The 72,089-nt window shown below is 36.1% G+C and overlaps 1 non-coding gene across 1 annotated transcript; it reads left to right on the top strand.

The window, feature by feature from the left end:
* Nucleotides 1-46,619: 46,619 nt before the first annotated feature.
* LOC128578592 (U4 spliceosomal RNA) lies at nucleotides 46,620-46,760 on the top strand. The gene has a single exon (XR_008377744.1). It is a non-coding gene; the product is annotated as a U4 spliceosomal RNA (small nuclear RNA).
* Nucleotides 46,761-72,089: the final 25,329 nt, after the last annotated feature.

Below are 72,089 nucleotides of genomic sequence, written 5' to 3'. Positions count from 1 at the left end.
GAGCATTCTCAAAGGGTGCATTAATGTTAATTATTGAAATATCTTCATGGTGAGTATTTCCCTTTAAAAATATGTAGTGTCCATCCTTATCTTTTCTTATCTTTGTTGGTTTAAAATCTAGTTTATCTGCATATAGAATTGTAACCCCTGCTTTTTTTCTGATTTCTATTTGCCTGTATTATAGATTTCCATTCCTTCACCCTGAATCTTTTTTCATCATTTAAGATAATGTGAGACTCTTGTATGCAAGAGATATCTACCCTGAGGTTTGTATCCAGTCAGCCAACCTGTGCTTCTTTAGAGGACAGTTTAAGCCACTCACATTAATTGAGAGAATTGATAAGCATGGTAGTGTTTTGGGTGTCATGTTTTTCAAATGTCCAGTGGATATTTTTAATCCTTTCACCATTGTGGAAATTAGGTTTTGTATAAGACTTTCTGGTGAGTTTACTCGGGTAGATTATTGTGCTGATCATTATGGACCATCACAATGGACGTTCAGCAAACTAAACACCCAGAAATTAAAGGGCAGAACCTAGTTTCCATGATGATGCAAAAGACAAGACTAAGTAATGGACTTTCACAAATAAGTTGAATAGAGCACTACCACACTTATCAATTATCTCAATAAATGTCAATGGCTTGAATTCCCCCCTGAAGAGACATAGATTGGCTGATTGGATTAAAAAACAAAGGCCATCTATTTGATGTCTTAGGAAACACATCTCACATCAAAAGACAAATTAAAACTCAGAGTTAAAGATTGGAAGTCAATTTTTCAGGCAAATGGAATTCAGAAGAAAAGGGAGGCTGCAATCTTGTTTTCAGATACATGTGGATTTCAAGCAACTAAAGTCAAAAAAGACAATCATGGTCACTTCAGATTGGTCAAAGCATTCTATAATAGATATACTCTTATTTGACAATGTGAATGTTATTTTCTTTGCATTATTATTATTGCTTAATATTTCAATGTTGTAATTGTCTGATTCCTTTTCAGAATATATTTATGTTCATTTGTTATTTACGAGGTTTTTGTTTTTAGTCCTTATTTTAAACATTGCTATTGTTATTAAAATGTGAGCCTTTTTAATTTTGTGAAGGCAAAAAAATGGAAACCTAATAAACACATGTATATGTAAAACAAAAAAAGTCATACTTAAATAAATATTTTTAACTTGCATATGTACAATTGGTTGTCTTTTCCATTAAGTATATCACCATGGAACTTTACAAGTGTCTTTAGTAGCATTCATCTCATTATATTAACTTTATTTAAACAAAGATATCTTGTATTCTGTTCTAAACTTCATTATGGCTGTGAACATCACAGAAGGAAATATTATTGTAGTTGAATTGTGATAAAGGATGTCAATAACTCATTCTTCCTTAGATGGAATACTAATATTCAGTGTAAAATTCTTAGTAACATGGAATAATTTAGATAATTTTCCATGTGTTTAATTTGTGATTACATTGAGTATTTCACATTATTTATTCAGATTTACACTTTTTCTCAATTTTTTCTTACTATGATTCATTATCCCTTCTTTTTATACACAAATCCATCCATCCCCCTTGCCTTTCTTTTTTCCTTCCTTATTTATCTGACAAATAGTTACTGAGTTCCTAACGTGTATCAGTATGATATCCAATAATGTGCTAAGCACTGAGACTGCAGAATAAATAAAGTATAATCTCTCCCTGTGAGAAGTTCACAGCTGGGTTTAAGTTTGTAACAGAAGACAAATTATCAACATCTAAATAAAGTTAATATAATGACTGACTGCTACTAAAGACACTTGTAAGGGCCATGGTGATAAATTTGATGGAAAGGACAACTAATTATATATATGTTTGTTAAAAATATTCATTGAAGGGGTGACTTTTTAACCACATCTTGAACAATAAGGAAGATATTTCCAGGAAAATTGAAACAGCAAGGAAACATAAGAAACAAACAAACAAACAAACAAAAAACATTGGTGGTGTTGGTTAAATAGTTTATGCCATGTTTTGCTTATCCTTGCTTTAGGATAAAATTATACACTCTATGTTTTAAAAAGAACAGTTTTCCAATTATTTTTAGCCGTAATATAATTATTATAATAAAAAGTACTTAACTAGAAAGAGAAGATAGACATAGAAGAAAGTCAGAAAAGATAACTCGGGTAGAAAGTAATAAAAGCCAACACCAGCACAGTGGTAAAGAAAAAAAAAGTAAAGGAATTATTTTAAATTGGACTGGTAGGTAAAAGGGATTTTAATGTCACTGCTGAATCCATTTTTTTTTTAAATTTAGGTAAATGGGCAAGCTTTCTAGCTTTTTTCTAGACTTTATAGAAAATACAATTGCACAATGAAAACCTCAACATAAGTTGAGAAGAACTTGTCATCTTAGATCCATGTGACTTCAAATTATTCCAGCTCTAGAAATGTCAGAAGTTGGAAGACCCTGAGCTAAATAGGTATAAATCCAGGAACATGGGAAACTTTAACAGAAAATCCTGAAAATATTCACCTTTATTGACATGTCTATCAATTAAAGAGATATATATTTTCCATTAGATCCTTGAGCCTATTTCTATTTCAAACTTTTATTGTGGAAAAAAAAATAATGCCACAAAATTCTCTTTTGGTTTTGAGAAAGACTTGAAGAGTATTTTTTGTAAAGATATCACTGACTCTAATTGCTACTCATGCCTTAATATTTTGTTTTTTCACTTTTGCAGTTTACAGAAAAAAATGTCACTCCATATATATCAAATCATTGTATGATAAGTGACGTTTCAACAACATAGCATACTAAAACAAACAAACAAACAAACAAAAAGCATCAACTATCTAGAGAGGAAATTGAGCCTCAGTACTACTATGTTGTCACATACTTCCTGGTTAGTGCCTTTTAAGTGTCTGTTCAATGATTGTAAACTACCAACGGAAAAGTATTCTTATTGTCTTTATGTATTGTCATTGAATATAGCCTTTTGTGTTTAAAGGTAGTCTTTTCCATTTTTTTTGTTATATCTTCCAAAGTAGAATAAAAATTGGAGCAGGCAGCTTTAATAACTTCACATACAGAAAGGAAACTAGGCACAGGCAGAATATAAAAATGTAATCTAAAATTCAGCACTTTAAGTGCCTATAGCCTGAAAATGACTAAGGTGTTACAGCTTAATAATATCTTTCTGAAATCACATTTTGCACTCAAAAAAAGGGAGGAAATGTAACTTGTGATTTGTGGTACAGTATATTTCTCTACTGGGGATAATCTACTGCTTGTTAATTATTGCATGCAGCCTGCTTAGAAGAAACTCCAGGTTGAAATTAGCATTTGAATATTATTGCCATTCTAATTTACAGCACGTTAGGCTAGTAATTAAAACCAGTTGTGTCTTGTGCAAAAATGTTCGAACTTTCTTAGAACTTTGAAAACTAAATATTAAGAAAGCTTTAACAAAAGACAAAAAATTATCTTAGTTATACTAAAAAAGAGACATTTGTAAAGGAACATGAAAGCAAATGTAATGTTTGAATTTTGTATTTGTTTTTATTGTATTTTTCATTCTTTTTATTAAGTCATTTGTACATAGATCATAAATACATTTATGCTATTATGGGATTCAATGTATTGATTACTTGTACAAATTGGAGTGCTTACATCCTACTAATCAACATAGCTTTCACCTCATTTACCCAATTATAGCATTAAGACATTTGTCTTCTACACCTGATAGATCCAACTTGTACTTGCATTGTGCTTCATAGGTGTGCTCCCCCTACCAATCCTCCTTCTATCAACTCACCCCCCTGCCCTCCCCTTCTTTCCTTCATCCTGGGCTGTAATTGTGTTTCATTCTTCATATGCAAGTGTGAGTGATTCTAAATTAGTTTCAGAGTAGTACTGAGTACATTGGATATTTTTTTTTTCCATTCCTGAGATACATTGCTAAGAAGAATATTTTCAAGCTCCGTCCATGTAAACATAAAAAAGGTAAAGTGTCCATTTTTTAATGCTGCATAGTATTCCATGGCATCCATATACCACAATTTATTAATCCATTCATGGGTCAATGGGCACTTGGGTTTCTTCCATGACTTGGCAATTATGAATTGAGCTGCAATGAACAACCTGGTGCAAAATATCTTTATTGCCAAATGATTTTTGGTCCCTTGGATATACACCTAGAAGAGGAATTGCAGGATCAAATGGCAGGTCTACATTTAGATCCCTGAATATTCTCCAAACTTCCTTCCAAAAGGAGCGTACTAGGTTGCATTCCCACCAGAAGTGCAGAAGTGTTCCCTTTTCTCCACATCCATGCCAACATCTATACTTATGGGATTTTGTGATGTAGGCTACTCTTACTGGAGTTAGATGATATCTCAGAGGAGTTTTGGTTTGCATTTCTCTTATGATTAAAGATAATGAGCATTTCTTCATGTGTCTGTAGACCATAAGCCTGTCATCATCAGAGAAGCTTCCGTTCATATCTCTTGCCCACAATGAAATGGGATCACTTGTTTTTTTCTTAGTAATAAGTTTGAGTTCTTTGTGGATTCTGGTTATTAGACCTTTGTCAGAAATATAACTTGCAAAAATCCTCTCACATTCTGAAGGCTGTCTATTTGCTTTACTTACTATGTTCTTGGCAGTGCAGAAGCTTTTAAATTTGATCAGATCCCAGTAATTTATTTTTGATGTTGCTTCAATTGCATGGGGGTCCTCCTCATAAAGTATTCTCCCAGGCCAAATTTTTCAAGCATTTCCCCTGCACTATCTCTAAGAATTTTTATAGTTTCATGTCTTAAGTTTAAGTCCTTTAACTAGTGAGAGTCGATTTTTGTTAGAGGAGTAAGGTGTGGGTCCAGTTTCAGTCTTTTACAGGTCGCCAGCCAATTCACACAGCACCATTTATTGAACAGGGAATCTTTCCCCTGAATTATATTTATAATAGGCTTATCAAAAATCAAATGATGATAACTGTCTGGGTTCACCTGTTGGTCTTCAATTCTGTTCCATACATTTACCTCTCTATTTTTATGCCAGTACCATACTGTTTTGATCACTATAGATTTATAGTATAGTCCTTAGTCTGGAAGTGTGATTCCTCCCGATTTGGTTTTGTTTCTGAGTAATGTCTTGGCTATTCAAGGTTTTTCCTGTTTCCATATAAAATGAAGTACTAATTTTTCTAGATCTTTAAAGTATGACAGAGGTGCTTTAATAGGGATCGCATTAAATCTGTAGATTGCTTTAGGTAGTACAGGCATTTTAACAGCCTTGATTCTTCCCAGTCATGAGCATGGTATATTTTCCATTTGTTAACATCTTCAGCTATTTCTTTTCTCAGAGTATTATAGTTCTCTTTATATAGATATTTCACGTCCTTATTTAGGTACACGCCAAGATATTTCATCTCTTTGGCATTATAGTAAAGGGAATAGAGTCCTTGATTTTTTTTCCCCTTGACTATTATTGGTATATATAAAGGCTACAGATTTATGAGTGTTAATTTTGTATCTTGAGATGTTACCATATTCCTTGATCACTTCTAGGAGTTTTGTAGTTGATTCCCTGGGGTTTTCCAGATATATAATCATATTGTCTGCAAAAAGTCACCGTTTGATCTCCTCTGGTCTTATTTGGATCCCCTTGATTTCTTTCTCTTGCCTGATTGTTGTGGCTAAGACTTTTATTACAATGTTAAAAAGCAGTAGAGACAATGGGCAACCTTGCCTGGCTCCTGATATGAGTGAAAGTGATTTCAATTTTACTCCATTCAATACGATATTGGCTGTGGTTTTGTTGTAGATGTCCTCTATTAGTTTAAGAAATTTTCCTTCTATACCTTTTTTCTTCAGCATTCTGATCAAGAAAGGATGCTGGATATTGTCAAAATCTTTTTATGCATCAATTCAGAAAACCACAGGGTCTTTGCTTTTTAATTTGTTTATGTGATGAAATACATTTATGGATTTACATATATTGAACCATCCTTGGGACCCTGGGATGAAAGCCACCTGGTCATGATGTATAATTTGTTTTATGTGTTGTTGGATTCTGTTTGCTAGGATCTTATTGAATATTTTTGCATCAATATTCATTAGAGATATTGCTCTAAACATTTCTTGTTGGGTATTTTCCTGGTTTGGGTATCAGGGTGATATTTGCTTCATAGAATGTGTTGGGAAGTATTACTTCTTTTTGTATGTTTCAGAAAAGGTTGAGTAATATAGCTACTAGTTCCTCTTTAAAAGTTTGGTAGAATTCTTACATGAAGCCATCTGGTCCTGGGCTTTTCTTTTTGGGGAGATTTCTTATAGTTGATGGTATTTCAGAACTTGTTATAGGCTTGTTCAACATTTCCACTTCTTTCTGGCTACTTCTACGAGGGTGGAATGTTTCTAAGTATTGATCTATTTCCTTCAGATTTTCATACCTCTGAAAGTAAATTTTATGTAGTATTTATTAAGGATTTGATGAATTTCTGAGGAGTCTTGTGTTATTTGACCTTCATCATTTCTGATTAATGAAATTAGGGATTTTACTCTTCTACTTCTGGTTAGGTTTATCTATTTTACTGACCATTTCAAAAAAACCAACTCTTTGATTGGTTGATTTGTTGTATGATTCTTTCGTTTTCAATTTCATTTAGTTCTGCTCCAATTTTAGTTATTTCTTTTCTTCTGCTGGGTTTAGGGTTGGAAAGTTCTTCCTTTTCCAGTTGCTCGAGATGTCCCATTAAATTACTTCCACTCTCTGTTGTCTTAAGGAAGGCTTGCAACGCTATAAATTTTCCTCTTAGGACTGCCTTTGTGATATCCCAAAGGTTCTGATAGTTCGTTTCTTCATTATGTTTTGTTCCAAAAATTTGGTAATTTCCTTCTTGATCTCACCTATGACCCAGCTATCATTCAGCATGAGGTTATTTAGTTTCCATGTTTTTGTATGTATATGCAGATTCCTGTTGTTACTGAGTTCAAGTTTTATTCCATCATGGTCTGAGAAAATACAAGGGATGATTTCTATTCTTTTAAATTTGCTGAGGTTAGACTTGTGACCTAAGATGTGATCAATTTTGGAGGATGGTCCATGGGCTGATGAGAAGAACGTGTATTCAGTTTTGTTAGGATAAAATGTTCTGTACATATCTGTTAGATGCAAATGTTGACTGGGTGTTTATGTCTATAATTTTTTTGCTTAGCTTCTTTTTGGAGGATCTATACAACACTGCCAAAGGAGTGTTAAAGTCTCTGACAATTATGGTGCTGGAGGAAATCAAGTTGCTCATGTCAATCAGAGTTTCTCTTATAAATTGAGACACATTCTGGTTGTGTGCATAAAAGTTGATAATCAAAATTTCATCATGTTCAGTGTTGCCCTTAACAAATAAGAAGTGACCATAATTATCTTTCGTTACTTTTATTGGTTTAAAGCCTATTGTATTGTAAAGTAAAGAAAATTGCAACACCTGCTTTTTTCTGATTTCCATTTGCCTTAATTATAGATGGCCATCCCTTCACCCTGAGTCTATGATTATCTTTCAATGTAAGGTGAGATTCTTGAATGCAGCAGATGTCTGGCCTGAGTTTCTGCATCTAGTCAGCCAACCTGTGTCTCTTAGATGGAAATTTAAGACATTCACATTAATTGAGAGTATTGATAAGCCAGATAGAGTTTTATGTATCATGTTTTATGAAAGTCTGGTGGATATTTTTTTTTTTTCAATTTTAGGAATTTTATTTTTTTACTTTTTTATGCTTTTTTTTTATTAAATCATAACTGTGTACATTAATGTGATCATGGGACACAATACACTGGTTTTATAGAACATTTCACACATTTTCATCACACTGGTTAACATAGTCTTCCTGGCATTTTGTTAGTTATTGTGTTAAGACATTTATATTCTACATTTACTAAGTTTCACACATACACTTGTAAGATGCACCGCTGGTGTAATCCCACCAATCACCCTTCCTCCGCCCATCCTCCCCCCTCCCTGCTCTCGCTCTCCCACTTTCCCCTATTCTTAGGTTATAACTGGGTTATAGCTTTCATGTGAAAGCCATACATTAGTTTCATAGTAGGGCTGAGTACATTGGATATATTTTCTTCCATTCTTGAGATACTTTATTAAGAAAAATATGTTCCAGCTCCATCCATGTAAACATGAAAGAGGTAAAGTCTCCATCTTTCTTTAAGGCTGCATAATATTGCATGGTGTACATATACCACAATTTATTAATTCATTTGTGGATCGATGGGCACTTGGGCTTTTTCCATGACTTAGCAATTATGAATTGGGCTGAAATAAACATTCTGGTACAAATATATCTGCTATAATGTGATTTTTGGTCTTCTAGGTATATACCTAGTAGAAGAATTATAGGATTGAATGGCAGATCTATTTTTAGATCTCTAAGTTTTCTCCAAACATCTTTCCAACAGGAATGTATTAATTTGCATTCCCACCAGCAGTGTAGAAGTGTTCCCTTTTCTCCACATCCATGCCAACATCTGTGGTCTTGGGATTTTTTGATATGGGCTAATCTTACTGGAGTTAGATGGTATCTCAAGGTGGTTTTGATTTGCATTTCTCTGAAGATTAAAGATGATGAGCATTTTTTCATATGTCTGTAGGCCGTGTGCCTGTCTTCTACAGAGAAGTTTCTCTTCAAGTCCCTTGCCCAGCCTGCGATGGGATCACTTGTTCTTTTCTTGTTTATACGTTTGAGTTCTCTGTGGATTCTGGTTATTAAACCTTTTTCAGAGACATAACCTGCAAATATTTTCTCCCATTCCGAGGGCTGTTTGCTTGCTTTACTCACTGTGTTCTTGGCTGTGCAGAAGCTTTTTAGTTTGATCAGGTCCCAGTAGTGTATTTTTGAAGCTGCTTCAATTGCCTGGGGGGGGGGAGTCCTCCTCATAATACACTCACCCAGACCAATTTCTTCAAGGGTTTTCTCAGAATTCTCTCCTACTATTTTCATAGTTTCATGTCTTTAGTTTAAATCTTTAATCCAGTGAGAGTCTATCTTAGTTAATGGTGAAAGGTGTGGGTCCAGTTTCAATCTTCTACAGGTTGCCAGCCAGTTCACCCAGTACCATTTCTGAAATAGGGAATCTTTTCCCCCACTGAATGTTTTTAATTAGCTTGTCAAATATCAGATAATGGTGAGTAGCTAGATTCATCTCTTTGTTCTCTATTCTGTTCCAGACATCTACTTTTCTGTTTTTGTGCCAGTGCCATGCTGTTTTGATCATTATCAATTTATACTATAGTCTGAGGTCTGGTAGCATGATTCTTTCTGCTTGGTTTTTATTTCTGAGTAATGTCTTGGCTATTCGATGTTTTTTTCTGATTCCATATAAAACAAAGTATTATTTTTTCAAGATCTTTAAAAGTATGACAGTGGAGTTTTAATAGGGATTGCATTAAAATTGTATATTGCTTTGGGTAGTATGAACATTTTAACAATGTTGATTCTTCTCAGCCATGAACATAATATGTTTTTCCATTTCTTAACATTTTCAGCTATTTATTTTCTTAGAGTTTCATAGTTCTCTTTATGTAGATCTTTCACGTCCTTTGTTAGATAACCTCCCAAATATTTCATCTTCTTTGGCACTACTGTGTATGGAATAGAGTCCTTAACTGTTTTTTCAACTTGACTATTGTTGGTATATATAAAGGCTACCGATTTATGAATGTTGATTTTATAACCTGAGACGCTGCTGTATTCCTTGATCACTTCTAAGAGTTTTGTAGTAGAATCCCTAGTGTTTTCCAGAAATACAATCATGTCATTCATGAAGAGTGAAAGTTTGATCTATTCTGACCCTATATGGATACCCTTGATCGCCCTTTCTTCCCTACTTGTGATGGCTAACACTTCCATTACAATGTTAAAGAGCAGTGGAGACAATGGGCAGCCTTTTCTGGTTCCTGAATTAGTGGAAATGCTTTCAATTTAACTCCATTCAATGAGATATTGGCTGTGGGTTTGCTGTAGATGGCCTCTATCAGTTTAAGAAATGTCCCTTCTATACGAATTTTCTTAAGTGTTCTGATAATGAAGGGATGGTGGTTATTATCAAAAACCTTTTTCTGCATCGATTGAGAGAATCATATTGTCTTTGTTTTTTAATTTATGTGCTGAATTATACTTATAGATTTACGTATATTGCACCAGCCTTGAGACCCTGGGATAAACCGACTTGGTCATGATGTATAATTGTTTGATGTGTTGCTAGATTCTGTTTGTTAGGATCTTGTTGAATATTTTTGCATCTATATTCACTAGTGATATTTTTTTATAATTTTCTTTTCTCGTAAAGTCTTTTCCTGGTTTGAGGATCAGGGTGATGTTTACTTCATAGAACATGTTTGGTAGTCTTCCTTCTCTTTCTATATTTTGGAAAAGGTTGAGTCATATAGGTACTAGTTCCTCTTTAAAGATTTGGTAGAATTCTGACGTGAAGCCATCTGGTCCTGGGCTTTTCTCTTTAGGGAGATTTTGTTTGATTAATTCTATTTCAGAACTTGATATTGGCCTGTTCAAAATTTCCACTTGATCCTGGCTATACTTGAAGGTGACGTGCTTCCACGTATTGGTCAATTTCCTTCTGATTTTCATTTTACTGAGAATAAAGTTTCTTGTAATATTCATTAAGGGTTTTTTGAATTTCTGAGGAGTCTGTTGTTATTTCGTCTTTTTCATTTCTGATTGATGAGAATAGAGATTTTACTCTTTTTTTCCTGGTTAGGTTAGCCAAAGGTTTATCTATTTTATTGACCTTTACAAAAAAAACAACTTTTTGACTTACTGTTATGTTGTATAATTCTTTTTTTTTTTTCAATTTCATTTAATTCTGCTCTAATTTTGGTTATTTCTTTTCTTCTACTGGGTTTGGGGTTGGAATGTTCTTCCTTTTCCAGTTGCTTGAGATGTCCCATTAAGTTGTAAACTACCTCTCTTTCCATTCTCTTGAAGAAGGCTTGCAGTGCTATAAATTTCCCTTTTAGGACTGCCTTTGCGTATCCAAAAGGATCTGATAATTTGTGTCTTCATTGTCATTTTGTTCCAAAAATTTGGCAGTTTTCTTCTTAATCTCATCTCTGACCCAGCTATCATTCACATAAGGTTATTTAAGTTCCATGTTTTTGTATGAGTTTGCAGATTCCTCTTGCTACTGAGTTCAACTTTTATTCCATGGTGGTCTGAGAAGATGCAAGGAATAATATCTATTCCTTTAAATTTACTGAGGTTAGACTTGTGACCTAAGATGTGATCAATTTTGGAGTTTGTTCCATAGGCTGATGAGAAGTATGTGTATTCAGTTTTGTCGGGATGAAATGTTCTGTAGATGTCTGCTAAATCCAAATGTTGGATGGTTAGGTTTAAATGTAAAATTTCTTTGCTCAGCTTCTTATTGGAGGGTCTATCCAACACTGCCAATGGAGTGTTGAAATCTCCAACTCTTATGGAGCTGGTGGAAATCAAGTTGCTCATGTTTGTTAGAGTTTCTCTTATAAATTGAGGTGCATTCTGGTTGGGTTCATAAATATTCATAATTGAAATCACATCATATTGAATATTACCCTTAAAGAAATATGAAGTGACCATTCTGATCCTTCCTTACTTTTGTTGGTTTAAAGCCTGTTATGTCTGCAAAGAAAATTACACCTCCTCTTTTTTGTGATTACCATTGCCTGAAATATGGAAGACCATCCTTTAACCCTGAGTCTATATACATCTTTTAAGGTAAGATGTGACTCTTGAATGCAGCAAATATCTATCCTGAGTTTTTGTATCCAGTCAGCTAACCTGTGCCTCTTTAGAGGACAGTTTAAGCCGTTCACATTAATGGAGAATATTGTTAAGTCTGGTAAAATTTTGGGTATTGAGTTTTTTGAAAGTCCAGTGGACATTTTTAATCCTTTTGCCACTGTGGAAGTTGGAGTTTGATCAAACGTTTCTGAGTGAGTTTACTTTTGTGGTAGAGGATTGGGCTGGTCATTATGGAAGATAGGTCTGAGACTATCCTGAAGAGCTGGTTTGGTTATGGCAGATTTCTTGAACATATGAATGTCATTAAAGTATTTAATTTCTCCATTATAAATGAAGTTCAGTTTAGCTGGATCCAGGATCCAGGTTTGAATGTTATTTCGCTTTAGGAGATTAAAAGTCGATGACCACCCTCTTCTGGCTTAAAAGATTTCAGCAGAGAGATCTGCGGTCATTCTAATATTCTTCCCTTTGTAGGTAATGGATTTCTTACATCTGGCTGCTTTCAAAATTTTGTCCTTCTTATTAACTTTAGTGAAGTTAATTATGATATGCCTGTGGGATGTCTTATACCAATTGAGTATTGCTGGGGTTCTGAAACTGTCTGCTATCTGAATTTCAGAATCTCTTGGCATGTCTGGAAAATTCTCTTTCATAATTTCATGGAAAAGGGCTTCTGTGCCTTGTGAGGCCACTGATCACTTTCAGGAATTCCAATTAGGTGGATATTAGCCTTCTTTGAATTATCCCAGAGCTCTCTGAGAGAATGATCTGTTTTTGCTCTCCATTTCTCTTCCTCTTTGAGAGTTTGGGAGTATTCAAAGGCTTTTTTTTTTTTCAATTTTCAAAATCCTTTCTTCTGCTGGTTCCAATCTATTACTGAGGGATTCTACTGTATTTTTCAGGTATTTGAGGGCTGCAAATTATTGTTTTATTGTGTCAAAATTTTTGGTGGTTTTGTCTTTAAAATTGTTTAATTCTTGAGACAACTTTAGAATTTCTCCTCAAATTTCTAATTCTGACTTTTGAATTGCTCCTCAAATTTCTAATTCCAGGGCGGCACCTGTGGCTCAAAGAGTAGGGCGCCGTTCCCATATGCAGGAGGTGGTGGGTTCAAACCCAGACCCGGCCAAAAAAAAAAAAAAAATCTAATTCCAAATTTTCCTCCATTATATTAATCTTGTTTGCAATCCAAATTCTGAATTTGATTTCTGACATCTTGGCCAGTTGTTTATGAATGGGATCTTCAGTTACATCTGCCATATCTTTCCTTGGGGGGATGGATCTATTCTGGTTATTTATGTTAACAGCGTTTTTCTGCTGATTCCACACCATGATTATTTTACACCATTTGACTTTTCCCCTGGTGCTTTGTCAAGGACCCATACAGTGCTGTGGCCTGAGAAACTGGGTACCTGTTTGGTGTGGTGGGGCTAAGTGATTCTGTCTTATTTTCAGCTGGTCTTTGTCTGACCCTATTGAAACAGTTACTCTGGGTTGAAGTCTCAGCTGTGGAGAATTACCAGCAATTAAGTCACCCCGCCCCCCACAGGCAACTATTGGAAAAGGAAAATCAAACCTTCCTACAACCACACTTCCAGGGCACCACTTGAATAGTCCTCGGGTGATTGGCTCAGTTCAAAAGTTCCAAATCAAGTGTCTCAGTCAGCACCTGTCTCAGGTGCAAGAGTTTAAAATGTTTCTGGCAACTGGATTGTAGGGGTCTGGTAACAACTCAGATATGACTTACTTCGGTGCTCCGTGAAGTCAGGATGACCCACCCAGCAATTAGATTAGTCTAGAAAGGTTGATGCCCCCTTCCCCCCCTTGCACCTCTGTCACACCCAATCACTGATAGCCCCGCAGGGCTGTGACCCAGTTGCCTCTAGTGAACAGATACTCCAGGGGTTTTCACCTGCCTGAATCATAAGGAATCTATATCTGCTCAGTCAGGTCACTGTACTCTGCCTCTATCCAGCAGGGGCAGGTGAGGCCTGACAACCTCAGGTGCTTGATGGAGGCTGGGGGTGTTCACTCAGTTCCAGCCCCACCCCTAATTGATGTTACTGACAGAACAGAACAGAACAACTTTGTGGGAATTTGTTTCTGTCCCTACTTAATTCCCCTGCAGAAGAGAAGCTGTTTTGAGTTCCCAGAGCCACGCCTCAGGCCCTGTCTTTCCTCTTGCTGGTTTGTATTCTGTTAGCTGTCAGTTCTAGCCTCATGCCTTCCTTTTTCTTTAGGCTGATGATCCCCTGAGGGCTGGGTGCATCTTAAGCTCAGTAAAGCAGTCATCTGCACCAGCCCCCCCCCGGGAATTTCCTGGCTCTGTGTGTGCATTTTCTAGTTCCCGTGCTCCACCCATTCTGGTACCACCTCAGGCAAAACATTTGCTCACGATGCCTGCATTTCCATCCTAGATCTGTTCCATGGTGGTTGTCACCTGAGAAGTTGCCTGGCCTCTTCTGGTTGGCCAGGGAGACAGGGGGTGTGGCTATGGAATATCCAGGAGTGAGCCCTATTGTTGCCAAAAACAGCTGCTGCTCTGTGCCTTTGGGCACCGCTGCTCCCGTGTGGTTCCCTCTCAGCCGACCATCCTCTCCTCACTCCCGTGCCACAGAATCACCACTGACCAGCTGCAGTCTAGGCCTTGTCCACACCCCTCGAGACATCACCCAAAAATCTGGACTCCTGGGGGACAGGCCTCCAGACGTCAGAGTGAGAGTGGAGGGGAGTGCTGGGAGCTCACAATTGCAGGTAGAGAATATATACAGTTTTGTGCCTGGCAGGAGAATGCCATGGCACCCTAGTAGGGGAGGTAGGTCCAGTATTTAGAGGGTCTCTCCCGTGGAGTGTAGTGGGAGGACCTTTCAACTCTGCTCATTTGTTTGTGGGACACTCTGAGCCGTTCTCATGGGGGAGGGGACTCTCGTCTGCTTGGTGATGGATTTTGTCCCTTTTGTTTGTATCCTCGGGGTCGCAGCTCACCTCAGCTGGGTTGATGTACGTTCTTCAACCTTATTTTTTGGTGCATCTCTAATCCACCAGGTTACTTGCTAAATTTCTATCCTTTAACTCTCCTTCTGGACAGGACCCTCTGTAGAAAGTTGGCTTCAGTCAGCCATCTTGTCTCTGCCCCCCTTCCTTTTTGCCCAGCCGAGGGTCTGACTGGAGCTAGGAGATCACCTCGCATTCATGTATCAGGAGACACTCAGCTGCTTCAGCTGTGGGTGCCACCGCCCCCTCGGCGCAAACACCCCAGTGGACATTTTTAATCCTTTCACCAATATGGAAGTTGGAGTTTGATCAAAAGTTTCTGAGTGAGTTCAATTTGGTGGTAGAGGATTGTGTTCTTCATTATGGAGGATAGGTCTGAGAATGTCCCAGAGAGCTGGTTTAGTTGTGGCAAATTTCTTCAATATGTGAATGTCGTTAAAGTATTTAATTTATTCATCATAGATGAAACTCAGTTTAGCTGGATACAGGATCTTGGGTTGATAACTTATTTTGTTTTAGGAGATTATATGTTGATGACCACCCTCTTCTAGCTTGAATGGTTTCAGCAGAGAGATCAGCAGTCACTCTAATGTTCTTCCCCTTGTAAGTTATGGTTTTCTTACATCTTACAGATTTTAGAATCTTCTCCTTCATATTAACATTGGCGAAGTTAATTATGTTGTGTCTATGAGATTTTTTATTTGGGTTGTGTAATGCCGGTGTTCTGAAACTGTCTGCTATCTGAATTTCAGAATCTCTTGGCATGTCTAGAAAATTCTCCTTGATTATTTCATGAAGTAAAGCATCTGTATCCTTTGCAGCAACCTCATCACCTTCAGGTATTCCTATAAGGCAAATATTAGATCTCTTCAAATTATCCAAGCGCTCTCTGAGAGAATGATCCATTTTTGTTCTCCACTTTTTTTCCTCTCTGAGTGTTTGGGAGCTTTCAAAAACTTTGTTTTCAACATCAGAGATTCTTTCGTCTGCCTGCTCTATTCTGTTACTGAAGGATTCTACTGTATTTTTCAGATCTTTCAGGGCTTCAAATTCTTGCTTCTTTGTGTCAAAATCTTTGGTCATTTTGTCTTTGAATTTGTTACATTCTTAAGACATCTTTTAAATTATTGCTTTAAATTGTAATTTTATCTTTTCCTCCATTCTGTTGATCCTGTTTGCTATCAGATTCTGAATTTGATTTCCTACATCTCAGCCATTTGTTTATGAATGGGATCTCGTGCTGTGTCTGCTTTATCGTTCCTTGGGGGAGTTGATCTACTCTGATTATTCATGTTGTCAGAGTTTTTTCTGCTGATTCCAACTCATGATTGTTTTTCACCATTGGCTATGTGAGCAGGTAAGGTGAAATTGGATTGGGAGTTCCTGTTGTTGAGATTAACCAGCCCTTTGTTAAGGATCTGGGATTGATGACTGCAGCTTTTTCCCCTTTAGCTTTGCAAAGGACCCATACAGTATTACAGTCTGAGGCTGAGGAAACCTGCTTGGTGTGGTGGGGTTACGTATCTCTGTCTTGTATTCAACTGGTTCTTGTCCAATCCTAGTGGATCAGTGACACTGGTGAAGTCTTAGCTGTGGAGAAATAGAAGCAACTAAGACATCCCACCCCCCATAGACAACATTGGGAAAGGGAAAATCAACCCTTTCCTTTACTACACAACCAGGGTATCACCCGAGAGGGTCCTTGGGTGATTGGCCCAGGTTAGGGGTTCCAAACCAATTGACCTAGTCAGTACGAACTCTCAAGTGGGAGAGTTTGAAAAGTCTCCAGTAACTATTTGGCTTGCTCAGGTGCTCTATGGAGTCAGAAAGGCCCACCCGGTAGCAGAGTTGTATCAGGGGGCTGAGTCCCTTTCTCCACTTTGCTCCTCTTTCACGCCCAGACACTGGTGATCCCACAGGGCTGTGGTCCTGTTCCCTCCAATAAGCAGATGTGCTGGGACTTAGCACCTGTCAGAGTCAAAAGAAGATCAATGTCCCTGCAGCCCAACCACTACCTTCTGCTACCAGCTGGCTGGAGGAGATGAGGCCTGCCTGCCTCGGGTATTCAATAGCCATTGGCGAGTGTTCCACTTGGACTCAGTCTAATCCTGAGAGTAACAAATCAGCAAATGCTTTTCTCCCTCAGCCACCATGACTATGTCCCTGCTGTTCTGCAGCACCAGTATCCCTATGGAGTGATTTGTGGTTTCCTCTGGCAGTCCTCAGAGTTGGGGAGGTGTCTCTCCATGATTAGACCCCAGGAGGATCACTCTATTGTTGTAGGATCTTTGTGGAATGTGACCCTGAGTTCCTCTGTGACTGCTACTGCCAGGGAATTCTGGCTGTAGGAACAGGTCCAGGAGCATGGGGCACATGGATCCAGCAGCAAGGCAGGGGATGCTGCACACGATTCTGGCAGTGCTGGCACTGGAGAGCCAGTAGGGAGACCGTTTGGCTCACAGTTCTGGCTGGTGAGAATGAGATATGGAGGTAGGGCCAGTGCAGGGGGCAGGGCATGGGATGCCTGGCTCTAGCAGTCCCTGGTCCCACCCGGCATTGAGGCATGGAGCATGCTGTGGGGAGGGTGCAGGACTTCCAGCTCTAGCAGGCTTCTGCTGGAGGAGGGTGGGGCGCTTGCCTCCAGCAGACGGTGTGGGGGGCGCTGCTCATGAGCCTCCTCCCACTGTCTCTGCAGGGGTTAGGCTTCTGGTTCTTCAGGTGAGGGGGAAAGGGGGACTGAAAGTTAATAATTGCAGGGAAAACATTAGCTCAATTTTTCTGCCTGGCAAGAGAGTGTTCAGAGTCACAGCAGGGTCCCCCTGGGGAAGTAGTGCCCACTTCCTACTGCTCTCGCCTGTGGGTGAGACAAGAGGCCCTTAGTTCACCACTGGCCTACAGAAAACATACAGGAGAAAATGAAGATAAAAAGAAAAAAAATAAAGCTTTTTTGAGGGAGGGGATGGAAAATTTTCCTTTCAGATGAATTTTGTACCTGAAGTTTGCTTTCTTGGAGTCGCAGCTTCCCTCAGCAGAGGTGACCTGCAATTAAAACTCTTCTCTCTCAGCTCGGCTCCCAGTCTTCAGCTTAATTGGGTACTTTCTGGACATCATTCCCTCTGGACAGGAGCTTCTGTTGGAGGCTGCCTCCAGTCGGCCATCTTGCCCCTCACTCTTGTGTTTTTCTTAGAAAAGTCATTTCAAGCCAGGCAAAGTCATTTAAAAACAGGTGCTAGATTCCAGATTAAAATTAAAATCATTCATTTTTAATTCCTGTAAACAAAGTAAACATTTTATGTAAAATATGTAGTGAAAAATATTATAACAGTTTCAATCTCCTCCCTTTGACCCATCATTGTTTAACTCTGTCCTTCAATATTATCATGACCTTACACTTGTATGGAGACAGAAAGGAAAGGATGAGAAAAAAATAAGAATATAACCTCTCAGTCTTTATTAAAGGAGTTAAATCTGCCCCAAACTGCATAACAAATAAAATGAGTCCTACCACATTTACTGATACATGCATGCTTTTGATAACAGTTCTAAAAGGGTGCTGTTTGTATATTTAGAGGCTATAATGCATTGCTATTCAACAATTTTGAGATAAGGTAATTGAAGTTACCTTAGAAATGTAAACTGCAAAATCAGCACCTAATGCATCAGAACAGAGATAAGCAAAGTCATCTAAAGGAGAAATTGCCTGCCAAACCTTAAAGATGGGAATGTAATATTTTAAATATAAATTAACAAATGAGCAATTTGCTTCTTCCCATTATTCTTATGTTTCATTTAGTTAGTATGAGCTATCCATTCATTGTGCATTAACAATGGCTTGTCTCTTATAGTCAGAGGGACATTTTTCAACATAATTTTTCTTGGAATAATACAGAAATAAACATATTGGTCTCTTTGAATCAATAAGAATATTGCACTTAAAATAAATTTCTTCTTCAGTAGTAGGCCACATCTAGATTGAGGAATGGGAAAGAGCCTTATGTTTGGTGTGTTTGTTGCCTTCAGGCTGAAATTGAGTTTTGATAGTGAGGAATAACCCCCCCAGGTAATAATAATAATTACTACATGTATTGACTTATTTAATTCTCATACTGATTCTATCATTTAGTTAATGTTATCAGCTCCACTTAAGAAATGTCAAAACTGAAGCAGAGAGAAGTTAAAAGCCTTGCTCAGTAAAACAGAGCTATCAATTGACAGAAATAGGGTGTGAATTGAGATACTCTGGCTAAAGAAATTTTCCTCATAATTATCACGATACTCATTTGTACATAATAAGTACTCACAAAATATATGTTTATATGTGTGTGTGTGTGTGTGAGTGTGTGTGTGTGTGTGTGTATAATTTTACTTGTGGGAAATGCACTACAGTTTTCAAAGAGTCTTTCTATTCCTTACATAGTTTGTTTGCAGAAATTTGTGGTTATGCCTTGGAGGTACATATAGTTTGCACTTAATAGATGGAGAAAGCTAAAGACCCAGTTGTTGGATTATAAAAAGTAATATGTCTTAGTGACTGTCTTGAGCATCTAAACTAATGTGTAGGAAAGTATGTCTAAATAAATACAATAAAAACTCCAGAGTTGACCACCTACCTGCAGAGATCACTTATGTAGGTTGAACTAAATTTCACAGAACAGACATGCACCACATGCCCCATGTATGTACCAGTACAGTAGGCCTAGTTCATTATTTTCGATGACCTCTATATGGTGACCAGTTGGTAATTGTCCCTTGAGTGGTCAACTTACTGACATTCTCTTATCATTATTTAAAAATTAGTGACAGCTTTGATAATGAAAGGTATAATGAGCTATAGTGGTAATTCATAATTTTATTTTTAATGGCAGAATTTTATTTTTTTCCTTCATGATTTTATTACTTCACATTTTGTAGGTACTTTTTACAAAAATGTTTGTTGAGTTACTAATATTGAACCAGAGTTACTGAGAAAGTGGAGAATTCATCAGCTAAGAAAAGCACATGAAGAATAAGGTACAAAATAGCATTTAAATAAATTAGGTTGAAGTGAGTTTAGTTTGAGGTTCTCTGAAACATCCAGACAAAAGGTTAAGCATGTGGTTTGCAAAACAGATTCAGAGTACACTTATTATTCATGAATGTGACAGATCTAGGGTAAGTAACATTTTAGGAAAGAATAATGGCACAATTTTGGAGATCAAGATACTTTTAGGGGAAGGAAGTATGGAGAGATCTAAGACTAAGACAAAGAAGGACAAGGAAAACTATATGCATAAGCTATCAAGGAAACAAAGGTATGAAAATAGTCCAAGGGGAGAGAAGTTAAAAATACTAAATGCTCCATAGAAATCAGGAGGATATGGACAAAGATGCAGCCATTAAATATAATTATCTCCTTCATTTCGGGAAGAACTTTTAGAAGAGTATGGGGCAGAAATCACTTTGAAATAGGCTGAAGTGTCCAGAGCTATGGTCTGGAAGTAGCAGAGTAAAAGAGAATTACAATTCTTCTGGTTTGTTCTAGGAGAAGTAGAGTCTACTTTGGAATATGTAGCCATGAAAGTGGCAGTGTTAACAGCATGCCAGATTTTAATTAATTCAAAGAGGTATAAAAAGGTTCAGAAAGTCAACCAGTATATGAATTATAGTTATCCCTAAGGTAGAAGAAAAAAAAACAACTAAAAGCATGGAGAATTTCTTTTAGGGAATTATTGAGGAAACCTTCCCTAACATTGCCAGATATATAGACATCCAGATATGATATGGTCATCAAACTTCAAAAAGATTCAAGGCAAATAAGCATCTTCAAAATACATAGTAATCAACCTTTTCAGAGTAAAAATGATGGAGAAATGTATATTAGCAGCTAGACATGTAAATAAAAACTGATCTGCAAAGGAAAACCCATCAGGCTAACAGCAGACTTCTCAGTGCAAACTCTGCAAGCCAGAAGGGAATTGAGTCCTATATTCAATCTTTGTAAAGAGAACAACCACTAGGATAGAATTTGTATCCTTACAAAACTAAGTTTCACAACAGATGGAGAAATTAACTCTTTTCCAGACAAGCAAACACTTAAGGAATTTGTCATGATCAGATTTGGCCTTTAGGAAATGCTCAAAACTGCATTATATACAAATCATCAAATAAACACTATGTGATGTAAAATCACTAAAAGAAATCTGAAGCTGACAACTCTTATAAATAAATAGCACAATAAGGGAAACAAAGTAATATGATACTACCTACCATTATGAACAGAACAGTATTCTGCATATCAATTTTATCTCTTAATTTTAACAGTTTAAATGTGCCACTCAAAAGATGTTAACTGGCTGAATGGATAAAAAAAGTCTACATACAATAACTAAGAAAATGCCATGAAGGCTATGTTGAACAGTTTGATGACAATATTTCAGATTGTATATGAAACCAGCACATTGTACCCCTTGATTGCTCTAATGTACACAGCTATGATTTAACAATAAAAAATAAAAATAAAAAAAAAACCAACTATCTGTTGTCTCTAGGAGACACATCTAAACTACAAATACACACAGGCTCAATGTGAAAGGGAGAGACAAGTACTCAGTGCAATGAAAACCAAAGGACAGTAAATGCAACCATTCTCACATCAGATAAAAATGACTTTAAATGAAGTAAAGAAAGACCAAGATGGTCACTTTATAATGATAAAGAGAGAAATTTGAAAAGAAGATAGAAATCCTAAATACATATTCACCTAACACGGGACTTTCCAGATATATAAAAGAAATTATACTACAGCTAAGTAAGGAAATACATAATTGTATTGTAATTTCTGGGAACTTTACCACTTTTTTATCAGAATGGACAAATCATCAAGGCAGAAAATAAATAAACCTTGGAATTAAGTGAGGCCCTAGAAAAAATAGACCTAACATATATTTATAGTATATTCTACCTCCAAACAACTGAATATACACATTCTTCTCATCAGCACATAGAATATTTTCTATGAATAATCATATTTGAGGGCACAAAACATGCTTCAACAAATTAAAAATAAATCAAAATTATATTATGTACCTTCTCAGATCACAGTGGATAAAGCAAAAAAGTAATTTGAAGAGTAATGTTCAATTCTACACAAAGATATGGAAACAAAACCACCTGTTACTAAAAGATTATTGGATCAATAATGAAATCAAGATGGAAATCAAAAAATTCCTTGAACTGACAAACACAGGGGATACAAGCAATTAATATCTATGGGACTCAGCCAAAGCATACATATAGCTATTCATAGCTTTAAATGCCCATATCACAAGTTAGAAAAATCTACAAATTGACAACCTAACACCACATCTGCAGGAACTAGAAAATGAACAAAGAGCAATCCAAACACAAAACCAGAAGAAGAAAACAAATACAAAAGTCAAAGCAAAAAAAAAAAAAAATGAAATACAATACAAACATACAAAGGGTCAGTGAAACAAAAAGTTGCTTCTTTGAAAAGATTAAAAAAAAGATACACCTCTCGCTAGGTTAACCAGGAATGGAAAAGTAACAACACAAATAAGCTCAATCGGAAATGAAAAAGGAGGTATTTCAACTGACAAAACAGAAATACAAAACATCACAAATACTACGAAACTCTCTACACACCTAAAATAGAAAACATAAAGGAAAAACACAACCTTCCAAGATTCAATTAAGAGGAAGTAGATCTCATTATTAGACCAATAACTGGGATATTGAAGCAATAATTAAAAATCTTTCAATGAAAACAAGCTTAGACCAGATGAATTCACAACCAAATTCTACCAGATGTACAAAGAAAAACTGGTGTACATACTGAAGAAATTATTCCAAAATATTGAGAAGGAGGGAATCCTTCTCAACTCATTCTACCAAGACAGCATTATCTTGATACTAAAACCAGGAAAGGACACACAATCAAAGAAAACCATAAACTAATATCCCTTATGAATATAGATGCAAATATCTTCAATAAAATGGAATTCAACAATGCATAAAAAAACAGTCCATCATGACCAAGTAAGCTCCATCCCAAAAATGCAAGGAAGGTTCAACATATGGAAATCAATAAACGTGATTCAAGGCATAAATAAGCAAAAACAAAGACTATAAGATTATCTCAATACATGTAGAAAAAAACATTTGAAAAAATCCAGCACACTTTCATGATAATAACCCTCAACAAACTAGAGAGATAGAAAGAACATATCTCAAAATTATAAAAGCTATATATGACAAACGTATAGCCAACATCATACTGAATTGGGAATAGTTGGAAACATTTCCATCAAGACTTAGAACAAGGCAAGGGTGTCCACTGTCACTACTTCTATTCAACATAGTGCTGGAAGTCTTAGCCAGAACAATCAGAGAAGAGAAAGAAAAAAAGTTTATCCAAATCAGGAAATAGGAGGTCATACTACTACTTTTTCCTGGTGATATTATCTTATATCTAAAAAATCCCAAAGATTCCACAATCAGACTACTGGAAATGATAAATAAGTTTAGCAGAGTCTCAGGCTACTGAATTTGTGTACACAAATCAGTAGCATTTTTATACACCAAGAACATTCAAGCTGAGAATCAAATCAAAGTCTCAATACAATTCACAGTAACAAAAATAAATAAATAAATAAATGAACTTAACAAAGAATATGAAATATGCCTTCAAGGAAAACTAGAAAATACTGAGAAATGGAATTGCAACTGACACAAACAAATAGAAAAATAGGTCATGATCACGGATCAGAAGAATCAACATTGTTGAAATGTCCATACCACCCAAAGTGTCTTACATATTCAAATAAATACCCATCGAAGTACCAACAACATAATTCAGAGATCTAAAAGAAAGTTCTGCTTCCTCTGGAACTGGAAAAGAGCCAGAATAACCAAAGCAATCCTAAGCCAAAAGAACAAAGATTTTACAAAGTCTATTTCAAAGACTTTTATAAACTTTATATTACAAAGCTTCCATAACTAAATCAGCATAGTATGGCCACAATAAATGAGATACATAGACCAATGGAACGGAATAGAAAACTTAAATATAAGGATGGCACCTGTGGCCCTATATATGGTGGTGGGTTTGAACCTGGCCCCAGCCAAACTGCAACAAAAAAAAATAGCTAGACATTGTGGTGGGTGCCTGTGGTCCCAGCTACTCGGGAGGCTGAGGCAAGAGAATCGCCTAAGCCCAAGAGCTGGAGGTTGCTGTGAGCTATGATGTCATAGCACTCTACTGAGGGTGACAAAGTGAGACTGTCTCTCTAAAAAAATAAATAAATAAATAAAAACGTAAATATAAAACCATCTACCTATAACAAAATTATCTTTGATAAAACACACGACAATGCACACTGTGGTAAAAGACCCTATTTAATAAATGGTGCTGGAAAAATCAGATCGCCACATGCAGAAGAATGAAAGAGAACCTCAATCTCTCACTACCCAGCAAAGGTAATTCAAGATGGATAAAAGACTTACATTTAAAGAATGAAAACATAAAAATCTTAGAATAAAATGTAGGAAAAAGTCTTCTAGACATAAGTTTAGGCAAATAATTTATGACTAAAACCCCAATGGCAATCACAGCAGTAATAAAAATAAATAAATTGTCCTTGATTAAATTAAATGTGCCTGCACAGCTAAGAGAATAATCATCAGACCAAACAGATAACCTACAGAATGGTAGAAAATAGTCACAATGTACCCATCCAATAAAGGGATAATATTCAGAATGTACAAAAGAACTCAAACAAATCAGCAAGGAAAAAACAACTCCATTAAAAAGTTCGAAAAATACATGAACTGAAGTTATTTAAAGGAGGATTACCAAATGGCCAACAAATAATAGAAGAAATGCTCAACATCCGGAATCATCATGGAAATGCAAATTAAAACCACAAAGAGATCTCACCTTACCAGAGTTAGAATGGCTTTTATTTAAAATAGATGTGGGTATGGATGCTGAGAGAATGCAACACTCATAACCTATTGGTGGGACTGTAAATTAGTACAACCTCTATAGAAAACAACATGGAGATTTCTCAAAGACCTTAAAGTTGGCCTACCATTTGATCCAATAATCCCACTACTTGGTATCACCTAAAGAAAAAGAAATCATTTTAACATAAAGACATCTGCACTAAAATGTTTATTGTGGCACGATTCATAGTTGCAAAGATGTAGAGTCAATCCAATTGCCCATAAATTCATAAGTCAATTAATAAAATATGGTATATGTATATCACAGAGTAGTGTTCAGGCATAAAAGAATGAATTAATGCCTATTGCAGCAATTTGGGAGAAACTGGAGACCATTATTCTAAGCAAAGTATCTCAAGACTGGAAAAACAAACACCATATGTACTCTGTACTAAATTGGAATTAATGTATGGGCACACAACTACAAAAAGGGTAGCAAAAGTCATAGAAAATCAAGCAGGAGGAATTTATGGGAAAATAATACCTACTGTGTACAGTGAATGCTATTTAGGTGGTGGGCACTGTTACAGCCCTTAGTGAAGCCAGGTATCAAAAACATTTGACCATCCTAATATTTTGAAATAAAAAAGGGATCAAAAAATATTAAATACTTGATGATATTTTCAGCAACAAAATGGAGGACTGCACAGAGAATAGAACAAATGCCAAATAAATAGGTCTGTGGGGAAATAAGATTAAAAAGAAGTAGTATTGAATTGAATTTAGTAACTGAAGGCCATGTTACAGTAAAATTTCACTGCTTTTTAGTTATAGGTGAGTACCCGTACTTACAATCAGACAGAATGTGCCCCAATGGGCTGTCATTTGGGGTTGAGGCCTGAGCTCCCATAATACTCACCAGATATAGAAACATCAAATTTCATGAGAACAAAATCAATACTGATGGGAACTAAAGTTCTCAGCATGCAACCAGAATAAAGCAGGTGGACCACAGTGATTAAGGACAACAGGTGCACGAGAGCAGAGCCTCAAGACTCACAGGAGAAATCTCCCAGCAGCTCTGCTAAGAGATTGGAGCACTGCACCTCTAGCCCGCTAGTCCAGGTGACTACTAGGCTACTACTAGGCACTTACACAACATTTACCAGAGCAGTCTAGGGGTCCTTTCGTGGTCTCCTTTTAATGTGTTGAATAAATGAGAGACTTGATAATTAGGAATCCCTAAAGTCGGTCTAAGCCAATTAATGTGGCCTAATAATTGTTGTAAACTGTTTAAAGTTAATTGAGTTGGAGAACTGAACATTGTGAGGGTGAACAGTGGAGTCAGTTAATTTGTATTATAACTAGGAAATGGAGGCTTTAGTTTGTATTTTTTTCAGGAGCAATTATTAATCCATGTTGAGAAATTTGTCTTTGAAAGTATTTATAGGCATCATGAAGAAGGTTTTTTTTCATTTGCTGATAGAACAATAAGGCTCCCAATCAGGTGCTGAAGCTCCCAACGAGGCTAATTCTTTGGGCGTTGGAGGAGGAGGAAATTCTATGTCCGTTTGACTGGGAGGAATGGGTTCAGGCTCCACCAGAGGCAATGGAGGGGCAGTGGTGATTTCAACATGCCAAGGTGGAGGGTACTCTTAACATTTCTTGCATGGTATTTTTCCATTTTGAACTTTCTCCCTTTGTGTCGCAACTGTGCAAAGGCATGAGAGCAGCCCTAATAAAGCTCCATGCTGTGAAGATAGAAATACAAATTTTCTGACCTTTAGTGGGTGTAGTTTAAGTACACAGCCAACCTGTTTCCACAAAGCTAAATCTAAGGTTCCTCTATCTGGCAACCAAGAGCAATGTAGCCGTACGGTTTGCAGAAGTGAGATTAAGGCTTTTTTTGTCCAGAATGCAATCAGCAGCTTTTAACCACTATTTGAGAATAGCAATGTACAAACGTTGCTCACTTAAAAATCCTTGTCCTATGTTTTAAAAGTCCCCTGAAGTTAATACAGTGAAAGAGAGATTCCCCATCTCCAGGTTTTTCTGGGCTTCTTACCTTAGCCAATGGACATCCAAGTTGTCCCTACAATTGCTGTTCCTGCCACATCAGTCTTGTAAACCATCTAATCACATCTGTCTGGTCACGTGAGGGTCACCGGATAAAGGGGTTTGGGGTCACTAGATGAGGGGCTTTGATGGGAGGAATTAAGAGGCTTGTCACAAAGTCCATGTCAGGGGACTGAGGGACTCTGGGAAGAACCCTCCTAAGCAAACCTCAGGTATGTATTTATTATCATAAAACAGGAGGAATGGACAAAAGCTGCTTATCCGACATTAGCCCTGATTAGGAAGAATGTGGAGAAGATTGGGTATAATGTCTATACCTTTGTTTTTGCAAAACCACATACCTCGAGTACAACCTCTGCCTCCAGCACCAAGACACCTTTGGAATCTAGAGAATCCTTACCGTAACTATAAGGCTTGGTATTACCACACCTCACATATACATTCCCTCTTAGAGGTCAGTTTTCTGATCTGCACATAGGCAACTCACATGCCATTCTTCCGATCCTCTAGGTCTCACAAGCAGGAAGCGAGTCTTACGCTAAAGATCAGGGCTCAATTTTCCCTACACGTAACTAGATTTTTTAGTATTTGAATCACATAATCTGATACATGCTACCTAAAATTTTTCCTTTTACACTGAATTTCCTCTCCAGTAAATATACTAACAAGTAAGTTGAAATAATTTTATAACCGTGAGGTATTATCTTTCTAAATTAGCCCTTGGTAGTCCAAAAGGATGTATTTCTTTCTAATGTTATGACATGTACAATTGGGGCACAGACATTAGAATGTGACTATCTTTTTAATTTTAAGAAATCCTTTATTTTTACCTTAAATCAGTCTAAAATAGATCGTTGAAGAGGAAGCATTAAGTTAAATGTAAGGTTTCTGGCCTTCAAATTTTTCTTTAAAAACTCATTCACATATACTAAAAGATTTTGACTTTTAGGATTTGGATTTGCTTTATATCCTTTTAAAGGTAGTGTCAGTCAACCCACAGAACTGTTTTAATCCATAGCATTGCAGCATGAAATTTAAAAAAAATATATAATTTATATGTTTATGTTCATTAATCTGTAACATCATTTAAACTTTAGAATTCAATTAAGAACACTCTCAGAATGATTTAATTGAAACTAGGATTTTTAGCTTTCATTTTCTTGAAAAATCAGATCATTTCTGAATATATATCAAATTGTATCATTTTATATATTTTCAAGTACATATTTCAAATAAACACCCCTCTGCTGTAATATAAAGTGTTATAAATTATACTTCTGAAAGTTACATGCACATATATTATTAAATATGGGCACACAAATAAGGAAAGTACATGGTTTATTTATGTAATTATTCAAGAAATTCAACATTGGTTTCTAGTGCAATAAAAAAGGATGTTGCCAAAGGATATAAACTACAGTGCTCCATCAGAAATGTTGCTTTAATCTGGAAACAACTATAATTTAAGAACTGGAAGTTGAGTCTCTTCCTACATCTATCTACTAGTTATAATCATTTCCTCTACTGCTGTTTGTTTACAGATGTTGTTTTTCATTTGAAGAATTACAATGCCCATAATAGATCTTCTTAATCCTTTTCTTAATTTCTACTTTTGTCTAAATAGTATCAACGATGAGCTGTAGCATTTTCTTTTATAATTATACCTTCCATTAGAAACTAAAGAATAAGCAAAAAAATTGGAAATTAGATTTTCTTTTCTCCTGAATTGATTCAAATACAGGCTACATCAAATAGAATTACCCCCAAAATTCAGCATTCAAGGTTTTTACAATAAATTAATGACTGAAAACTTATTGCTCATGGGAAAAAAATTTAAAAATTACATATATTTTAAATTTCAGATTAATATAACAGTACATATGATTAGGTTAAATTATTTGCATTTATTAGGTAAACTTTAAGTTGTAGTTGAGCCCTTCACTCAAGAGGTGTGCAATATATCCCTATTGGATAGGTAGAGCTTACCACACCACTCCCGCCTCCCCCCACCTCATTCTTGAATTTAAATATGTTTTTCTTTCATGTGGGTGTGTATTTGTTCATCTACTTGTTTGATATTAAAATTGAGTACACTGGATGCTTGTGTTTTCATTCTTGTGATATTTCACTTAGGTGGATCCCAAGTTCTCCAAATCCTTTCATGTTAATATAAAAGGTGTAAAGTCTCCATCTTTCTTAATGGCTGAATAGCTTTCCATGATATACACATAACACAGTTTATCCACTCATCAGTCAATGGGCACCAGAGTCGTTTCCCTCTTATAACTGTGTCCTGTCCCCAAGAGATGTACCATACACCCTAACATTGTGTTCATTAGGTGAGAGAACCCAGATGCCCCCCTACTCTCCTGTCCATGCTCCCTCATTTTACCACCCCCACCTTGAATTGATTTGGGTTTTTCTCTTATGTGAGTGTGTATTAGATCATCTAGCAGGCATCCTCTTTTTAATTGGGCCCATTCCTTGTTTGGAATCAGGTGATAATTGTTTCATAGATGGTATTGGCGAAAGTTCCTTCCTCTTCAATGTTTTGGAATAAGTTCTGCAGTGTAGGTACAAGCTCATCCTGGATATAATTCTGATGTGAAGCCATCTTGCCCTGGGATTTTTTTGTTGGAAATTTTTTATTGTTTCTGAAATTTCAGTGCTTGGTATTGGTCTGTTCAAGTGATCTATTTCTTCCTGGTTAAGTCTAAGGAAATGGTGGGATTTCAAGTGTTGGAACATTTCATCCACCTTGTCAAATTTGGGGGCATAGAGTTTGTAGAAGTAGACAGAAATAATACCTTGTATCTCTGTGGTATCAGTTGTTACTTCCAGCTTTTCATTTTTGATTAAAGTTTTTAAAGATTTTGCTTTTCTATTTCTGATTATTTTGGACAATGATTAATCTATTTATTTATGTTTTCAAAGAAACAGCTTTTTGTTTCACTAATTTTCTGAATGGATGAGTGGAGCATGAGGGCAGACGAGAAACAGATTTTTTGAAACCAGACACGGTGAGGTAGGGGAGAGAAGACTCCAGGCACCTCAGGATTGTGGACTTTGCTCAGAAACATCCCTTTGGGGGCACAGGGAAGCAGAAAAGACTTCGGGACTACAGGAGGAGGATGAAAGCAGCAGAAAAGGAGTAAGTGTTTGCATTCATTTTGAGTAGTCTACCTTCATCAGAGAAGGTTCTGTTCATATCTCTTGCCCAGTGGTAGATGATATTTCTCTTTTTTTGTTGGTCAATGTGAACTCTCTGTAGATTCCACTTATAAACAATTTCTCAGATTTATAACTAGCCAATATCTTTTCCCATTCTGAAGGTTGTCTTTTTGCTTTACATGTTGTGTTCCTAGAGGTGCAGAAGCTTTTCAGCTTACTTAAATGTCATTATTTTTGTTGCACCCAAGTGTTTGTTATAAAATCTTTCCCCAGTCCAACATCATCAAGAGCTTTCCTGACACAATCTGTAAACATTTTTATAATTTCATGTCACACATTTAAATATTTTATCCATCTTGAATCAAGTTTTGTAGGTGGTAAAAGGTGTGGGTCTAATTTCAGTCTTTTACATGTGACTATCCAGTTCTCTCACCACCGTTTGTTGAATAGGGATTCTCTTCCCCCCTGTATGCTTTTGTTTGGTTTAGGGAAGATCAGATGGAAAATAGAGATTTGTTTCATCTCTGGGTTTTCTACTCTGTCCCAGAGATAGGCACTGAACCACCTGGTCAGAGTGGAGGTATCATTGTTTGTCTGCAGCCTGCACGCAGCCACTGTGGGAGAGCTGCCTTTCAGGCTCAGCCCTCAGGGTCCTAGGAAGAAGCCAGCTCTGGGAGACTTTGGGTAAATGACCAAGTGACTTTGAACAGCCATAGAGGCCAGTACTGAGTCTTTGAGGCTGAACGGAGGTTTCATTGTTCGCCTGCCAGAGTGTGCAGCCATTATGGGAAAGTTGCCTCGCAGGCTAGGCTCTCAGAGTCCTAGAGCAAGCCTGGTTCTGGAGTGCCTGACAATCAGAGAGCCACTTCCAGAGAGATCTGAGCAACACACCCTGTCCTGGCATAGCCACTGCTTAGACAAGAGACAATGTCTGGAAAGGTTGAAGCATGTTTATTGAGCAGGCTGAGGAGAGATCCAGGCTCTCAACCCTACATGGGTTTTAGGGCAACGAAATCAACAAGGCTTGCAGGCTACATTTTATACAGCTGCATAGGGATTACCATCTCATATCCCAGAATCACCAAAATATATATTCAGCAAGATATATATATATATAGATATATATATTTCTTTTTTGTTGTTTGTTTTTGTTGTTGTTGAAGTTGTTGTTATTGTTACTTTGTCTGTTTTTTGCTTTGCAAAAAAAAATTTTTTTTAACTGTTGGGGATTCATTGAAGGTACACAGAACCAGGTTACACTGATCACTTCTGTTAGATAAGGACCCTCTTATAATTGTGTCCTGCCCCCAAAAAGTGTACCACACCCCTTGTACTCCCACCTCCTCCCTCCTTCCATTTCTCAGCTCTCCCCATTCCCCACCCCCCCAATATGTACTAGGACCTTAATTTTCCTCATATCAGAATTGAGTACATAGGATTCTTGCTTCTCCATTCTTGTGATGCTTTACTAAGAAGAATGTGTTCCGCCTCCATCCAGATTAATACAAAGGATGCAAAGTCTCCATTTTCTTAGTGGCTGAATAGTATTCCATGGTATACATATAATACAGCTTGTTGATCCATTCCTGGGTTGGTGGGCATTTAGGCTATTTCCACATTTTGGCTATTGTAAGTTAAGCTTCAATAAACAGTCTGGTGCAGTTGTCCCTGTGGTAGAAGGATTTTTTTTTTTTTTTCTTCTGGGTAGATGCCCAGTAATGGGATTGCAGGTCTACCTTGCAAATTGGAGGTTTACCTTGAATTCTTTGAGGGTTCTCCATACTGTCTTCCAAAAAGATTGTATTAGTTTGCAGTTACACCATCAGTGTTAGTGTCCCCTTCTCCACATCCACGACAGCATTTGCAGTTTTGAGACTTTGTTATATGGGCCAGTCTCATTGGGTTTAGATGATATCTCAGGGTGGTTTTTATTTTGCATTTCTCTAACAATTAGGGATAATGAGGATTTTTTCATATTTTTGTTAGCTATTCATATGTCTTCTTTAGAGAAGATTCTATTCATCTCTCTTGCCTAGTGATATAAGGGATTGTTAGCTCATTTTATGTTTATTAATTTGAATTCTCTGTGGATCATAGTTATCAATTTTTTGTCTGAATCAAAATATGCAAATATCCTTTCCCAATGTGTAGGTTGTCTGTTTGCTTTGGTTTTTGTCTCCTTAGCTGTACAGAAGCTTTTCAGTTTCATTAAGTCCCATTTTTTCATATTTGTTGTTTTTGCAATTGCTATGGAATTCTTCTTCATAAAGTCCTTCCCCAGGCCAATATCTTCCAATGTTTTCCCCAAACTTTCTTTGAGGATTTTAATTGTTTTATGCCTTAGATTAAGGTATTTTATCTATTAATCAATTTTTGTGAGTGGAGAAAGGTGTGGGTACAGTTTCAAACTTTTATATGTGAATATCCAGTTCTCCCAGCACCATTTATTTAATAGGGATTCTTTCCGCTAGTGTATGTTTTTGTTGGTTTATTAAAGATTAGGTGGCTCTAAGATTTTTGTTGCATCTCCTTGTTTTTTTATTTTGTTCCAAATGTCTATGTCTCTATTTTAGTGCCAATACCATGCTGTTTTGATCACTATGGCCTTGTAATACAGCCTAAAGTTTGGTAGGCTGATGCCCCTGACTTTGTTTTTATTACTAAAAATTGCCTTGGCTACACAGGTTTTTTTCTGGTTATATACGAAATGAAGAATTATTTTTTCCAAGTCTTGCAAGTATGATGTTGGCATTTGAATAGGGATAGCACTGAATGTGTATATTGCTTTGGGAAGTATAGACATTTTAACAATGTGGATTCTTCCAGGCCATGAACATGGCATGTTCTTCCATTTGTTGATATCTTCTACTATTTCTTTTCATAGAGATTCATAGTTGTCTTTATAAAGGTCCATCACCTCTTTTGTGAGGTGTATTCCCAGGTATTTCACTTTCTTTGGAGCTACTGTATAGAATATTGTATCCTTGATTTCCTTCTCCTCTTGGCTGTTATTAGCATATACAAAGGCTACTGATATGTGGACATTGATTTTATAACCTGAGACATTACTGTATTGTTTGATCACTTCCAGGAGTCTTGTGGTTGAGTCTTTGGGGTTCTCTAAGTATAAAATCATATCACTGGTATAGAGGGAGAGTTTCACTTCCTCTTCTCCCATTTAGATGTCTTTAATTTCCTTCTCTTGCCTGATTGTATTGGCTAGAACTGCCAGCACTATGTTGAATAGTAGTGGCCATACAGGACACCCTGTCTTGTTCCAGTCCTGAGAGGAATAGCTTTCAGTTTTATTCCATTCAGTATATTAATAGATGTGGGTTTGTCATAGATAGCTTTGATCAGTTTAAGGAATGTGCCACCAATGCCTATATTCTTCAGCATTCTAATTAGGAATAGATATTGAATTTTATTAAATGTTTTTTCTGCATCTATTGAGAGGATCATACGGTCTTTGTTTTTGCTTCTGTTGATATGGTGAATTATGTTTATAGATTTGCATATGTTAAACAAGCCTTGTATCACTGGGATGAATCCTACTTGATCATGATGTATGAATAAGCTATAATCTATTGGCTAGGATTTTATTGAGAACTTTTGCATCTATCCTCATTAGTGAAATTGGTCTGTAGTTCTCTTTTTTAGTTTGGTGTTTCCTGGTTTTGGTATCAGGGTAATATTTGCTTCATAGAACATGCTAGGGAATATCCCTTCCTCTGCAATATTTTGCAATTATTTTTGCAGTATGAGTATAAGGTCTTCTTTGAAGGTTTGATAGAATTCTGGAGTGAAGCCATCTGGACCAGGGAATATTTTGGTTGGGAGATTTTTGTATTATTTCTGTGATCTCAGTCCTTGAAATTGATCTGTTTAGAAGGTCTATTTCATCTTGATTAAATCTAGGGAGAGGGTGTGATTCCAAGTATTGATCCATTTCCTCTACATTGTTAAATTTCTAAGTGCAGAGTTTCTTGTAGTATTCAGAGATAATCTCTTATATCTCTGTGGCATCTGTTGTTATTTATCCTTTATCATTCCTAATTGAGGTTACTAGAGATTTTATTTTTCTGCTTCTAGTAAGTCTGGCCAAGGGTTTATCAATTTTGTTTACTTTTTCAAAAATCCAACTTTTTCTTTCATTAATGTTTTGAATGATATATTTTTTTTTGTTTTCAGTTTTATTAATCTCTGACTTAATTTTAGCTATACCTTTTCTTCTGTTTGGTTTAGAGTTATATGGTTCTTCTTTTCCCAATTCCATAAGGTGGTTTGTGAGTGTGCTGATGTGTTCACTTTCTGTTTTTTGAAGGTAGGCAATAAATGCTGTATTCCAGAGGTTTTGTTAACTTGTGTCTTCAGGGTTGTGTTTGAGGAAATTAAAAAGTTCCTCTTTAATCTCTTCCAGAACCCAACTATCATTCAGCATAAGGTTTTTTAGTTTCCAAGACTTTGTGTGGGGATGTATAATATTGTTGTTGAGCTTCACCATTATGGCCTTCTGTTCTGAGAAGAGACATGGTATAATTTCTATTCCTTTAATTTTGCTGAGGTTTGATTTGTATCCAAGGGTGTGATCTATTTTGGAGTATATGCCATGAGCTGATGAGAAAAAAGTATATTCTTTTACTTTGGGATCATGTGTTCTGTATTATCTATTAATCCCATTTGTTCTAGGATCACATTTAAGTCCTTTGTACCCTTGTTTAATTTCAGTTTAGAGGATCTGTCCAGTTCAGTCAGAGGGGTGTTGAAGTCCTCAATTATTAAGGTACTATGGGATATCATATTGCTCAGACCCCTCGAGGTTTGTTTCATAAATCTGGGAGCATTTAAGTTAAGTGAGTAAATGTTTAGTATTGAGATGTTTTCTTGTTGTATTTTTCCTTTGACTAGTATGAAGTATCTATCTTTGTCTTTCTTTTTTATTATTGTTATTTTTTATTAAATCATATCTGTGTACTTAATGCAATTATGAGGTACAATGTGCTGGTTTTATATACAATTTGAAATACTTTCATCAATCTGGTTAACATAGCTTTCACCACAGTTTCTTAGTGTTTTTGTTAAGACATTTATATTCTACACTTAGTAGATTAACATGTACCCTTGTAAAATGCACCGTAGGTGTGGTCTCATCAATTACCCTCCCTCCACCCATCTACCCCCTTCCCTCCCCCTCTCCCTCTTTCCCCTTCATCTTGGGCTGTAGTTGGGTTATAGCTTTTATATGGAAGTGTGGGTGCTTATAAATTGGTTTCATAGTAGGGCTGCATACATTGGGTATTTTTTCTTCCATTCTTGAGGTACTTTGCTAAGAAGACTATGTTCCAACTCCATCTATGTAAACATAAAAGGGGTAAAGTATCCATCTTTTTTAAGGTTGCATAACATTCCACAGTGTATATATAACATAATTTATTAATCCATTCATGGGTCTTTCTTAACTAAAGTTGCTTTGAATCTGCTTGTATCTGAGATTAAGATTGCAACCCCTCCTTTCTTCTGATTTCCATTCACTTGATACACTGTTTTCCATCCATTCACCATGAGTCTTGATTTGTCCTTCTGTAGACAGCATAGATGGCTTGTGTTTTTCATCAAATCAGGTAGCCTGTGCCTCTTCAGTGGGGAATTCAATCCATTGACATTTATTGAAAGTATCAACAGTTGTGTTAGAATTCTATTCATCTTAGTTTGTTCTGCGATTTTATCCTTTGTGCCATTATGAAAGCTGAGTTCTGGATTTGGCTTCTAGATGTGTACTTTGTGGGAGGTCCATTGTGGTGTTCACTATTGAGAATAGTTGTAAGTATTTCCTGTGGAATTGGTCTTGTTGTGATGAATTTCCTCTGAGCTTGTATTTTTGCAAATGATTTGATTTCTCCATCAATTTTGAAGCTAAGTTTGGAAGGATACAGGATTATAGGCTGAACATAATTTTTTTTTAAGGATGTTGAAGGTGGATGACCATCTTCTCCTGGCTTGGAAGGTTTCAATGGAAAAGTTTGCTATCAACCTAATAGTTCTTCCCTTGTTGGTCAATTGACATTTATTCCTAGCTGCTTGCTGGATTTTCTCCTTCATCTTGACTATAGACAGGTTCATTACAATGTGTTTTGGAGATGGTATGTTAGAGTTGAGATGACCCAGGGTTTGATATCCATCTGATAGGAGTGTGTCAGGATCTTTAGTAATACTTGGGAAGTTCTCATTTATTATAGTCTCCTATAGGGCTTCCATTCCTTTGGTACAATATTTTTCTCCCTCAAGGATTTCTATTATCTATATGTTTGAATGCTTCATGGCATCTTGTTATTCTGTAAGCTCCTTCTCCGCTTTCTCTCTTTTTTCTGACTCTGTTACTACCTCTGTTAACTGAAAGACTTTATACTCTACCTTTGATGTTCTTTCTTCTCCCAGGTCTAATATATTTTTGATACTTTCAACCACTTATTTACATTCCCTGATTGGCTTATTCATTTCTTTATGCTCACCAATATCTTTTCTATATTCTACATATCTCTCGTCTGACATTTGATTCTGTCTTTCCAGTTTCTCTTCCAATCCCTTTATTGTCTTAATTGTTCATGTTTTAAATTACCTTTCTGTCAAATTCATTAATTCGTTATAGTAGGAGTCTTCTTTAAAAATTGCCTCATGGTCCCATGGAGGAGTTGATCTAATTTGGTTATTCATGGTGCCTGAATTTTTCTTTTGGTTCCTCCTCATCTGTGCTTTCTTCTTGTACGCTTCCTTGTGCACGTTTTTCCTTCTCACTTCCTCCTTTGCTTCAAGTTATCTTGTCTCAGAGTTTAGGTGAGGAAGAGGCCTCTTGGTACAAGGCCCAAAGGTGGAAAAGGGTTACAGCAAGCAAAAAGAAGCAATAGGATAGGAGAAAAAGAAGAGAAAAATAAAATAAAAATAAAAGAAGAAGAGTAGGAGAAAAGCAATAGAAAAAAAAAGAAGAGAAATAAAGGCTAAAAGAAGGGGGAATGGGGAATAATAGAAGCATTTTGAAGACTAGGCAAGATGGAGAACAGAAAGGGAGGATTAGAGTAATAGAAGAGATATTGTTTCTCAACATGATCTTAAGGCCAAACCTATAGGTCAAGGGTTGGGAGGTCCTAAGCTGGGTAGGTTCCTGAAAATTAGGCACTCTTTACTTGTCTGTCCACAGCCAGACTCTTCCTCTACCACAAAATAAGAAGAGAATAAAAAGAACAAACACAAAACCAAGAAAGACAAATTGAATAAGGAAGAATTGAATAAGAAAAAAAAATTAAAAAGATAAGTAGAAAAGTTCTGCAGCATGATCTTCCTACTACTTTCTTCCTGGGGCCAAGAGTAGAAAGTTCTCCTGGCCTCCTTGAGCCAGGCTACTTCTGTGGCCAACCGGACCACCACTGTGTCACACCCACCCTCAGCAAAGAAAGACTGGAAAGAGAAAGAAAAGAAAAAAACAAGAGAGAATATATATATATATATATACATGCATAGATAAAGGAAAATTAAACATACCACTGAATCAAATCAAGGGAAGGAAGGGAAGAGGGATAAAGAAAGAAAGAAGAAAGGCAAAAAAACAAGAAAAATAGAAATAAAATACAAGAAACAGTGTGGGGGCAATATCTTAGCTGATGCCAAAGCATTTTATGTGGGAGAGTTGAGATGAGTAGAAGAGTCTCAATCAACTGAAAGAATGCAGTGGAGTGCACTAGAGTGAAAGAATAATTCAAGCTTAAATTCTGCAACCCCAAAAAATCCCCCCCTCAAAACCAATTTTTTTTAAAAGTACAGAAGTCCTTGCTATTGTTGGATGTAAAAATGGAAGATAGGAGAAGATCCAACCTTACAACTTAGCAAAAAGCAAAGCATATTTATACAAGATAAAAGAAAAGTAAAACAGAAGACAACAAAGCAACAACAAAGAAAAAGAACACTAAGCCTGATGCAAGCAATCTCAGCAACCAATTGAGGAAGGAAAGAAGAGAGAGAAGTAATAATAATATACACTAAATTAAAAAGAAGAGAAAAAAGTGAAAAAGCAACAATTAAAAAAATTACAAGTGTATGGTGTCCCATGATCATACTAATGTACACAGCTTTGATTTAATAAAAAAAATATATCAGATATATGTAGATGTAGAGATTCTATTTTTGTAGGTATATATTCATGCTGCAATATACTTCCTGGACACCAGGTGGCGATGTGAATTCAGGGGACGAATGTCATAGCTGTTAACATCTCCATGGATCCCAGGTTTAGAGCAGTTTAACAGCTTATTTGTTCTCTGTGGTCGCCAGTCCACCTCAGCACTCAGCCCCTGCAGATCTGGGATTCCACAGTTCTTAACAATTCTTCATGGACAGGTCTCTGCAACTTTTTCCATGGGGAACAGCATTCCCTGGGCCTATCCCAAGTGAATGACCACTCCCTGCAGGTAGAACTCAGACCACCACTCACTAGGCCCCCAGCAAGAGGCCTGCTGACACAAGCTTCCTGTGTTGATCTTCACAGTGGGGTGTCCATGATTGGGAACTTTCTTCCCATACAGATGTCTCACCCACCACCAAGATGATTATAAAGGCAAATGGAATTCAGAAGAAAAGAGGGGTTGCAATCTTATTTTCAGATACAAGTGTATTTAAAGCAACAAAAGTTGAAAAGAAAAATATGGACACTTTATATTGGTCAAAGGAACAATACAACAAGAAGGCATTTCAATTCTAAATTAAATGCTCCCATATTCTTGAAACAGACCTTAATTAGTCAAGCAATATGATATCACCTAACACCATAATAGCAAGGGACTTTAACAATCCTCTTATAGAGCTGCATAGATCCTTTAAATATGAACTAAACAAAGATACAAAGGACTTAAATGTGACCCTAGAACAATGGTGCTTGATAGACATATATAGAACACTCCATCACCAAAGTTAAAGAATACACATTCTCCTCATTGGCCCCTGGAACATTCGCCAAAGTAAATCATGTCATAGGACACAAAACAAACCTCAACAGAATCAAAATAATTGAAATTTTCCCTTGTATCATCTCAGACCACAAGGCAATAAAGTTGGAACTCAACCCCAACAAAAACGTTCAACCCCACATGAAGGCATGGAAACTAAACAAACTTATGCTGAATGATAGTTGGGATCAGGAAGAGAAAAACGAAGAAATCATTAACCTCCTTGAGCAAAACAACAATGAAGGCACAGCTATCAAAATCTCAGCAATATGGTGAATGCCGCGGACCACCCAGTCGGTGGGCTTCAGTCTGAGGGAAAGCAGGGAGAAGGAACGAGGAAGGTTGAGAGGTCGGCGCAGGAATGACAGTCTGACACACCACGGGTCGGAGTATGCAGCTGTAACTTTACTGTGAAACTTATGCAAGTACTTATACACTTCTACTTACAGGCAGGGGGCGTCATTGGTTACACAAGAGTTATTTTGAGTTAGTGGGAAAGTTACAGATTTTTCCTTTACGGTTGCAGTTTTCGTGTTTAGGTAAGCTCTGATTGTTCTAGATATTTTTACCAACAATTTAATTACTCTGTCTCTGTTCCTAGTTGATAACAGTCAAAAGCATACCTAAGATAAACAGTACAAAGTTTAACTCACTAGTGAAGGTATTTATTACTAAAACGTCTTAGTGCCTGACTTTTAGGCGGCACTGAGTCTAGCAGGCTCGTGCCTTATCTTATCCTGTGGTGCAATGGGTCCAGCCTTGAGAAAGCACATTGTGATTAGTATCAGAGCACACAGAGCTATGCTAAAGAAAAACAAAGTAATAAATTTTAAAGGCTGCCATGGTCGTTCAAGCTCCTGCGGGTGACTTGGCACGTAGAGCACCGTTTCTGATGCTGTTTGTGCAGGGGTCGCTGGGGGCGAAACTCCGTGGAGCACAGGCCTCCTTACCGATGCTCTAAAACGCGGTCAGCGCCGCCTCACTTCGGCGGTAATGCCGTGGGCGCGGCAGGTGAAAGCGGTCCTGAGAGGAAAATTTATCACTTTAGATGCCTATATTCTTAAAACAGAAAAAGACCACATCAACTAATTCACAAGCCATCTTATGGAATTGGAAAAAGAAGAACAATCTAAGCCTAAACCCAGCAGAAGAAAAGAAACATCCAAAATCATAGATTAATGAAATTGAAAACAAAAGAATCATTCAGAAAATTAACAAAACAAGGAGATGGTTTTGTAAAAAGAATTAATAAAACAGATAAACCTTTCACCAGACTAACTAAAAATGGAAAGTAAAATACTTTGTAACCTCAATCAGAAATGATAAAGGGGAAATAACAACAGATGCCAAAGACATACAAGAGATTATCTCTGAATTCTACAAGAAACTTTATGCCCAGAAATTGACAATGAGAAGGAAATGAATCAATATTAGGAATCATACCCTCTCCCTAGACTTAGTAAGGAAGATATTAATCTCAACAGACCAATTTCAAGCACTGAGATCACAGAAACAATAAAAAAATCTCCCCCCCCCCACAAAAAAAGCCCTGGTCCAGATGGCTTCACACCAGAATTCTATCAAACATTCAAAGGATTACAAATTAAATTCTCATATTTCAGAAATTATTCCTACAAATTGAGAAAGAAGAAGTTTTCCCCAACACATTCTATGAAGCAAACATCATCCTGATACCAAAACTAGGAAAAGACTAATTAAAAAGAACTTCAGACAAACTTCACTAATGAAGATAGATGCAAAAATTCTCAACAAAATCCTAGCCCATGGACCACAGCTTCTCATTAAAAAAGTCATACATCATGATCAAGTAGGTTTCATCCTAGGGATGCAAGGCTAGTTTAACATACTCAAGTCCATAAACATAATTCACCATATCAACAGAAGCAAAAACAAAGACCATATGATCTTCTCAATAGATGTAGAAGAAGCATTTGATAAAATCCAGCATCATTTTCTAAAAGGAAGATGGCTTCGACTAGTTTAAGAGATGTGCCACCTATGCCTATATTCTCTATAGGAAGGATGGCTGCAAGGCTAGTTTAACATACTCAAGTCCATAAACATAATTCACCATATCAACAGAAGCTAAAACAAAGACCATATGATCTTCTCGATAGATGCAGAAGAAGCATTTGATAAAATCCAGCATCATTTTCTAAATGGAAGATGGCTTTGATTAGTTTAAGAGATGTGCCAACTATTCCTATAGAGAATAGGTGGCACATCTAATAGGTGGACAACTGGATATCCACATTTAAAAGACCGAAAATGGACCCACACCTTTCTCCACTCATAGAGAATATAGGCATAGGTGGCACATCTCTCAAACTAATTGAAGCCATCTTCTTTTTAGAAAACAATGAAAATATAGGCATAGATGGCACATCTCTTAAACTAATTAAAGCCATCTATGACAAAGCTAATATTTTACCAAATGGAGTAAAACTGAAAGCTTTTAACTTAGAACTGTAACCAGAAAAGATTGTCCTCTGTTGCCACTACTATTCAACATAGTGCTGGAAGTTCTAGCCAATTCAATCAGGCAAGAGAAGGAGATAAAGGGCATCCAAATTGTCAAATTTTCCCTCTTTTCTCATGATATGATCTTCTATTTAGATAACCACAAAGACTCCATCACAATACTCCTGGAAGTAATTCAAAACCTACAGTAATGTCTCAGGATACAAAATCGATGTCCACAAATCACTAACCTTTTTATACACCAATAACAGCCAGGAAGAGAAGCTACATAAAGACACAATCCTCTTCATGGTAGCTTCAAAGAAAATGAAATGTCTAGGAATATACCTAACAAAAAAGGTGAAGGAACTCCATAAAGAAAATTATGAACCTCTAAGATAAGAAATAGCAGAAGATATTAACTAAAGGAAGAACGTACCATGCTCATGGCTGGGGAAAATCTACATTATTAAAATGTCTATACTTCCCAAATAAATCTACAGATTCAACGTCGTCCCTATGAAAACACCAACATGATAATTTCAAGATTTGGAAAAAAAAATTCTTCATTTTGTATGGAACCAGAAAAAAATATGTATATATAATGCAATTCTTAGTAACAATAACAAAGCCAGGGGCATCAGCCTACCAGACTTTAGGCTGTACTACAAGGCTATAGTGATCAATATAGTATGGTATTGGCACAAATATAGACATACACATCTGGAACCGAGCAGAAAACTAGGAGATGAAACTCGTCTTACAGCCACCTAATCTTTGATAAACCAAACAAGAACGTACCCTAGGGAAAAGAATCCCTATTCAATAAATGGTGCTGGGACAACTGGATAGCCACATTTAAAAGACTGAAACTGCACCTGCACCTTTCATCATTCATAAAATTTGATTCAAGATAGGTAAAAGACCTAAACTTAAGGCATGAAAAGGTAATAATTCTCAAAGAATGCATGGAAAAAACACTTGAAGAAATCTGCCTGGGGAAACACTTTATGAAGAAGGCTCCCATGGCAATTGCAACAACAAAAGTTAACAAATGGGACTTAAACTGGAAAGCTTCTGTACAGCTAAGAAGACCATAACCAAAGCAGATAGCCAACCTACACAATAGGAAAGGATATTTGTATATTTTGAATCCATAAAAAGATTGAAAACTAGGATCCTCAGAAAACTCAAATTAATCACCAATCCCTTATATCACTGGGCAAGGGAGATGAATAAAACATTCTCTAAATAAGACAGACATATGGCTAACAAACATATGAAAACAATGCTCATTGTCCCTAATTATTAGAGAAATGCAAATCAAAACCACCCTCAGATGTCATCTAGCCCCAGTGAGAATGGCCCACATCACAAAAATCTCAAAACTGCAGATGCTTGTGTGGATGTGGGGAGAAAGGAACACTTTTACATTGATGGTGGGACTGCAAACTAATACAACCTTTTTGGAAAGGAACTATAGAGAACCCTCAAAGAACTCAAACTAGACTTCCCATTTGATCCTGCAATCCTGTTATTGGGCATCTACCCAGAAGAAAAAAAAAATTATTTTACCGTAAGGATACTGGAACTAGAATGTTTACCACAGCTCAACATACAATCACCAAAATGTGGAAATAGCCTAAATGCCCACCAACTCAGGAATCGTTTAACAAGCTGTGGTATAAGTCTACCATGGATTACTTTTCAGCTATCAAAAAAGATGACTTTACATCTTTTTGATACATCCTTTGTATTAACCTGGATGGAAGTGGAACACATTATTCTTAGTAAAACATCACAAGAATGGAGAAGCAAGAATCCTATGTACCTATTTCTGATATGAGGGCAATCAATGACCTATTACATAGTGGGAGATGGGAAAGAGGATAGCAGAGAGAGGGAAGGAGGGAGGGGAATGGGTGTTCAGAGGGTGTGACACACCTTTTGGGGGGTGGGCACAATTATAAGAAAGTCTTTACCTAACAAATGCAATCAGTGTAACCTGCTTCTTTATATCCTCCTTGAATCCCCATCAATTAAAAAAAAAAAATCAGAGTCAATGTTTTTTTTTCCAATTTTATTTATTTATTTATTTATTTATTTTGCAGTTTTTGGCTGGGGCTGTGTTTGAACCCGCCACCTCTGGCATATGGGGCCAGCGCCCTACTCCCTTGAGCCACAAGCACTGCCCTCAATTTCATTTATTTTTGTTTGAATTTTGCTTATTACTTTTCTTCTGCTAGGTTTGGGATTGGGTTGGTCTTCCTTTTTCATTTCTGTATGATGATTCATTAGATTTTTGATGCACTTTTTTTGTTTTGTTTTGTTTTTTGAATGTAGGTATCTAATGTGGTAAATTTCCCTCTTAGGACTACTTTTGCAGTGTCCCACACGTTTTGGTGGATGTCACTTTGTTGTTTTGTTCAGTGAAGGTAACAATTTTCTCTTTCCTGACCCAGCTGCCATTCAACATAAAGTCCTGTTTGCTGGAAATAGGCCTTTGTTCAGGGATGGTAAATTTTGCTAGAGTTGAGTTCCAACTTTATTGCATTGTGGTCTGAGAAGATACAGTTCTCTTGTTCTTGTTGAGGTTTGATTTGTATCCTAGAACATGATCTATTTTGGAGAATGTTCCATGGGCTGACAAGAAGAATGTATATTTCTTATGTTTGGGGTTGTGTGTTCTGTATATGTCTATAAAATGCAATTGTTCTAGGGTCACATTTGTAAAAGTATTGTTAAAATACCTTGATACTATGGTGATATAAGAGATCATATTGCTCAGACAAATTAAGTTCTGTTTCAAGAATCTGGGAGCATTTAACTTAGTTGCGTATGTGTTTACAATTGAAATGTCTTCTTGTGCTATGTTAATCAGTTTAATATAAGCATTCCAAATTGTATATAAAATCAGCACATTTTACCCCATAAATGTATTAATGTATACAGTTACGATTTAATTAAAATAAGAGAAAAAATAAAGAGATGGGGAAATGCTATTTTAAGCAAAAAAAAAAAAAAAGAAAAAATATCTTCTTATTGTATTGTTCCCTTGACCAATATAAAGTGTCTCTCTTAGTCTTCTTTGACTTTAGTTGCTGTAAGTACACTTGTATCTGTAGTAAGATTGCAACACCTCATGTCTTCTTATTGTCATTTGACTGAAATATTGTTTTCCATCCCTTGACCTTGAATCTTGCTTTGTCCTTTGAGGCTGGGTGAGTTTCCTGCACACTGCATATGGATGGGTTGTGTGTTTTTTTTTTTTTTTTATCCTATCATCCAGCCTATACTTCCTCGTGGGAAATTCAAGCCATTAACATTTATCAATAGAATTGATAAGTGTGGTGGTGTTCTATTCATCTTATTTTGTGAAATTGATTGCTTAGTTTTATCTTTTGCATCATTGTGGAAGCTCAGTTTTGTCATTTAGTTTCTAGGTGTTTAGTTTGCTGGTAGTCCATTGTGATGGTCAGTGTGTAGAATAGGTCTAAGTATTTCCTGTAGAGCTGGTCTTGCTGTGGCAAACTTTCTCAATGTTGGAATATCAATAGAAGTGTTAATTTCTCCATCAATTTTACAGCTTAGCTTAGCATAATACAGAATTCTGGGCTGAAAGTTGTTTTGTTTAAGTAGATTAAAGGTAGATTACCATTGTCTTATGGCTTGAAAAGTTTCATTTAAGAAGTCCACTTTCACCATGATGGATTTACCCCTGTAGGTCAATTGGCAATTACTCCTGGCTGCTTACAGAATTTTCGTTTTCACCTTGACTTTGGATAGGTTCATGATAATGTGTCTAGGAGAAGGTATGTTTCAGTTGAGATAACCTAGGGCTTGATATCCTTCTCAGTATAGTGTTTCAGAATCTTTGGTGATACTTGGTAATTTTTCACTTACAATATCTTCTTGTAAGGCTTCTATTCATCTAGGATATTCTTCTTGTTCTTCTGGGATACCTATAATTTCATGAAGTCCCATTATCTCTCAGTGAACATTCTCTTTTCTTTTTCTTCTTTTCTGTCTCTTTAATTGCAAGTGTTAGCTCAAGAGCTTTATCCTCTAGCTCTGAGAATCTTTCTTCTCCATGGTCTAATCTGTTATTGATACTTTCTACTTCATCTTTAAATGCCCTGTTTGAGTGCTTCAATTTCTTCAGCTCTTCTATATCCTTTCTATTTTCTTCATACCTTTCATCCCTTATTTGGTTGTTTTGTATTTCATTTTGGTTATTTTCTACTTTCTCAGCAATTGCCTTGTTTGTTTTTACCATCCATTTTTACCATACCTTTCTTTAATTTTTAACCTTTCATTATAGTTAGAATCCTTTGCAGTCACCACCTCATGATCCCTTGGAGAGCTTGTTCTGTTCTGGTTTTTCATGGTGCCAGGCTATTTCTGTTGGTTCTTCTGCCATGAGTGTTTTCTTTTGGTTTTATTCTTTACCCTACTTTTAATTTTCACTTGTTCCTACTCTTTGTGTTACATTATCTCTGACATTAGGCATCAAAGTGTCTTTTTGGTATAGTACCAAAAGATTCAGAAGAATGAAGAGCAAGAAGGTAGAAAAGGTAAAAAAAAAATTAAAAGGAAAATGTGTGTGTGGGGGGTAACAGGAAAAGTTGACCAAAAGAAGAAAGGAACAGAAAGAGAGAGAATGAAGCAATATTGGGGGTTCATCAGGTTGCTTTGAGCTGTACTCACAATTCTCAGCCTCTGGTAAGCTGGGTTTTGTGGTTCCTTTGAGATCAGGAGCTCTTCACCAGACCGAGCAAAGTCAAAACTCAACCCTCACCAAATAGAAAAGAAAAAAGAAAAAAAAGAAAGCATTTTTTCCACTAGCATGCTTCCAAGTCAAAGCTAGATGGACCACCTATACCAGGGGATCAAGGTCTTCTTCTGCCAGGCCAATGCTATGGTACCCTTGCCCAGGCCTCAGAGTGAGGCTTTGTCTCATACATAGAAAACAGCTTAAAAAAGAATAAAACATGTTAGAAAATGTAATAATAATAAAGATATATAAATAAAATTTAAAATAAAATTATACAATATGTAAATAAGGGGGTGGGTGTACATTACCTGTCGTTTGAGAAATTTATGTGGAATAGACTAAAAAGTATAAAAATCTTTATAAAAAAGAGATAGAAAAAGAGAGAAATGAGCTTTGCACAGTGGCAGAATCATAGCCAATGAGGTTTATCACAAGCATGATTATTGCTCATTGAAAACTTTTCTGAATACCCCACAATGACAACTTGAAATATAGTCAGCATTGGCAATTTTTGACAGTCTCTATGGAGACTGAATTAAAATTTTAAAAAATAGGAGAGAAATTGCAAGGAAAGCACAACAAAAGGGATAGGAAAACCATATGAGAAATGGATCCATGCCAGCCACAGTGGCTCACACATCTAATCCCAGATTCTGGGAGGCCGAGGTGGGTGGATTGCCTGAGCTCACAGGTTCCAGACCAGCCTGAGCCAGAGTGAGACCCCATCTCTAAAAATAGCCAGACATTGTCACATGCACCTGTAGACCCAGATACTTGGGAGGTTAAGGCACAAGAATTGCTTGGATCCACGAGTTTGAGGTTGCTGTGAGCTGTGATGCCCTGACAGTCTACTGAGGGCCACAAAGTCAGACTCTATCTCAAAAAAAAAAAAAAAAAAAAAGGAAAGAAAATGGATCCCTTCTTACTTTAGAGAGTAAAAATGGAAAAATAAAAATATTATAAAAGAAAAACAAAACAATAACAACAAAAAGACCTTAAAAGTTAAAAATGGGAGAAAAAAATAGCAGGAGCAGAAAAACTAGCAAAAATGGAGTCCTTACTATTGAAGAAGGAAATAATTAAAAATTATAATTACAGAAGAGGGGCAAGATGGCCAAATGGAGCCAGCATTTGACAGAAGCTCCCATCCAAAGGGAAAGGTAATGTTCAGAAAGTACCCAATAAAGCTGAAGACTGGGAGCTGAGCTGAGAGAGAAGAGTGATAACTGCACATCACCTCTGCTCAGGCAAGTTGCAACTCCAAGAAAGCAAATTTCACTTGCAAAACTCATCCCAATGGAAAAGTGTCCATCCCCTCCCCCAAGAGGGTTTTTTTGTTTTTCTCTCACTGTAGGTTTTCTACATGCAAGGGGTGAACTGAAGACCTCTTGTCTCACCCCATGGGTGAGAGTTGCATGAAGTGGGGACTACATTTCCAGAGGGACCCTGCTGTGACCCTGAGCACTCTCTTGCCAGGCATGAAAGCTGAACTAACATTTTCCCTGCCATTTTGAATGTCAAGTCCACCATCTCCCCCTCACCTGATGGTCCAGAAGCCAAACCCTGCATAGACAGGAAGGTCTGCAGTTCATTGCCAGGTATGGGCACTGCAAAGGCCATGGCAGAAAAGCTGCACTGTAACACTAAGCCCAGCAGTAGTGCAGAAAAAGTGGGGGAGGCTGTCAGGCTGGGCTCTGTGAAAGTGCAAACCAGCTGTGGGAGGAGGATTGCTAGCCACGCACCCTACCCTGCCGGAGCCTCCTGCTGCATGCTCCATCCAGCCAGAGGCCATGCACCCTGCCCTGCCAGAGCCATGCATGTGTGCACTCTGCCCTGCCATTGCTGCCTGGTGCCCCACTCTGCCAAAACCACGTGATGCGTGCCCTGCCCTGCTGAGGGAGCTGTGCACCCTGCACTCCCAAGCTGCCTTTACAACCACCTCCCTGGCCATGGGAGCTGCCTGGGAGCTGTGCAGGGACACCTCTCATGAATATTCAGCAACAGTCAAGTGATCCTGCCAGGGTCTCATCTAGGAGAGACACCTCCTTAACTCTAAGGACTGTAAGAGGAAGCCAGACCTCACCCTATAGGGATACTAGTGCTGCAGAGCAACTAAGACAAAGGCATGGTGGCTAAGGAAGAACATCATTTGCTGACTTATTATTATCAGGTTCCAAATGAGCTCAGGTGGAACATTCCCCAGGTGTCACTGAGTACCCAAGGCAGGCAGGCCTCAGCTCCCCTAGCCAGCTGGTGGCAGAGGGTGGTGGCTGGGCTGAGGGGGCCTTAACTTTCCTTTGACTCTGGCAGGCATAAAGCCCTGGCACATCTTATTGGAGGGAGCAGGACCACAGTCCCGTGAGGTTACCAGTGACTGGGAGTGAAAGAGGTGCAAGGTGGGGAAAAAGATACCAGCCCCCAGGTCCAACGCTGTTACTGGGTGGGCCTTTCTGACTCCACAGAGCACCAGAGCAAACCACATTTGAGCAACCTGTAGATGTCTGCTATCTAGTTGCTGGAGAACTTTAGAACTCTCCCACTTGAGAGTTGGTAGTGAATGGGTCAATTGGTTTGGAACTCCTAACATTGGCCAATCACCCAAGGACCCTCTCAGATGGTACCCTGATTGTATAGTAACAAGAATGTTTGATTTTCCTCTTCCAGTTGTTGCTCATGGGGAGCAGGGTGTCTTAGTTGCTTGTATTTCTCAATAGCTGAGACTTCAACCCAGAGTCACCAATCCACTAGGATAGGACAAAGACCAGCTGAATACATGACAGAGCCACCTAACACTACCACACCAAGCAGGTTCCCAGTGCCTCAGACTGTAATACTATACAGTTCCTTTGCAAGGCTGTAGGGGAAAAAGCTACAGTCACCAGTCCAGACCCTTAGCAAAGGTCTGGTCAACCACAACTACAGGAGCCACCAATCCAATTTCACATTACCTGCCCATCTAGCCAAATGGTGAAAAATAATCATGGGGCAGAATCCTTGGGAAAACTCTGGCAACATGAATAATCAGAGTAGATCAATTCCCCCAAGAAATAATAAAACAGACACACCAGATGATCCCATTCATAAACACATGGCTGAGATGTCAGAAATTGAATTCAGAATTTGGATGGCAAATAAGATCAACAAAATGGAGGTAAAGATGGAATGAAAATTTCAAGGAGTAATTCAAAAGTTGTCTCAAGAATTCAATGAATTCAAAGAAAAAATTACCAAAGATTTTGACACAGTGAGGTAAGAAATTGCAGCCCTCAAAGATCTGAGAAATACAGTAGAATCCCTCAGTAACAGAATGGAGCACACAGGAAAAAGGATCTCTGACATTGAAGACAAAGCTTTTGAATGCTCACAAATGCTCAAAGAGGAAAAGAAGTGGAGAGCAAAAATGGATCATTCCCTGAGAGAATTGTGGGACCACTCCAAAAGAGTAAACAGTCACCTTATAGGAATCCCCGAAGGAGAAGAGACTACATTGAAAGGCCCAGATGCTCTACTCCAAGAGATAATAGAGGAGAACTTCCCAAACATGGCAAAAGATTCTGAAATCCAGATAGCAGACAGTTCAGAACCCCAGCATGACTCATATAAAACATCTCCTAGACACATTATAATTTACTTCACCAAAGTTAATATGAAGAAGAAAATCCTGCAAGAACCCAGACATAAGAAAAACATAACCTACAAGGGGAAGAATATTAGAATGACTGCACATCTCTCTGCTGAAACTTTTCAAGCTAGAAGAGGATGGTCATCTACTGTTAACTTCCTAAAACAAAACAACTTTCAATCTAGGATCCTGTATACAGCTACACTGAGTTTCATTTATGATGGATAAATTAAATACTTTAATGACATTCACATGCTGAAGAAATTTGTCATAACTAAACCAGCTCCCCAGTATATTCTCAGACCCATCTTCCACAGTGACAATGCTCTACTACCAATGTAAACTCACTTAGAAACTTTTGATCAAACTCCAACTTCTACAGTGGCGAATGGATTAAAAATGTCCACTGGAGTTTTAAAAATTTGATACACAAAATACTACCAGGCTTATAAATACTCTCAATTAATGTGATTGGCTGAAATTGTCCTCTAAAGAGGCACAGGCTGCCTGACTGGATACAAAAACTCAGGCCAGTTATCTGCTGAATACAAGAATCTCATCTTACCTTAAAAGATAAATATAGATTCAGGGTAAAGGGATGTTCATCTATAATTCAGGAAAATGGAAATCAGAAAAAAAGCAGGTGTTGTAATTTTATGTTCAGATACAATAGGATTTAAACCAACAAAATTAAGGAAAGATAATAATGGTCACTTCATATTTGTTAAGGGCAGCACTCAACATGACGAGATTTCAATTATTAATATTTATGCACTCAATTTATAAGAGATTCTAAGAGACATGAGCAACTTGGTTTTCTCCAGCACCATAATAGTCAGAGATTTTAACACTCCTTTGGCAGTGTTGGATAGATCCTCCAATAAGAAACTAAGCAAAGAAATTTTAGACTTAAACTTAACCATAAGACAATTGGATATAACAGACATCTACAGAACATTTCATCCTAACAAAACTGAATACACATTCTTCTCATCAGCCCATGGAACATTGTTCAAATCTGATCACATCTTAGGTCACAAGTCTAACCTCAGCAAGTTTAAAAGAATAGAAATTATTCCTTGTATTTTCTTGAAACTGTCATGGAATAAAAGTCAAACTCAATAACAACAAAAATCTGCATACTCATACAAAATCATGGAAACAAAATAATCTCATGCTGAATAATTGCTGGGTCATAGATGAGATTAAGAAGGAATTACTAAATTTTTGGAACAAAACAATAATGAAGACACAAATTACCAGAACCTCTGTGATACCACAAAGGCAGTCCTAAGATGGAAATTTATAGTGTTGTAAGACCTCAAATGAATGTAAAGACATGAAGTGAACAACTTAATAGGACATCTCAAGCAACTGGAAAAAGAAAAGCATACCAACCCCAAACCCAGCAGAAGAAAAGAAATAATTAAAATTAGAACAGCATTCAATAAAATTGAAAACAAAAAAAAATTATACAACAGATAAATCAATCAAAAAGGTTTTTTTTTTTTTTGAAAAGGTCAATAGAATAGATAAATGTTTGCTAACCTAACCAGAAATAAAAGAGTAAAATTTCTAATTTCATCAATCAGAAATTATAAAGGCCAAATAACAACAGAATCCTCAGATATTCAAAAAATCATTAATGAATATTACAAAAAACTCTACTCTCAGAAGTATGAAAATATGAAGGAAATACATCAATACTTGGAAATATGCCACCTTCCTAGACTTAGCCAGAAAAAAGTGGAAATTTTGAACAAGCCTATTTCAAGTTCTGAAATAGGATCAACTATAAGAAATCTCCCCCAGAAGAAAAGTTTGGTACCAGATGGCTTCACATCAGAATTATATCAAACCTTTTTTTTTTTTAAATGTTAATTAAAGGCAGTTATTTTATTTAGAAAATATCTATTTCTTTACCAATGAAATGATCTTAGGGTTTCTAGCTAGGTTGCATAAAGATTTTTAAATGCAACTATATTGATACCTACTTTTCTTTTTTTTTTTTTTTTTATTGTTGGGGATTCATTGAGGGTACAATAAGCCAGTTACACTGATTGCAATTGTTAGGTAAAGTCCCTCTTAACCTTTCCCAAAACATCAAAAAAGAAGGAATACTTCCCAACTCATTCTATGAAGCAAATATCACCCTGATACCCAAACCAGGAAAAGACCCAACAACAACAAAAAAAAATTATAGACCAATATCTCCAATGAATATTAATGCAAAAATATTCAATAAGATCCTAGCAAACAGAATCCAACAAAATATCAAACAAATTATACATCATGACCAGGTGAATTTCATCCCAGGGTCCCAAGGATGGTTCAATATATGTAAATCTATAAATATAATACATCACATAAAGAAAATAAAAGACAAAGACCATATGACTCTCTAAATTTGTGCAGAAAAAGATTTTGATAATATCCATCATCCTTTCTTAACCAGTACACCTAAGAAAATAGGTATAGAAGGAACATTTCTTAAACAGATAGAGGCCATCTACAGCAAACCCACAGTCAATATCGTATTGAGTGGAGTAAAATTGAAATCGTTTCCACTCAGATCAGGAGCCAAGCAAGGTTGCCCATTGTCTCCACTGCTTTTTAACATTGTAATGGAAGTCTTAGCCATCTCAATCAGGCAAGAGAAGGCAATGAAAGGTATCCACATTGGATCAGAGGAGATCAAACTGTCACTCTTTATAGATGATATGATTATATATCTGGAAAACCCCAGGGAATCAACTACAAAACTCCTAGAAGTGATCAAGGAATATAGTAACATCTCAGGATACAAAATTAACACTCATAAATCTGTAGCCTTTATATATACCAACAATAGTCAAGATGAAAAAACAATGAAGTACTCTATTCCCTTTACAATAGTGTCAAAGAATATGAAATATCTGGGAATGTACCTAACAAAGGATGTGAAAGATCTCTATAAAGAGAACTATGAAACTCTGAGAAAAGAAATAGTTGAAGATGTTAATGAATGGAAAAATATACCATACTTCCCATTCCTGGGAAGACTCAACATTGTTAAAATGTCTATACTACCCAGAGCAATCTACAGATTTAATGCAATCCCTATTAAAGTACCTCTGTCATACTTTAAAGATCTGGAAAAATTAGTAATTAATTTTATATGGAAACAGAAAAAAACTCGAATAGCCAAGACATTACTCAGAAATGAAAACAAATCAGGAAGAATCATGCTACCAGACTTCAGACTATGCTATAAATCTACAGTGATCAAGACAACATGGTACTGGCACAAAAATAGAGAGGTATATGTATGGAACAGAATAGAGAACGAAGAGATAAAACCAGACACTTATCATCACTTGATCTTTGGTAAGCCTATCAAAAATATAAATGGGGGAAATATTCCCTATATTACAAATGGTGCTGGGTGAGTTGACTGGCGACTTGTAGAAGGCTGAAACTGGAATCACACCTTTCTCCTTTAACAAAAATTGACTCTCACTGGTTAAAGGACTTAAACTTAAGACATGAAACTATAAAAATTCTTAGAGAGAGTACAGGGGTAACACTTTTAAAAATTGGCCTGGGAGAATACTTTACGAGGATAACCCCCCAGGCAATTGAAGCAACATCAAAATACATTACTGGGATATGATCAAACTAAAAAGCTTCTGCACTGCCAAGAACACAGTAAGTAAAGTAAGTAGACAGCCCTCCGAATGGGAGAGGATTTTTGCAGATTATATTTTCAACAAAGGTCCAATAACCAGAATCCACAGAGAACTGAAACTTGTTATCAAGTAAAGAACAAGTGATCCCATTTCACTGTGGGCGAGAGACATGAACAGAAGCTTCTGTGAAGAAGACAGGTGCACAGTCTACAGACACATGAAAAATGCTCATCATCTTTAATTATCAGAGAAATGCAAACCAAAACCACTTTGCGATATTATCTAACTCTAGTAAGAGTAGCCCACATCACAAAATCCCATAACTACAGATGTTGGCATGGATATGGAGAAAAGGGAACACTTCTGCACTGCTGGTGGGAGTGCAAGCTAGTATATTCCTTTGGAAAGAAGTTTGGAGAACACTCAGGAATCTAAATGTAGACCTGCCATTTGATCCTGCAGTTCCTCTACTGGGTGTATATACAAAAAGACCAAAAATCACTTTGCAACAAAGATATTCATACCAGATTATTCATTGCAGCTCAATTCATAATTGCCAAGTCATGGTAGAAGCCCAAGTGCCCATCACTCATGAATAGATCAATAAATTATGGTATATGTATACCATGGAATACTACGCAGCATTAAAAAAGATGGAGACTTTATCTCTTTTTTTTTTTATTAAATCATAGCTGTGTACATTGATATGATCATGGGGCATCATTCACTAGCTTCACAGACCGTTTACCAAGTGAGACTTTATCTCTTTTATGTTTACATGGATGGAGCTGGAAAATATTCTTCTTAGTAAAGTATCTCAGGAATGAAAAAAAAAAATCCAATGTACTCAATGTTACTATGAAACCAATTTATAATCACTCATGTTTTCTTTTTTTATTATTATTAATCATAGCTGTGTACATTATTGCAATCATGAGGCACCGTGATTTTATATACCATTTGACATATTTTCATCACACTGGTTAACACAGATGAAAGATGAATCACAACTATAGCCCAGGATGAAGGAGGGAAGGGGAGGATGTTGGGAAAGGAGGGGAGTGGTTCGATAGAGGGAGGGTTAATGGTGGGATCATACCTATGGAGCATATTGCAAAGGTACAAGTCAAATCTGTCAAGTATAGAACACAAATGTCTTAACACTCTGATTAAATAAATGAGGTAAATGCTATGTTAACTAGTGGGATGCAAGCACTCCAATTTGTACAAATAATCAACACATTGAATCCCACAAAGGCATAAATGTATTCATGATCTATGTATATATAACTTAATAAAAATTTTTTTGACTGTCAACTAGCAATTTTAGCTTATTCCTATAGTGATATAATTTGCAGAAATAAGAAAGGAAATCTGACACAAAAGAATATCTTCCATACCTGATACAAAAGGTCAATATGATGAAAAAAGTTATAATTACAAAAAAAGAATGAAAAAATCTAAGGGAAAAATGCTGAAAAGAAAAATAAATATATGTATGTATATATAACCACACATTGCCTGGACAGCAGGTGGTGTCCTGGGGTATGAGATGCTAATCACAATGCTGATATAGTTGTATATGATGAAGGCTGGAAGCCTCTGTCTTGCAGAGGAGAATTGATCCTGTTTTCCTGAATTTTTGGCCCTCAGTTCCTTCTGTTTTGGGAATCTAAAGCTCTTGTCAGCTTGTTTAATTGATACCTTTTGACCTTTCGAAATCATGTCCCTTGGCCACATAGTAACTTTCCCAGAAAAGCACAGGCCACAAAATTTCCTCACATATGGCTACCCAGCATATTAGGCTCACCAGAACTGGCCTGACACTAGGACCCTCACGGCTGATCCTGCCAGGCAGTTTTCCCACAATGGCTGTACCAGGGTCTGTAGCTCAACCACGAGAGCTCTGCTTTGCCCAGTGGCTCAGTTCCAGCCCCTGGCACTGTTCAAGATCACTTGCTCACTTGCCTAAGCTCTCCAAAGGTAACTTCACCAAGTGACCAGGCCCTCTCTCACAAAATAAATCCCTGCAGGACAGGCCCTCTATGTTTGAAAACTGCCAAACCAACCGACCTCTGCTGGCATGCAAGTATTCACCCTCTGTCCTGATTCTCCAATGCTTCCAACCTCCTCTTAGGCTCCTGGTGTCTCCTGCTGCCTCCCTGTGCCCCCAAAGCAATGTTCTGGGCAGAGCCCATCAGTCAGAGGTGGTTGGTGTCTTTTCTCCCCGATCTCACCATGTGCAGCTGCAGAGGAAGAGCTGCCTCTAGTCTGCCATCTTGCTCTGACTCATAGATAATTTTTTGCTATTACTTTACAGTATAAGTTAAATGCCTTTTAATTAGGTGGTATATTCAATGTGACATCTCTCATTAGCAATTCATAGGTCATTCTGTTGTGCAAAATTGCAATGGAAACTGAACATCAGTGCATTTTCATCAATCTAAGTACATGTATTTATGGTATATTCCTTTGAGTGATTTGTTGCTATGATCTTCACGAAAAATCTTGTAAAATAATATTACTCTGTATATTCAGTCTTTATGGACACCTTGAACCTTCTAGAACATTCAGTAAAGACCCTATTTCATGTGTATATTATATATCCTATTTTACTGCCTACTTAAAAATTCTTTATATAAAATACCTGTTCTTTATGACTCTTTGCTATTGATAAATGTCTTTTGAGATTTTATATAATTTATCTTCATGTCTATTGAAAGATGAAAGACATTACAGAGATAATTTATGTAAGTTCTTCAAAGTGTCTGTGGATTTCTAAATCAATCACAAGGAAAAAAAATGTTGATAATTTAATATTCTTGGTCCTACTGTGAAGTCTGCTAAATTGGGACTCCATAGCTGCCTCAATGGACATCAAAAAAGTACAAAAGAGAGAAAACAGCTATGTTAGTGCACTCTTTCTCAAAGTCCCTTGGTTATTAGATTCATGAAATATTTTTTGCTGTCTTTTCTCTGTGTTTACACTTGACATCAGGTTATGGATTGCCTGAAAGAAATGGCTGTGATATCTTTTTTCTTTCTTATGCTAGTAGTAAACATATAAAATTATAAAGAGATTTTCAATTAATATAAAATATACATAGATACAAATATCAATTATTAAATACATAGGCTATTCATGGAGACTGATAATCCAGGGGCATTTCGACAACCAAGTAGGTTGTTTAATTTTCCTGGCTCTTCATTAGATATCTATTTTTTATATTTTACTTCCAGGTCTCTGCCTTAAAGCTTCCAAATGTGGCCAGAGTTTTACTAAATATGTTGTTTTTGAGGTGTTCCAATGTATATGTAGTTGTCTGGGTGTATTTTGCATTTCTTTCTCTAAGGATGGCCTTGATATACAGTAGGAAGTTATAGCAGAAAGTACAGAGAGAAAAAAAAATAAACACTCATTTCTGATCAGATGAAACTGCTGGGTATTGTGGCTACTACTGCTAACTTGTAGTTTTCTTCCTTCAATTTTATTAAAGGAGGGAAAATAAGGTTTTAACAATCAACCAAACCTTCTCAGTTGTGAATAAGTGCCAGAAAAAAAAAAAATGTCTACAACCTGACTAGTAATTTCCCTAGACCTTTTGAGTTTCTCTACATTTTTTTCCCTGAACTACAAGCTGATTGCATTTAACTCAATTTTGGATAGAAGTCTATAGAGGCAAATCAATTACAAAGAACCTTCAGAACAGGGATTTGCTTTTAATTAGATATTTTAATGGATTTCTGCTTATCATTGCATATGAAAAATTCACTTTTGGACACACTTGGGAATTGTGCCTTTTAATACATGTTATGTGAGTCAATTTTAGGCCCATACAAAAAAAATTTTTAAAGTGGATATATACATACCACTGAGAAACAAGAGGGCAATATAAGTAAAGATTTTTCACTACCACCAAATTTCAGTTATCAAAGATATGAGGTATTTTTGAGTTCATCAATCATTTGTTGAATATCTACTGAATGTTGGAAAATCATCTAGACATTAGGGAAGCAGAAATAAATAAAACACTGTCCTCACTTATTTGTGATAGTCCATGGTTAAGTGAGGGAAAGACAAATATGTAAGCAGATAATTGCAGTGTAGTGTGGCAATTATTATAACAAAGTGTTGTAGAAACAGTTACTGAAACAACTACCTGGGATTCGAAGAATTCAAAATCACTGGAATTCAAAGGAATTAAGTAATTAGTATTAAAAATAATTAATATTTTAATTTTATCTTAAATTATATGAGTTTTCCAGATAATGATGTAGGAAAGGTGCATTTTACACACAGGAAATCCATGTTCAAACTGTACATGAGTTCAAGCAATGGCATGAAGTACAGTGTGGTATAAGATACATGTGGCCTGAGGACCTGTGGTAGGTGATATGGCTCCAAAGATACATTATAATCTGATTTTGCATGGCCTTGAAAGTCAAGCTACAGAATTTCAAATTGATATTATAGGAAATAAAGAACCAAAGGAGGTTTTCTTCTTCAGAAAGGTATTGCTATAATCCAGTTTACGTTTTAGAAAGTTAATCATGGGGCTTAGTGCTAAAGAGGGGCTAGACAGAGTACTGACTAGAGACAAAGATGATTTTTCACTGAAGTCAAGGGTTGAAAAAATGAAATGAAAAAAATAAAAACACAAGATACCCAGTTAAACTGAATCCCAGATAAACAATAATTTGTTTTTAAGCGTAAGAATGTTCCATGCAATACATTGGGACATACTTAAACTGCCAAAATGGTTTGTTATTTTTTATGAAATTCAGAATTAGTTCAGTATGATGTATTTTACATGCCAACTTCAATATAGTTTATGGCAGGAATAAATGATAAGAGGTTTAAGGTATTGAAGTGAGCAGATTTATGAGATATAAGGAAATAGACTTTACTAGACTTGGTGTTTAGATAAATATTGGAGGTTAAGAAGAGAGAAAAGATCCTAGGTGATTCTCATAAAAGAATCCTTTAGTTTCTAGCCTAAGGGGTGTATCTGGTTATAAAATAAAATTTTTGATATAGAAGTAGAGTTCAGATAGGAGCATGTTTGGATTAAACTTCAAGAAAAGTGTTTTAAAACTGTATCCTTTCTATATTAATTATAATACAATATTATTTCTTTTATTAAGAAATGTGACAGTATATGGTTAGTGACATTTTCAGAAATTCTATCTAAGAAGAGTCTGGGCCAATGAATGGGTGGAAAGGATCCATTTGCATAGCCAAGAAATTTTGTTTAAGGTATTTTACTTATTTTAGATGGTTTTGAATAGTGCAATCAAGAAATCAAGATCATTGGTTCAAGAAAATGTTTTTGTTTTTCTTGTTGTGTTGTTTCAATGGCCTTACCTGGAAAATACAACCACTAACAAAAATACTTTAGAAGTATCTTAATTGTCAATTTTTTGGGGGTGACAGCATCTCACTTTGTCACCCTCAGTAGAGTGCGGTGACGTCACAGCTCACAGCAACCTCAAACTCTTTGGCTGAAGCCATTCTCTTGCCTCAGCTTCCCTGGTAGCTGGGACTATAGGCAGTTTGTGAGCTCAGGCAATCCATCCACCTGGTCCTCCCAGAGTGCTAGGATTACAGGTATGAACCACTGTGCCCATCCCTTTTCAATTGTTCTTTTTTTTTTTTTAAGCCATGTATTGTTACACTAAATAAAAAAGCCTTGGAAGCATAGTCTTAAATGCTTCTGCATCTAAGGACTTTATCTAATGCAACCTTATACTCCTGGGCTCAAGTGATCACCCTGCCTCAGCTTTCTAGAGTAGCTGTGACTAGCTAATTTTTTTAATATTTCTGGTAGAGACAGGGTCTTGCTCATGTTGAGGCTGGACTCAAACTTCTGAGCAAAGTCCTGAGCTCAAGTGATCCTTTGGTCTGGGACTCCCAGTGTCCTGGGATTAAAGGCATGAGCCATCAGGCCTAGCCCGGGCTCCTTTTCTTACCTATATTTCTTGAGGTTTACCCTTGAGGCTCTTTTGGACTCTTCCTACAAAAGGCCAGGATTGAGGGGATACAATATGATAGGGGTATTTGATTGAATATTGATAAAACCTTTTATTAATAAAAAGGTTTTCTTAAGGCAAAACTTTGTAAGAGTAAGAAATTTTGACCAATTTTATACTAGAAACAAATTTTAAGCACATGATTTATCCACAATTATGAACTCCCTAGACACTAATTACTCTGCAGGCAGTACACTCTTGGACTTTTATCATTATTATTTAATTTGATGTCCATTGTGAAGAAAAAGTATATTGTTCAGAGTAAGTGACTGGCAGCACTTGGGGCTGTGATTTCTCATCCCTTGCATAAGAAAACAAAAAGCTCCATATTGGGGATCACTTATCACATACTGCAGATAAGCATGTCTAGCTATTTGTTATGTAGATAATTCTGACCAAATTTGATTAGCATTTTCAACAGGGATAGGTTGGTTCATAAACCCCAGGATTAACCAAAATGCTAGTATCATGTAAATGGAAAGAAGCATACCCTCATTACACTTGTGCTTCTTATAATGAGCTTGGGTCTTCATAAATATCTGTGCCCTCATATAAGCAATTAGCACAGCTTTAAAGTTCATCACTTCAACTTGAAGATTTCAACAAAAACAAATTTATACACCTCATTACACAGCTTTATTTCTGAATGTGCAATACAGGGAAAGTGATTGCTGCTTATATTCATTTAATTAACAATGAAGGATAAGTGACATTAGCAAAGAAATATCAGCCAAAGGGGACCAAGTGTGTTTATTTCACATTGCCTCATTAGTTTGTTTCCAAAATATGTTCACTAGGGTGAAGAACAATCATGTGACTAGCTGGGTGACAAATCATCTGCTGTATTAACTCCAATAAGGCTACTGAGAGTGGGTAAGGACAAATTGTATTTATATTTAACCAAGTTAAGTGGAAACTGAGAGATACTATGTCATTTGTGGTCTTGTCCCATGTTGCTGTTTCTTTTAAAGTAATAATAATAACTTATAATTTAAGGGTCACCACTTAAAAAAGTATGCTCTTTTCCTAAGTAAATGATTTCATATGTATTGTAATGAGTATAAATGATGTGGCTGCAAATTATCAAAAAAGGAATTCTCTTAGCTCTTGGAAAAAAAAAAAAAAAAAAAAAACAGGAACTAATGGATCTTGTTACTCTAAATGAAATAGCCCAATAATTTTATATAATAGATTCTTTATACAAAATATTGGCCTAATTGTTCAAATTATTAGGAAATGCTGAAGATGGAAAGAGTTGAGCCCAACATTTTCACCTTGTTGTCTAAATTCACATTTGAGGAGACTATATTTAGTTGCTAAGAAGTATTTCAAGTAGTTATCATAGCAAGAATAAATAAGCTATTTATGTCATTATACATCTTTATATTACATAAAGATATAATGCATTTGCATCATGAAAAATTACTTTTCTCTTAATAATTTAACAAATAAGGCAATAAATACTTGTGTGAAAAATGAATAAATAAACATAGTTTCATATAGATAAAAGATACCTGCATTTCAAAAAAAAATAAACATTTTTGTTTGTTATAATACATTAGTAAATTATCCACTAACTCATTGCTCCAAGGAATCTAATATACAGGGCATGTACATGTAAAACATTTACAAATGATACTCTATACCAGAATTTATGCTGTCAAATGATCAGAAGCGATAACTGACTAGATGCATCCTTTTTGATTTTTTTTATGTATTTATAATTGACATAAAAATTATACATAGTTGTGGGGTACAATGTGATGTTTTAATATTATACTCTGCATAGTGATCAAATGAAGGTAATTAGCATATTTATCATCTAAAAATGGTCATTTCTTTGTGATGAGAACATTCCAAAAATCCTCTTTTAGCTATCTTGAAATATACAATATATTGTTATTGGCTATAGTCACGTAATGTGACTTATTGTTTTCTAAATGTAACTTTATACTGGATTACAACCTCTTCCCATTCTCTGTTCCCAATATCCTGCCTGCCCCTGGTAACCACTATTCTATTTTATACTTCTTCAAGATCAACTTGTTTAGATTCCACATGTGTGAAATCATGCAATGTTTATCTTTCTGTGCCTGTGTTGCTTCACTTAGCATAATACCCTCCAGGTTTATGCACATTGCATCCAATCACAGGATTTCATCATTTTTATGGCTAAAGAATATTCTATTATATGTGTTATTGTGTGGGGGGTGTATTTTTTTTCATACTGGATGTTAGTGTCACTGTTAGGATGTGAAAAATTAGGATGTTAGGATGTGAAAAATTTAGTATTGATAAATGATTTAACAAATAGAAGAATCCAAAATGTAAATTTTGTGTTACTGACTCCTTCCATATATCTAGAGGTAGAGAATGAGGGTGTGTAAACTAAACAGTGCATTGTTTCTATCTGCACAGAATAATCAAAGTTGGTTTGGTTGGAGTACCTCATGAATCTTCACTGGGGACTATGAGACAACTCACCTATAAGGCTTTACATAAGCTCTGTCTTTTTTAACTTGGTTTTGAAGAGGAATCCAGGCTTGGCACCTGTAGCTCAGTGGTTAGGGCCCCGGCCACATACACTGGGGCTGGTGGGGTTGAACACAGCCCCAGACTGCTAAACAACGACAACTACAACAAAAAAATAGCCAGGCCTTGTGGTGGGCACCTGATGTCTCAGCTACTTGGGAGGCTGAGGCAAGAGAATCACTTAAGCTAAAGAGTTTGTGGTTGCTATGAGCTATGACCCCATAGCACTCTACTGAGGGTGACATAGTGTGACTCTGTCTCAAAAAAAAAAAGAATAAGAAGAAGAATCCTATTAACTTCAATGTGTTATAAAACTAAGTTCTTGTTTTCATAATTTTGGTCATACAACTTACTCTAACAGAGTGTCTTTGAATATCTTATCTCTAGGAATAAACAAAATGTATTACAATTTTATCATTATAATGGTGATCCAGACAAAATTATCATTGATATCAGATTATAATTACTTATTATATATCTACTCCCTCTCTACTTCCTATAGTATAATTTTTTTTCAAATTTCTAAGCTATGCTTTTGTACTGGACCCTTGTTTCCTCTACCTTTCTGATTGAACAGAGTTCAAGAACTTAATACTCCACCTTCTTAGCCATTTCTTTGACCTCTCATTTCCTACTCTGTTAAGCAAACTTCTTAAAGTTCATGAGAAACTTGTTAAAATACAGTTTAAAATATATATTATATTTTTGTCTGCTTGTGTGCATGAATCACCTTTGAACTCATTTAAAACTGAATTCTTGATAAATTTTCGTTTACATTCATTTTTTAGCTTGAATTATTAAATTTTTTTCTAAATTTCTAAAATTTTCCTGGATATTTTATATTCACAAAAGAATTTAACTGTATTTTTTCAGTGTTTTTAACTGGCTTAGCATTAGGTTTAGCACTATGAGGGATAAATAAAGCAATATATATTAAGTTCTTGATATATATCTATATATATATATCTCGCAAACAGGCAATAAGTGAGAGTGCTAGGATAAGTTGATAAAAATGGTGTTTTCTGGGTAGGCTTAATGACAAAGTTACCATTTAGCAAATACTTTTAAAAAATTTAGATAAGGAGTTCAATCTTGGGGTTATCTATGAGCAGAGGATTCTAGGCCATTCAAGGACCCTTAAGGAAGAACTTTGAATGGGTTATTTGAGATAGGGCAGAGCTCAATATGGCTGGAGTGCAGGGACCAAGAGAGTTTGTAAGAGATTGTAATAGGTGATAATATCGGAGAGTTAACAAAGACAGAGCTCATGTAAGGCCTTATAGGTGAGTTGTCTCATAGTCACCAGTGAAGATTCATGAGGTACTCAAATCAAACCAACTCTGATTATTGTATGCAGAGAGAAACAATGCACTGTTTAGCTTACACACCCTCATTCTCTACCTCTAGATATATGGAAGGAGTCAGTAACACAAAATTTACATTAATCCTCTGGCAATTGAAAAGGGATACTGCGCACTGCTAAAGCAATCATAAACAAACACTAAAAATAAGATCAGGGTATTTAAAAATATTTGTAAGACATTGTTTAAAAACAATTTTTAAAATGCTGATTTTTTATTACATTTTTTATTTGCCTCCTACTTTGTGTTACCATCAAAATAGACCAACTTCTAACAAAGAAATATCCTATAGCTATGAACTACTCTTTCCAAGATGATGATGTGACTATTTTCCTTATGTTCATCTCTATGCCCTCTCTACATTCACTGACCAAATATTTATATATACATCATAATTGAATTGTTGAAGAGATAACATTTGGTACACTAGGAGTCTATAATCAAATAAATTACCTGAAATTTTTGCATTTTTGGTGTAGTGGCAAGAGTGACACAGCAAATTGTTGGACTTTTCAAATTATTAAAATATACCTCCAACCGTTATTGAAAATGAATACCCCTGGTAATTTATTATTATTATTTTTTTGAGGTAGGATCTCACTCTCTCTCCTCAGCTAGAGTGTAGTGGTGCCATCATAGCTCACTGCAATCCCAAATGTCTGGGCTCATGTAATATTCCTGCCTCAGCCTCCCAAGTAGCTGGGGTTGTAGGTTCTAATCACTGCACCCAGCTAATTTTTTATTTTTAGTAGAGATAGGGTATTGCTCTGGAATTTTTATAGGTAGATATAGCAAAATAATAGCAAAGGAAATATATATAATGCTCTTTTCCCTCACTTATTTCATAGTCCAGTTGTGGAAAATGGTGAAAAATGCATGTAACTATTAAACAAAGCACATTAAATTATATATTAGTAAAATCAAGGTGAATATAAGCAATGGTAGGTTTATAATGTCTTTCTTTCTTCAACTTTGTCACAATAGATAGATGAATTTGCCTTCATCCATTTATACCTTCCACTTAGATCAGAACATATATGGGGTTTGACAATTAAGTTCATGAACTTGCCAGCACTGTACAATTTTGTAAGGTTTTGTAACCTTGGTATATCAGTGTCTCACGGATGTATTCCTTTTGACACATGGCAGCCTCTTTCTGAGTGCTGTTCATCATTTTTATTGCATATTTTTTTATGCCACCGTGAGAATATCAGAGCTTGAATTACAGCAACAAACAAACAATAAACTTCTTGTTAAACTTTGCAAGAGTGGCCAAGATATCTGGGACATGTTAATCCAAGTTTATGCAGATAATGCCGTGAAGACAATGACAGTGTAGAAATGGATATAACGTTTTACTAAGAGGAAAATGAAACTAATTAAGATAATCCAGGGTGGCTTATAATGAGCAGAACTGACAAAAACATTACAAAAATTCATCAACTTGTGTGTCAAAAATCATCAGCTGATATAAGAAGCATAGCAGACTGGTAAACATTGATAGAAAAACAGGAAAATCTTAACTGAAAAGTTTAGGAGGAGAACTGTGTACAAAAGGACACAAAAATGATTCCAAAGAATCTCACCAATGAACAAAAGCAAAGGGGAGTCAAAGTTTGGCAAGACGTTTTGGAGTGGCAGGAAGATGTCTTTGGCCATGTTATCATTGGTGATGAAACATGGGTGTACTAATACAATGCTGAAACAAAACATCAAATTTTACTGTGGAGGTCATCCAATTTCCCATGAGCAAAAATCTTCTATTAGTCCAAATCAAGAATCAAAATGATGTTAACATTTTTTAATATCAGAGGAATTGTTCATTATTAATTTGTATCATCTGGACAGTTAACCAAGTTTCACTGGAAGTGCTGAAAAGACTACATGAAAATTTGGATAAGAAAGACCAAACTTTTCGCCAGCAACTTTCATGGCTCCTGTATCATGGCAGTATACCAGTTCACATGGCACTGTGGGAGTTTTTATCCAGGAAATAAATAACTATATTATAATACCCTCTTTACTCACCTCATCTGGCACCCAATGAGTTTTTTCTTTACCCAGAGATTAAGGAAATATTGAAAGGAAGACATTTTGATGACATTTAGGACATCAAGGGTAATACAAGAGTTTTGACTGCAATTGTAAAAAAAAAAAAAAAAATTCCAAAATTGCTTTGAAGGATGTTAGGTGCAGACATCAGTGCATAACTGCCGCACCCCCGGCATCAAGCCGTGGCGGGATGGCTCTGTCCGCGTTGTAAAAACTGTGGTAAGGCGGTGAGTGCTCCCCGGAGCGTTGCCCCCGGTCCCCCTGGCCTGCGACAGCAGCGCATAAGTTGCCTAGCATGCCTTTTAGTGAACGTAAGAATTCATGAGGTGCGGCATAAAGGCCTGAATAACCTTTACCCTAAAACCTGTTTGAAACTTGTTTGTTGAGTTGAATGGTTAATTGTTGCTTGAATGTCCTCAGAAACTAAGAATAAACATAATGACTTACTAATCCATGACTTCATCTATACAATGGAGACTAAATGTCTCCAAGGGAACACGTTCCCACCATAAAGGTCAGTTAATTGAAACAATGTATCAAGAGAATGCAGGGATGATAAGTTAAGATGTTCCTACCAGATACCCGCTCCCTCCGGTCTCTTATCTCTACCTTATGTCCCTTTGAAACTGTTTCTTTGAAATAAGTTTTCTATGAAATTGCTTTCTCTATAATTTTGTCACTATACACTTAAAACATATACATAATTCACTATCAATTCACTAACAACATAAAAATCATAATCAAATATAAAAATATAAAAATACAATATGTGAACAAAGCAGTTTTACAAAGAAAGAAGGTTTAAACATAGATAAAGAGAAGTAAAAGAGTAACTGCTGATAAGCAGCAGTCCTTTGTTCCCCCTTACGGGCAGAAACATTGTCTAAGAAAAGACAGTTGACTACTCCCATCTACAAAACTCGATAAGAACTTTGTAAGCATCAGCAAGTCATAAAAATATCTTTTGTAGTTTGTAAGACATTGTCAAAAATGTATAAATACCATGCCTAAAAATCAGTAAAGTACAGCTGCTTTCATCATCACTTGTGGTGTCTAGTAGTCTGTCAATTCACCCTGCGTCGACCTTCCAATCAACCTGAGCCGTTTCGCCCTGAAAGCCCTCGGACTGAGACTCATTCGACTGGCAGTCCGCGGCACATAACTTCTCAGGGGAGTACTATGAAGGTAATTCTAGTATTATCCAGCAATGAGGTATGTGGGACTTATTGTAGGATGAGTTCACAAACTTCGTTTTTAGACTCTGTATATTTAAGTAGTACACAAGACAAAGACAAATTATTGATTATACTAACTTTCACTATGAAAAGCAAAGCTCTTTCTCATTAAGTGTTAAAATGATCTACCTTTGGATTGTCTTTCTGGATATTTTTGCACAGTCATTGAACAAGAAAGCAATGGCCCTGATCCATTATTTTATTCAAAGAAATCATACATATAGCCACTGTCAAAGTTAACTTCTCATTGTATGATCTATTTTATTTTGACTTAAATACTTTTAGAAGAAAACAAATGTGAATTTAAGAACTCAGAAATTTGGGAAAGGTCAGCCACCTCCAAATGTCAGTTCATTTGTCTTGTGCTACATGTGTAAAAGACTGAAACTGGACCTGCACTTTTCTCCACTCACAAAAATTGATTTAAGATGGATAAAAGACCTACATTTAAAGCATGAAATGATAAAAATCCTCAAACAAAGCATAGGAAAAACACTTGAAGATATTGACCCGGGGAAAGACTTTATGAAGAACACTTCTGTGACAATTGCAACAATAACAAAAATACGCAAATGGGACTTAAACTGATAAGCTTCTGTACAGCTTAAGGAGACAACATCCAAAGCAATAGACCACCTACCCAATGGGAAAGGACATTTGCACATTTTGAATCAGACAAAAGCTTGATAACTAGGATCTACAGAAAACTCAAATTAATCAACATGAAAAAAGCCAACATTCTCTTATATCAATGGGCAAGAGAGAGGAATAGAACCTTCTCTAAAGAAGACAGAGGACAGAGGAATGGTTAACAAACATGAAAAAATGCTCATCATCCCTAATTATTAGAGAAACACAAATCAAAACCACCCTGGGATAACCTCAAGGAGAATGGCCCACATCACAGTCTCAAACTTTCAGATGCTGGCGTGTAAGTGGAGAGAAGAGAACTCTTTTACGCTGCTAGTGGGACTGCAAACTAATACAATATTTTTGGAAGGAAGTACGAAGAACCCTCAAAGAACTCAAACTAGACCTCCCATTTGATCCTGCAATCCCATTACTGGGCATCTACCTAGAAGAAAAAAAAAATCCTTTTACCGTAAGGACACTTGCACTAGATTGTTTATCAGTGCTCAATTTACAATTGCCAAAATGTGGAAACAGCCTAAATGCTCACCTTCCCAGGAATGGATTAACAAGCTGTGGTATATATATACCATGAAATACTTTTCAGCCAGTAAAAAAGATGAAGATTTTACATTTTTTGTATTAACCTAGATGGAAGTGGAACACATTCTTCTTAGTAAAACATCACAAGAATGGAGAAGCCATAATCCTATATGCTCAATTCTGATATGATGGCAAGGCAATTAATGACCTAGTACATGGTTGGGGGTTGGGGGAAGGGGAGAGCAGAGAGAGAGAAGGAGGGAAGGGGTGGGAGGTCATAGTGTGTGATACACCTTTTGTGGGTGGGACACAATTATAAAAAGATCTTTAACAAATGCAGTCAATGTAACCTGGTTCTTTGTATCCTCAACCCCCAAAAATAAAATGTGAAATTCATATATATGAATATATATATATATATGTGTGTGTGTGTGTGTATTATATACGAAATTCCTAGCACATAGGAGGCGCTCCAAAATATGAAAATAAAAATAAAAGTCTTCTGGCACTTAGTATGGGAAGTGAGTGAAAAATAGACAAAACCAAGAAAATAACAAATAATCACATAACTTTTTATTAAAGTTGGATAATTATATTACAACTGTGAATACACCATCTAGCTTTATGTAAGACGATCTTTGGAAAAGCTTTCTAATGCTAAATGACCAGTTTACCTGTTTTATGATTATTTTCATGAAATGTGAGTCATAATGCAAATGGAATTCTAAGGTTTTATTTCTTGATGAAACTTTTCTTCCACTATGTGATAATTTGACATTTACTCTGTAAGACTATAGTTATTTCCATTTTCTATGATCCATTAGTAAATCATCTCTGTTCTCGTTTCTAGATTTTATCCTTCCTGAAAAAAATAAATGTACATGCAAACAAACACACAACATTCACTTGAGAGTTTCTGTGTATGGCATTTCATTTACTGAATATCATGTATAATTCTTTGTATTTTTAGTGACAAAAATTAATTGTGTACATTTATGAGATATATGTGGTGTTTTGATCTACATATACAATATGTAAAGATGCAACCAAGCTGATTAATATACATAGTATCTGTCATCATACCAATTTATAATTTTTTAATGTAGAGAATTTTAGAAGTCTCTTTTAGTAATTTTGAAGCATGTATTATTATTAACTGTGGTCATCATTCAGTGCAATAGATAGCTGAAACTTATTCCCTCAGTCTAACTGAAATTTTGTACTCTTTGATCAATCATTATCCAATAATACTTTTTTTTCTGAATACATACACAAAGGAATCTAAACTGATTCTAAAGGTATCTGAACTCCCATGTCCACTATTCAGCAATATTCACCATAACCAAGATATGGAGTTAACATAATGGGTAAAGAAAATGTGATATGTAACACCATAGAATACTCTACAACCTTTCAAAGGAAGCAAAGTTTATAATTTGTGACAGCATGATTGGAACTGGATGTCAACCTCAAAGAAATAAGTCCCACACGGGAGTACAAATACTGCATGGCCACATTTACATATGGAACCTAAAAATGGGGATCTCATAGAAACAGCAAAGAGTTGAAATCTGGTTATCAGAGGCTGGGGGTAAGGGATGGAGGCAGAGAAGATGTACAAATTCTAGGAATGCTTTTACTGAATTTACTTATTTAGTCACTTAAAAAAATTCAGGAAAATATAATTCCTTAAATTAAGTTTTATGATAGTTTTATTGTATTGAAAAAGGGTGTTGGCCCATTAGTTAGGTTAAAATTATTTATCCACTTGTGCATGGAGATACAACTTCATCATTTACTTGCTAAAGAGAAAGGAGAAAAAGTACATCAAAATAGTAGTCCTATTCTTAATAATATCAAACTTTTTTCTCATGATTTTTACTATTTTGAAATATAAGAAGTCCTCTTGAATATATATTTGAAACAGTAATGGGGTGATAGTGATAGAAGTGAATAAAATAAAAATTATAATACATTATTTTATTATTTTTAATTTGCTTGTATGGCTTAACTTATCTTCTTGAATAGAAAAGGAAAATATTCATTTTAAAGTTGAGAGAGGAATGCATTTTTAATATTTGCCTCTCTGACAGTCTAGCCCTCTTTTTTAAAATGGTTAATGAATTTCAGATAAAAAGGGAATGATAAAGAACATGGTTTCAAGTACATCTTACCTTACTGTAGCTTTTTTTTTTTTTTTTGCAGTTTTTGGCTGGGGCTGGATTTGAACCCACCACCTACGGTATATGGGGCTGGTGCCCTACTCCTTTGAGCCACAGGCACCACCCCTGACTGTAGCATTTTTTTTTTTTGGTCTTTGGATTTAAATAAAAATTCTATTGGTTTTATGTGTATCAAAGGAGTCAAGATTCTGTGGATTTTTTTGAATGCTAATGTTTGTCCAACATCCATGCTTTAAAATTTATTAGTTTAAGTCATGAAGGTTCTGCTTAGAGTGCGATAGTCTCTATTGGCAGTTTTTTTCATTTTAAAATATAACAGTTACTGCTTTTGATTGATATTTTAATTTTCTATAAATCATTTTTCTACAATGGCAGAAGGAGTAGAAATACATAAAAATATGCTTTATAACAACCGTACTTTATTAAAACCAAACAAATGTGATTGAAATCTCTACTATCACATTCTACTCATATAATTTCAGGGGAAATTTTATAAATTTAAAATAAAATCTTTTTAAAGAGACTTCTACTTTTTATTTCTGAAAGTGCTGAAATATGCATTTCTTTATTTGGTGTATGCGGACAATGAAAGAAGCTGCATCTTCAGTGTGAGATAATGTACCTGTATAAGCAGTAAAATTAATAAATGTGCTTCTAATTTAATGAATTTTAAAATACACTGTATTTAGTAAAGTAAAACATGCCTGCATCAACAAATCAAATAACATAAATTGTAACCTCCTCCCATCAAACCCACTTCCTTGAGATAATTAACATGGACAGTCTAGTGCAGTGTTTTTCAACCTTTCTTATATCATGGCACACTTGAACTTGTAAAACGTCCACAGCACACTTAAATTATGTTGATCAAAAAGAGTAAAAATATATATATTTTTTGATTTATTTAGAAATACAAACAAAATGCATTATCACAGCAAAAAAAACACAAAAAACAAAAAACTTTTATTAATTTTTAATAAAAGATAACAAAATTCTTTTAAAAACTTATTTTTATTTATTAGTTTTTCTGTTTATTATAATTTAACCTTTAATGAAATATCAGACTTTGAATTTATTTAAAATATCTTCTTTGCAAGACTGAACTTTGGATAGGCATACTCTTAAAGCTTCTTTCAAGGATTTTAGCCATGATCAATTTTTGTTTTTAATACTATTCACTGCAGAAGAACTTACTTCACACAAATATAATGTTGAGAACAGAAGTATTTCTATTGCTTTTTTGGTAATATTTTGAAATTCACCCTTGAAAAATAGCAAAAAGTTGTAATATCTGTTGTTGAACATTCTAAGTGCAATCCTATGTCACTTCTTATTTCTGTTAATTCCTTCTCTTCTGTAATATTTAAATTTGCTAACCAAATTAATTTCTCACCCAAATCCAGAGATACTATGTCAAATATTTTGGAAATATTTTTCAAAATTTGTGTACAACAAACATAAAGTTAGTAAAATTTCTTCAATAATATTTTTATTCACTTTAAAACTTTTAACTAGTTCAAACATTTCTACTTGTGTTTTCTTTTTTAATCACTTCTTCCAGAGCAGTGATTTTTCTCTGAAAGCATTAATTTTATCTGTAGATATAAGAATACTTACATGGTGGACTGAAGCCAGCTTTCCACAGAGGCTCCCATCCAGAAGGAGAGTTAAAGAACAGAAATTTAGCAAGTAACCTGGTGGATTAGAGCTGCACCAAGAAAGAAGGTTGAAGAATGCACATCAACCCTGCTGAGGTGAGCTGAGACCCCAAGGATACAAACAAAAGGGACAAAATCCATCACCAAGCAGACGGAGGTCCCCTCCCCCATGAGAACAGCTCGGAGTGCCCCACAAACAAATGAGCAGAGTTCAAAGGTCCTTCCACTACACTGCATGGGAGATACCCTCTAAAAATTGGACCTACCTCACCTACTAGAGTACCACAGTGTGTTCCTGCCAGGCATAAAACTGTATAAAACTGTATATATTCTCTACCTGCAATT

The sequence above is a fragment of the Nycticebus coucang genome, chromosome X, assembly GCF_027406575.1.
Source record: "Nycticebus coucang isolate mNycCou1 chromosome X, mNycCou1.pri, whole genome shotgun sequence".
Classification (NCBI taxonomy): Eukaryota; Metazoa; Chordata; class Mammalia; order Primates; family Lorisidae; genus Nycticebus; species Nycticebus coucang.
The sequence above is the reverse complement of the archived record's forward strand: the minus strand, read 5'-3'. Positions and strand labels throughout refer to the sequence as shown.